Raw genomic sequence first — 72,089 nt, 5'->3', positions numbered from 1 at the left:
AATGCCAGGGCCAGATGGCTTCACTGCAGAATTCTACCAGAAATTCAAAGAAGAGCTCCAGTACTCCTCAAATTGTTCCACACAATAGAAGCAGAAGGGACATTGCCAAACTGTTTTTATGAGGCTACAATTTCCTTGATACCCAAGCCACGCAAAGACACAACTAAAAAAGAGAACTACAGCCAATATCCCTCATGAACATCGATGCAAAAATACTCAACAAAATATTGGTGAATCAAATCCAAGAAAAGAACACATCAGAAAAATCACCAACTATGATCAAGTAGGCTTCATCCCAGGCATGCAAGGATGTTTCAACATACGAAAATTCATCAATGTAATCCACCATATAAATAAACTGAAAAAGAAAAACCACATGATCATCTCACTAGACGCTGAAAAAGCCTTTGACAAAATCCAGCATCCCTTCATGATAAAGATCTTGGAGAGAACAGGAATAACAGGAACATATCTAAATATGATAAAAGCAATATACAGCAAACCAAACAGCCAACATCAAACTAAATGGAGAGAAACTCAAAGGGATTCCTCTAAAATCAGGAACAAGACAAGGCTGTCCACTCTCTCCATATCTCTTCAATATTGTACTTGAAGTCCTAGCTAGAGCAATAAGACAACAAAAGCAGATCAAGGGGATACATATTGGAAAGGATGAAGTCAAACGTTCAGTATTTGCAAATGATATGATAGTCTACATATGTGACCTGAAAAACTCTACCAGGGAACTCCTACAGCTGATAAACCCTTCAGCAAAGCGGCAGGATACAAGATTAACTCAAAAAATCTGATAAACAGAACGAGAAAGAAATCAGGGAAACATCACCCTTCACAATATCTACAAACAACATAAATTATCTTTGGGTAACGCTAACCAAAAAAGTGAAAGACCTGTTCAGCAAGAACTTTGAGGCTTTAAAGAAAGAAATTAAAGAAGATACCAGAAAATGGAAAGCTCTCCCATGCTCTTGGATAGGTAGAATCAACATAGTAAAAATGGCAATCTTGTCTAAAGCAATCTATAGATTCAACTCAGTCCCCATCAAAATCCCAACACAGTTCTTCACAGACCTTGAAAGAACAATACTCAACTTTGTATGGTAAAACAAAAAAACGTGGGACAGCAAAAAATCCCTGTACAATAAAGGAACCTATGGAGGTGTCACCATCCCCGACTTCAAGCTCTGTTATAGAGCCATAGTCCTGAAAACAGCTTGGTATTGGCACAAAAATAGACAGATAGACTAATGGAATCGAATTGAAAACCCTGATATTAACCCACACACCTACGAACACCTGATTTTTGACAAAGATACTAAATCTCTACAATGGAAAAAAAGATAGCTTCTTCAACAAATAGTGCTGGAACAACTGGATTTGGACATGCACAGGACTGCAGACAAATCCATATCTGTCACCATGCACAAAACTCAAGTCCAAATGGATCATAGATCTCAACATAAATCCAGCCACACTGAATCTTCTAGAAGAGAAAGCGGGAGAGACACCCTTGGTACAGGACATCACTTCCTGAACATAACACCAATAGCACAGACATTGAGATCTACAATTAATAAATGGGACCTCCTGAAACTGAAAAATCTTCTGTAAGGCAAAGGACTTAGTAAGACAAAACGACAGCCCACAGAATGGGAAAAGATCTTCACCAACCCCACATCTGACAGAGGCTGATTTCCAAAATGTACCTTGAACTCAAGAATCTAGCCACCAAAACACCAATCAATGAAATAAAAAAATGGGGTGCAGAACTAAATAGAGAAGTCTCAACAGAAGAATCTAAAATGGCTGAAAGACATTTAAGAAAGTGCTCAAAATCCTTAGCCATCAGAGAACTGCAACTCAAAACAATTCTGAGATACCATCTTACACCTGCCAGAATGGCTAAAATCAAAAACACCAATAACAATTTATGCTGCAGAGGATGTGGAGAAAAAGGAACACTCCTCCAGTGCTGGTGGGAGTGCAAACTTGTAAGACCACTCTGGAAATCAGTATGGCAGTTGCTCAGGAAAATGGGAATCAGTCTATCACAAGATCCAGCAATTCCTCTCTTGGGTATATACCCAAATAATGCATTCCTACAATAAGGACAAATGTTCAAACATGTTCATAGCAGCGTTGTTTGTAATAGCCAGAACCTGGAAGCAACCTAGATTCCCCTCAACTGAAGAATGAATAGAGAAAATGTGGTACATTTACACAATGGAGTACTACTCAGCAGAAAAAAAGCAATGGAATCTTGAAATTCACAGTTAAATGGATGGAACTGGAAGAAACCATCCTGAGTGAGGTAACCCAGTCAGAAAAAGGCAAACATGGTATGCAATCACTGATATATGAATTTTAGACATAGATCAAAGGATTACCAGCCCACAATCCTCTTTACCAAAGGAACTAGGAAACAAGAGGGACCCTAAGAGAAAAATGCATGGTCCCTGGAGAATGGAAAGGGCCAGCATCTCCTAAGCTAATTGGGAGCATGAGGGTAGGGGAGAGGGAGCTGACAGAATGTGAGGAGGAGAAGAGGAGGGGAGAGGAGGAGATGGAAGAGCAGAGAGGTTGGGCTGTAGGAGGAATGAAGGAAAGCAGGATGAGAGATATCATAACGGATGGAGCCATTATGGGTCTGAGGAGAGATATCTGCAAGGATGATACCAACTGACAATGTAGGCAATGGCAGAGAGGCTACCCTAGATGCCCTTCCCCTATAATGAGACTGATGACTATTTTATGTGCCATCATGGAGCCCTCATCCAGTGGCTGATGGAAGCAGAGGCAGACACCCACAGCTAAGCACTGAACTGAACTCTGGAACCCAGTTGCAGAGAGGGAGAAATGAGTATCAAGGGGGTCGGGATCAGCTGGTTAATCCCACAGAGACAGCTGGCCTGGGCAAGGGGGAGCACATGGACCCCAGTCTGCTGTCTGAGAGGCCATCACGGGACTGATCTAGACCCCTGAAAGTGGATGATAACGGGGAGGCCTAGGCAGCCTATGGGGCCTCTGGTGGTGGATCAGTGTTTTCTCTGGTGTAAGGGGGGGCTTTGGGGGTCAATCCCAGGTGAGGGGATGCTCGCTGGGCCTGTACATGTGGGGGAGAGCCTGGGCCTGGCCAAGAATGATGTTGTGGAATTTGCGGACCCCCGTGGAGGGCCCAGCCCTCCATGGGAAGTGGAGGGGGAAGGCCTGGTGGGGGGTTGGGGAGGAAAGGGAGAAGGGATTCACATGTGAAATTTTAATTTTGTAAAAATTAAATAAAAATTAGAAAATAAAGTCAAGTTACAATCCTAACTTTTGAAGGATTAAAATAATGTTTTTTAGTTCCTTATTCTGCTATGCACTGGCAGAATTTACTAATTAGTAAAATATCAGTAAGACTGTCAAAGAGGAGCCCATTGTAGGGTAGTTTAGTCCTGAGTTTAACTAATCCCAAATGAATTGAGAATGAATTATCTCCTGAGCATAGACTGAGTCCATGGTCTTATTAGGAAAATTGCTTGACCAAAGGGAAGCCAGCTTGAGTGTTATCAGTTGTTTGGTACATTTTCCCCTTTGCCTCTCTGTATTATTTGGTTTTCAAGAAAGATGAGCCACAGCCTCACTACATACATGTCTTGAACTTCTGTTTGCATCCTTTTGTTCTTTAGTTGAGTGTATCAGGGTTTATACACTGGCCAGAGAAGGTAAGGTTGTATTTATGTTTGTGCAGATTTCAATCTTTATCTTATCCAGAGACCCTTAAAACACTTCACTTTCTAGTGTCTTAAAACAGTATCAGTTACTTCATTTTCTTAAAGAATTGAAGATGACAATATTGTGTTTTATAGTAATGAAGTTTCTGTGAAACAATAAAAGAGACTAAAGGTGCATTTGTTTTCATTTCTAAGTGAGGCTGTTAGAAATCTCACAAGCAACTCAGCATGGAGTGTCTAATGTGACAGGCTTCAGTGTAACAAACAGGGTCAAGAGTGACCTGAATGGGAAAACTTCTAGAGAATAGCATTAATATGTTCAATTTTATGTTTTAGGTGGCAGAATTTAAGTCATGGCTGTAGACCGTAGTGTTTTATATCTGACTGGTATTATCATATACACCAAACTGTGCTTCACATTTGTGAAGAAATGAATTTATATCTATCGTTGAAAGATTTACTTCACTGGGAAAATGCAAGGACCCCTAAGTTATCAGTTAAATACTTTTATTACTATTAGTTTTATGTTTTAGTACATTTTAACTACATGTAAACCACAAAACAGTTACATCTCAGTTTTGATGATGTATTGATTAAAAATATATGTAGATGCCTAAAAGAGAAAAGACACCGAGTCTCAGAAGACTAAAACAGATAAAGCTGGATAATGCCCATTCTCAGCTGCAGCACTTATCCCTTGCTGAACTGTCCTGCACAGAAAGTGTACATTACATTTGGTGATAACTTATACACAGACTATGTTGTCTTTAACTATCAGGAGAGAATAGGACTGATAGAAGTCATATAGGTTACAGTGTAGAGCTCTGTGGATTGATAAAGTAAATCCTAGAGAAAATGTTATTTGTTCTGCTGAATCTTCGAGAAGGGAGTTACTATTATACTTTTTTTTGATAAAAAATCTTTTGTATGAGTTCCTTCTTGTCCTCAAGGAAATTTAATGATAAAATCACAAAATGAACTTAGCAAAAATGCTAAAATGTTAAAATGCTATAAGTACCTCAAAACTCATAGAAAGTAGTTATTGACCCTTGGCTCCATTTAAATTATCTTTCCTTGCTACTGTGGTAATCCTCACAAATTAAAAATCACATATGTTTATAATAAAAGAAAATCTAGTTTTATTTCTGTGTTTGCAAATATATATGTTTCTCTGTCCATTTTAAACAATGCATATTAAGTTTGAAAAGCACTATGACAAGCATTATGTTTAATAAATATGATTAGGTAGTCAGTTTCTACCAATAAATTATAGAAGTTTGGAAATAGTATTATAATTGAAATTGAACATTGTATATTCAGGCCTAAAAGCATATGGTATGTGAATCCAGAAAACAGTGTTTCATATTGAAAATGAAGATACTATTAAAATATTGCTGCATAAATCTATAGTTCAAAAGTACCCTACACATATAGAAATTATGACTGTATGTCGAGTTTTTGTGTATAATTGTTGAAGGGGACTTTATAACCCATTTAAAAACATACATTTTTAAAACAAGATGCTTTCTGTTTAATAGGAATGAGCAGCTATTGTTTCTTTTCACTGGATATAGTAATATCAATACTTAAACTTTAATTCTCTCACATTAAATTTGTGCTTTGATTTTTATCAATAGATTCCACGGACTATATTTCAGTATGAGAAATCACTCTATGATTACTGAGTTTGTGCTCTTGGGCATATCAGACACACCAGATCTTCAGGTTGCAATTTTCATTTTTTTATTCATTGCTTACATACTAAGTGTGTGTGGAAACCTGAGCATCATCACCCTCACCTTGCTTGACTCTCAGTTAAAGACTCCTATGTATTTCTTCCTCCGGAATTTCTCGTTCTTAGAAATTATATTCACCAGTGTTTCCATCCCTAGGTTTTTGGAGTCAATAATTACTCAAGTCAAGACCATTTCCTATAACAACTGTTTGGCTCAGTTATTTTTCTTCATCTCCATGGGGGTGTCTGAGTTCTTTCTCCTAACCGCGATGTCTTACGATCGCTATGTCGCCATCTGCAAGCCGCTGCATTACACCACCATCATGAATCAGAGAGTTTGCACCCTTCTTGTCCTCACATCATGGCTGGGAGGATTTCTGATCATGTTCCCATTAATCATGCTATTCCTCAAGTTGGATTTCTGTGCTTCTAATGTCATTGATCACTTCTGCTGTGACTACTTCCCCATTTTACAACTCTCCTGCTCGGATACAAAGAGCCTAGAGACGATTGGCTTTTATTTTGCCTTTGTCACTCTGCTGTTCACATTGGCACTGGTGATCTTGTCATACATCTGCATCATCAGCACCATCCTGAGGTTCCCATCTGCCAGTCAGAGGAAAAAGGCTTTCTCCACCTGTTCCTCTCACATGATTGTCATCTCCATCTCTTACGGAAGCTGCATCTTCATGTATGTCAAACCTTCTGCCAATGAAAGGGCATCACTGACCAAAGGGGTGGCTGTTCTCAACACCTCAATAGCTCCCATGTTGAACCCTTTTATTTACACATTGAGAAATCAACAAGTGAAACAAGCCTTCAAAGATTTGATTAATAAAGTAAGATCTGATAGAAACAAATGAAAGTACTTGTTAACATGAACATCATTGTACCTCTTCAAAATTGGAGGAATGAAACTTTGATGAGCTCATTGGTTCCAGCCTTTTGACAAAGTATTTTGTGTGCATGGACGTTTTGCCTGCATGTTTACCTGGGTGCCTATTTCAAGCTGGGTTCCCATAGAGAGCAGAGGAGGGCATTGGGTCCCTTGGAAGTAGAGTTACAGATGGGTTGTGAGCCATCATGTGGGCACTGGGAATTGCACCAGTGTCCTCTGAAAGAAACGTAATAGCTTTTAAACCCTGAGCCATCTCTCGTGTCTCTGGAATTTTTTTTTTAATTTCAGTTACTATGTTGTATTTTCCTTTAAGCATATGTAGGTATTGTTTGGCATTTTATCGGCATTGAAACATTCCACTGTGGAGAAATTGGCATCAGTGTAAAATGCTATGGGACACTTGATAGACATCATTATTGTGGAATAAAAACTGTTTTTTTTGTTGCTATCTTTGTCAACGAAAATATGATGATAATGGTAAAATGCATTTACACTTGTAATTATTTACTTGTTACTATCTTCTCCATTTCATTGGGCATAGTTTCTCAATCTTCATTTTCTAACCTTGATACAAATGTGTATTATGCTTCATATTCCTTTAGATTGTGTTTGCATTCTATTATGGCTAATACTTTTTGTGTATCTATTTGGGGTGGTGTGAATATTTGGGAGTTTGTCTACGTGTGTGTGAATGTGTATACCTGTGTATGTGGAGGACAGAGGACAGTACCGGTTGTCCTCTTCTCCCTCTTGCCTTGTTCCTTTGATGCAGAATCCTTCACTGAACCTGGAGTTCAGCTCAGCTTGCCATCAGCAAGCCCCATTGATCCATACTTTGATGTACCCTTCAGTTCTTGGGTTATAGGCATTCATGGGATTATGTTCAGATTTTATATGGCTACTAATAGTTAAAATCTGTTATTCCTGATTGTGCATCAAACACTCTTAACCACTGAGCCATTTCTGCATGCCCACTCCATTGTAAATTTGCAGTAACTAGGACATTTGCCCAATTTTTAAACTGAAAGAGAACTACATTACTTCTCTCCTTCCCTGTCTTCCCTTCAGTTGCTCCTAGTTATTCTCTCTCCAACCACTCCAATGACCTCTAAGTTTCATATTCATTTTCTTTCATTGTATTTGTTACATATATTGACACATAATGTGCATTTATTTATAAATACATTTAAGATCCTGGTGAGTCCATTTTCATTGCTTATGTGTTTATGTGTCAAGGCTGATCTGTCTGTATTGGACAACCAATACAGGAGCATCCTCGGGAGATTCTAATTATCCTTCTCCAATCAGTCAATAGCAAGCTGTGCAGGTCATGACACTTATACTTTCCTATTAATTTCCCTTCCCATTTTTCTTAATGGACCCCCACCAGGTAACTGTATGCTGGGAAAAAGGGAAAAAATCAGATTATCCATGGTCCACTGCTGTCTCTGTGGTGACATTGATTCTAGGAGATCTTAGACAGCCATGTGACCTTCCAGTTAAAGTAAGTGTTTATCGAGCTCAGGTGATTTCTTTGGATCTTTATTCAAGGACCAAAATGCAGATAGTGTAGTGGTTGCCCAAACTCCCCTTGTGATTATTTTCCAAGTCTCAGAATGCATAACTGGGGTAGATATACTCAAAGGTTGAAATCACCACACTGTTCCATGGCCTGTAGAGAGAGTGTTGTTAAAATCAGAATATTTAAAGGGAAGCCATTATAGCTACCTTTACCTGAGAAAACAATGAAGTGACAAAATGACCTTCCTTTCTGCTCCCGAGGCTGCCTAATACTAAACCTGGCATCCCCATAGCCCTGTGCAGACAACATTGCTGAATAGGATCCTCTCTCTTAATCTCTCTAGTATACTCAAGATGACATTTTCCTTTCCTAGGACTGTGCACCTACTGTGCTTTCTTTCTAGGCAGAGTCCTTTTCTTTCTCTTCCCTAGACTTCCAGCATCTGCTCTTAACAGAATTCCATATTGACCACAGTGCTGTTTAGGGATTCTTCTTTCTTCTTTCCAGGCCTTCTTGGATCCTGTGTGTCTTTCCTCAGACTGCATGAATATTAATTTATTTTCCTGTTGCTGTTGTAAACCACCACAGCCAAAAGTAACTCATTCTAGAAAGTAAAGAATATATCATGGATGGGAGATATGACAACAGGCAGGCATCATGGCCTAAGCAATTAGCTGAGAACTCACATATTCTACCATATGCATGAAGCAGAGTTCACACTGGAAGCAGGGCAAGGCCATTAACTGTCAAAAGCTGCCCATGGCAACTTCCTCCAGCAAGGTTACACTTCCAAAGCCTTCCAGACAGTGCTACCAACTAGAGACCCAGTATTTAAATAGCCAATACCTTAGGCATTTCTTGTTCAAATCACTGCACCATGCTAACCATGCTTTCAGGTAGGGTCCTCACCTTTTTCTCTCTCTTCTACCCAAGACCTCACCTGGGTCCCCAGACTACCCACTGTATCAAGTTGGTATCTCTTTATTTTCCTACCTAGGCCACTGAGACCTAGCCTGTCTTTCAATGATCCTGCAAAGTTTGGTAGGACCCTCTCTTTTCTCCTCCCTAGGCTGCACATGATCTTTCTTGCCTTTCCCAGATCTTGTGCTGACCATGCTATACTTCTGATTAGGGTCCTATCTTTTCCTTCCCCTAGGCTGTGCATAACCCCATTTTCCTTTTTTTATTTCAAAATCATTATTTATTTATTTTTTAGTTTTTAATTTATTTTTAAATTTATTTATTAGTTCTAGTTAGGGAACAAGCTTGTTTCACATGTAAGTCCCTTCTCCCTCTCCCTCCCCTCACCCCCATCCCTCCTCCCACCCCCAGCCTACCCCCCACCCCATCCACCCACCACTCCCCAGGCAGGGTAGGGCCCTCAACGGGGGCTCTGCAAAGTCCACCAAATCTTCCTGTGCTGGTCCTGGGCCCTTCCCCATATGTCCAGGGCCAGAGTGTAACCCTTCATGTGGGATAACCCCATTTTCCTTTACCAGGACTCTACGCTTATCATACTGTTGGTTCTCTAGGCAGTGTCCTTTTGGGGGAGGTCCTTCTGTATGCTGTGGATATATGTTTCTCTTATTTGTTGATGAATAAATGCTGATTGGCCAGTAGCCAGGCAGTAAGTATACGCAGGAGAATTCTGGGAAGAGGAAGGCAGAGAGGAGCCACCAGGCAGACACCATGTAGCTACTGGGAAGACAGGATGCTGGGCATAATCGTGTAAGCCCAAACCACATGGTGATACACAGATTACTAGATACCGGTTAATAATTAAGAGAGAACTAGACAATAAGAAGCCTGAGTCATTGGCCAAACTATATTTATATAGTTTATAATCAATGTAAGCCTCTGTGTATTTATTTGGGACTAAGGGTGGCAGGATGAGGCAGAAAAGAAACTGTGTCTACAGCAGTGCCCAGCTCGCACGTTGGCTCCTGGAAAGAGGCCAGACATGGCTTTATTCTTAGCTCTAGCCCTCTTTGATTCAGGATATTTTCTATGCACCCAGTCCACATAGCTTACCTAAGTGAGAGAGCTGCTTCCCATAGATATTTTCCCTGGGGACCCCCTGAAGCTACTCAGCCCACTACTCTACCTTGCAACTATCTGCAGCTGTACATATGTGGGCCATAAGAGGCTTACTCCACTATGTCTCACCCCTTGGAACTCATCTAAGCTGCCCAGAACACTAAATAGACCATGTGGCTCTCGTGATAGACCTGCTCTCTTCAGCCTCATTCTCTTTGGACTTTCCAAAAGTTCCCAGTCTGCTGCTTCATCTTGGGAGTACAACTGAGTAGACTTAAAATCTTATCAAAAGGCACAATCAATACCTTAGCTCCAGATGCCCAGGCCCCATGGCAAAAAAGTAAGTAATATGAAAATCCAAGAAAATAGGTTCCCATCAAGTACCATTAGTTCCATAGTCTTTCCTGGGACCTTACACAGTACCAGGTATGCCTAAAGGTCCTTGAACTCACAGATAAGTAATATGAGAACCAGGAATGTTAAAAGTTTCTTTGTGTGTGAACATGTGTGTTTCTCCATCTATATGTGTTTCTTTAGCTCTCTTTGTTCCATTTGCTTGTTTGTTTTGTCATCTTGTTTTGTTTGTTTTTGTTTTATCTTTTACTATTATTGTTTTTAATTTTTTACATCTATGTTTGTATGCTAATGAAAGAGAAAAAGAAAGGGTGTGGATTAGGGTTGGTGAGGAAGTGGGGGAGGATCTGAGGAGAGTTGGGGGAGGGGAACCATGATCAGAATATATTGTATGAAAAGTATCTATCGTCAATAAAAATTAATAAAATAATAAGTTTAACTAGCTTTCATGGTACTGGAAGTTACTATGTAGTTTGTTTTGGAAAAGTCATAAAAAGTTTTAAAAAGCTGTAAATCATCTGATCTACAATAATGGTCAATGTGGACCATTGCTATGCTGTCACAGATCATGGACAACCCCTTGGTCCAGGATATGATGTCAAACCCTGACCTGATGCGACACATGATCATGGCTAACCCTCAGATGCAACAGTTGATGGAGAGGAACCCTGAAATCAGCCACATGCTTAACAACCCTGAGCTCATGAGGCAGGTGCAATAGTGCAATAGATGCAATAGTGGCATGAATGGTATGGGGACAAACAAGCACTTTCTTATTGGATTTACGGGCCACTGCACAGAAGTAAATGCATGTCTGATATATCTAACCAAGAACACAGGGATGAAGAGTTCATAGGCTCTGTTATTCTGCTAAATCGACATTAGTATTAAACTGCCTTATAAATTTCTATCTCTCTACCACCAGGTGAGAGCTGTCCAAAACTTCATCAGATTAGTTTCTTTGTGGTTAATTCACAAACTCAGAACTCATCAGTAAAGACCAGACTAAAAAGATGACTTTTTTGGGAAGATAGAACCATTGCATTCCTAAACCCACAGCATCTGAGTTGGCCTGTACTTTATCTGGGAAAGACTTGTACAAAGTCATTCAGTCAACATGATAGCATGAAGGGTAGTGAAGTTGTCTTTAGTTACTTTTCTGTTGCTGTGATAAAACACCATGGTCAAGGTAACTAACTTAAAGAAAGAAGTGTTGATTTGTCCTTATGGTTCTAGAGTGATATGAGTCCATCACCATCATAGTGCAGAAGCATGACAATTGAAGCACCAAGCTGAGAACACACATTTTAAACCAGAAATGAGATGCAGAAAGTGGTCTGGGAATAGCTCATGGAATTTGAAATCTCAAAACCTGCCTCCAGTAACACACTTCCTCCAGAAAGCCCACACTTCTTATATTACCTAATTACCAAACAGTGAATCAACAGGGAAACAACTATTCAAATGCTCAACAGTATGGGCATATCATGCAAGCTACCACAGTCTACTCTCTGATACCTACAAGCCTGTGTCCATATTGTGATGCAAAATGCATTTAGTCCAACTTCAAAAGTCACTGTAGTCTCTCAAAGTCTCAACACTACATGAATGACCCAAGTCCAAAGTCTGTTCTGAAACTCAAGGTAATTCCCTAACTGTAACTCATATAAAATAAAAAGTAAGCTATGTTCTTTTAACCTAGGGCAGCACAGAATATATGCTACCATTCCAAAGTGGAGGAATATGGGTCCTAAACAATACCAAAGCACAGCAGGGCAAGTATCAAATCCTGTAGCTGGGCATCCAATGCCAAAGGCTTCAGTAGTTCTACCCTTTCAGCTTTGGGACCTGCAACATACATTTTTCCATTAGGCTGGTTCCCCTCCCTGTGTGCAGCATTTCTTGGCAGATACCTCATGGTTATGGTCTCTCCAGAATCTTAGGGTATCCAATGCAATGCAGGTTCCACCTTTGGGAATCCCCTGCTATACATAACCTGGGCTCATTGGTATTGTTTGGCAGTTAGCCTGGTATGGATCTTGTACCCTTTGACTCACCTTTACTACAGTTTTTCCCCCTTTTTAGGATCAGGAAATTCTCAGGCATTTTCCTTACACAAATTGGAAGCTTGGATGGGTGGGGTATTATTTCAGTGCAGATCAGGCCTCACCTTAATCTTTTTTTTTTATCTCTCTCATCACAAGCTGTGGTGCAATATTGTTTCCTGGTGCTCTTTTTCTCTTTAAACTGTACATTTGTATTTATTTCTGCCCCATTTTTCCTTTTCATTGTAGCTTGTTTAAGATCCATCATTAATAGCCAGGTAATTGGTGGTAGTGTCGGAATCCCTAAACATAGAGAAGATAGTAACATACCTGCCAAGAAATTTGCAGGCAATGAGTGGTGTTAGCCCAAGAGAAAGTCTATATGGGATCCAGATGGTGATGCTGTAGTGATGGGGTTGCTAAAATCTTTAGGTCTTACACCATGCCATCACATGCTTCTGATACTGAGATATTAATTACAAGATTAAATGCTTTTTATTTTGGGTTTTAGTGTTGTTTTCTATGCTTATCATTCCATTTTATTTATTTGTATAGAATGTGTATATTGATGTGAATCATTCCATATTTGAATGAGAATATTAACTTTGTGCTTTTATATGTTAGTTAATAGTAGTAAGTAACAGCTAAGATTTTCTTTTAAAATTTGAAACATTGGTGAAAGGATCAGATTTCTTTGGTACATCCACCAAAAATCACTGATGAAAGCAGTTATCTGTATATTGCTACATCTACTGAAGAATTTGACTGTGTAGACAAGACTGTAAAAGTACAACTTTTCAGTTGTTCACAAGTTTAGTGTCACAGTTGAATGTTACCAAATTATGAAGGGAAATTTTATAAGATGTGAACATCTCTTCCATAAAATGGAGTAGTAAGAATATTTAAAACCAGAAAAAGGTGTGCACTTACTTAATTTATTCTTCAACAGTTTAATATATTTACATATTTTGATAATATTTTTCCTATAACCCTTTATTGTCCCCCTCACTCTTTCAACAAACTTCTCATTATAAATCCCCCTACTTTCATATTTCTTTCACAACCTATTGAGTTTAATTAGGGCTACTTGTATTAACATGGATGGAGGGGCTACACCATTGAAGAAAATGACTCCTCATCCTCTAGTAACTATTAACATCATGTGGCTCCTCAGGAATAGCTAGGCCTCCCAAGCCATGATCTTGTTTGTGTCTTGAGTAGTCAACAATAGCTACTGTGATTTCATGAACATACTTTTTCTTGGCTTTCCTGGCTTTCTTCAAGAAATTTGTTGATTTCTTGTATTTTTTGGTTTGTTTTTTTCTTCTATTTCTTTAAGGGATTTTCTCATATCTTCTATCATTTTCATGAAGTTGTTTTTAGGGTCATTCTCTTTTGCTTCATCTGCGTTGGGATGTTCAGGTCTTGCTGGTGTAGAGTCCCTAGACTCCAGTGATATCATATTGGTTTTTCTGTTGTTGAATGTGTTTTTATACTGTCTTCTTCCCATCCCTTCTTCCAGTGGGTGCAGAAGGAATCTCTTCCTTTCCTGGTGGGTACGGGACCAAGGTTCCCTTCTGGTGGGTGCAAGCAGGTCCAATACTCTAGATGACTCTCCTCTTGCTCATCCCATGGGCAGGGAAAGGGACTAGGGTTCTGGCTTGCAGTCTCTGGCTGGGCTGGACCACTCCGGGATGAGATCCGAAGTCCCTAAGTCTCAGGTGGCTACGAGCAGGGATGAATGTACTTTTTCAAAGCTCAAGTACAAAACATACTTTTAAAAGATATTTAAGTAATTTTAAGTTATCCATGCTATTCTAAGCTGTCAGAGTTACAAGTGAATGAAATTTGTCTCTAACTCTAATCTCAACCAACAACCAAACTAATAAATTGTACATAAGCCTCCTGGGTGTCCAATGTAATTATTATAGACAGATGGATGAATTTTTTTCCAGATGACAAGGAATGATATCCATTTCTTAGTACTAACCGAAAAAATCAAGTTAGAAAAGCTGTAGAACAATTTGTGCAGTAAAATCTCATAAGGTCTGTATTTTTAGAATGTGGAAAATACAATAAAATATAAACAAAATACAATATCTGAGAGCATGACTGTTTATGTAATACATAAAAACAATTTGGTATAAGAGAGTATATCTTCTTTTGACTAATCAAAGGGTTTGAGGAAAATATAAGTGTAGGGTAAGGCTAGATCTCTGTACACTGTTGAGGCTCCAGATCTCATGTTGTGGAGTACAGATCAATTTTGACATTAAAAAATAGAAAATAAAGTCAAGATACAATCCTAACTTTTGAAGGATTAAAATAATGTTTTTTTTTAGTTCCCTATTCTGCTATGCACTGGCAGAATTTACTAATTAGTAAAATATCAGTAAGACTGTCAAAGAGGAGCCCATTGTAGGGTAGTTTAGTCCTGAGTTTAACTAATCCCAAATGAATTGAGAATGAATTATCTCCTGAGCATAGACTGAGTCCATGGTCTTATTAGGAAAATTGCTTGACCAAAGGGAAGCCAGCTTGAGTGTTATCAGTTGATTGGTACATTTTTCCCTCTGCCTCTCTGTATTGTTTGGTTTTCAAGAAAGATGAGCCACAGCCTCACTACATACATGTCTTGAACTTCTGTTTGCATCCTTTTGTTCTTTAGTTGAGTGTATCAGGGTTTATATACTGGCCAGAGAAGGTAAGGTTGTATTTATGTTTGTGCAGATTTCAATCTTTATCTTATCCAGAGACCCTTAAAACACTTCACTTTCTAGTGTCTTAAAACAGTATCAGTTACTTCATTTTCTTAAAGAATTGCAAGATGACAACATTATGTTTTATAGTACATGCAGTTTCTGTGAAACAATAAAAGAGACTAAAGGTGCATTTGTTTTCATTTCTAAGTGAGGCTGTTAGAAATCTCACAAGCAACTCAGCATGGAGTGTCTAATGTGACAGGCTTCAGTGTGACAAACAGGGTCAAGAGTGACCTGAATGGGAAAACTTCTAGAGAATAGCATTAATATGTTCAATTTTATGTTTTAGGTGGCAGAATTTAAGTCATGGCTGTAGACCGTAGTGTTTTATATCTGACTGGTATTATCATATACACCAAACTGTGCTTCACATTTGTGAAGAAATGAATTTACATCTATCGTTGAAAAATTTACTTCACTGGGAAAATGCAAGGACCCCTAAGTTATCAGTTAAATACTTTTATTACTTACTAGTTTTATGTTTTAGTACATTTTAACTACCATGTAAACCACAAAACAGTTACATCTCAGTTTTGATGATGTATTGATAAAAAAGATATGTAGATGCCTAAAAGAGAAAAGACACCGAGACTCAGAAGACTAAAACAGAAAAAGCTGGATAATGCCCATTCTCAGCTGCAGCACTTATCCCTTGCTGAACTGTCCTGCACAGAAAGTGTACATCACATTTGGTGATAACTTATACACAGACTATGTTGTCTTTAACTATCAGGAGAGAATAGGACTGATAGAAGTCATATAGGTTACAGTGTAGAGCTCTGTGGATTGATAAAGTAAATCCTAGAGAAAATGTTATTTGTTCTGCTGAATCTTCGAGAAGGGAGTTACTATTATACTTTTTTTTTTGATAAAAAGTCTTCTGTATGAGTTACTTTTTGTCCTCAAGAAAAGTTAAAGATAAAAATCACAAAGTGAACTTAGTAAAAATGCTAAAATGTTAAAATGCTGTATCTCAGAATTCATAGAAAGTAGTTATTGACCTCTTGCTCTGTTGAAATGATTTTCTCTGGCCTCTGATTTATTTACCATGAATTAAGAATTTGCTTGTTTTTATAACTAAAGAAAATCTCACCTTATTTCTCTCTTGGCAAATACATTTATTTCCTGGCTGTTTTAAACAACACATGTATTAAGTTTGAAAGTAACCATGACAGTTTTTAGGTTTAGTAAATATGACTGGGTGCTCAGTTTGTACCTATCAACTATAGAAATTTGGGATTAGTATTAGAATTGAAATTAAATGTTATATATTCATTCCTGAAAGCATATGATATGTGAAACCAGAAAATATTTTTATATACTAGAAATGAAGATACCATTGAAATATTGTTACACAAAGGTATCTTACACATACAGGAATTATGACTGTATGTAGAGTTTTTGTGTATAATTGCTGAAGAAGGCTTTAAATTCTCATCTAAAAAATATTTACTCAACACAATTTTTTTTGTTTGTTTAAGAGGAGTGAGCAGAGATTTAGAAGATCTTACTTGAAATTTTCATGGTCTTATTTCATTGGATATAGTAATACGAGTATTTAAACTTCTGTTTCTTTTACATTGAATTTACATTTTAATTTCTTTCTTATTAATAGATTCATGGACTATAGATCGGTATGAGAAACCACTCTATGATTACTGAGTTTGTGCTCTTGGGCATATCGGACACACCAGAGCTTCAGGCTGTAATTTTCATTTTTTTATTCATTGCTTACATACTAAGTGTGTGTGGAAACCTGAGCATCATCACCCTCACTTTGCTTGACTCTCAGTTAAAGACTCCTATGTATTTCTTCCTCCAGAATTTCTCATTGTTAGAAATTATGTTCACCAGTGTTTCTGTCCCTAGATTTTTGGAGTCAATAATTACTCAAGTCAAGACCATTTCCTATAACAACTGTTTGGCTCAGTTATTTTTCTTCATCTCCATGGGGGTGTCTGAGTTCTTTCTCCTAACTGCGATGTCCTACGATCGCTATGTCGCCATCTGCAAGCCGCTGCATTACACCACCATCATGAATCAGAGAGTTTGCACCCTTCTTGTCCTCACGTCATGGCTGGGAGGATTTCTGTTTATCTTCCCACTAATCATGTTATTCCTCAAGTTGGATTTCTGTGCTTCTAATGTCATTGATCACTTCTGCTGTGACTACTTCCCCATTTTACAACTCTCCTGCTCAGACACAAGGCTTTTAGAGGCATTTGGCCTTTATGTTGCCTCCATCACTCTGCTGTTCACGTTGGCACTGGTGATCTTGTCATACATCTGTATCATCAGCACCATCCTGAGGTCCCCATCTGCCAGTCAGAGGAAAAAGGCTTTCTCCACCTGTTCCTCTCACATGATTGTCATCTCCATCTCTTACGGAAGCTGCATCTTCATGTATGTCAAACCTTCTGCCAATGAAAGGGCATCACTGACCAAAGGGGTGGCTGTTCTCAACACCTCAATAGCTCCCATGTTAAACCCTTTTATTTACACATTGAGAAATCAACAAGTGAAACAAGCCTTTCAGGATTTAATTAATAAAATAATGTTTCATAGAAACAAATGAAAGTACTGTTTACTTGAATGTCATTATACCCCTTCAAAGAAGGAGGGATCGAAGTTTATTTTATTGGCTCATTGGTTTGAACATTCTTAAAAATTATTTTGTTAAATGGGTATTTTGCCTGCTTGTTTACCCTGGTTCTCACAGTGGCCAAAAGAGAGTATTGGGTCCCTTGGAAGTAGAGTTATAGATGGTTGTGAGCCATCATGTGGGCACCAGGAATTGCACCATTGTACTTGGAAAGAACAGCAAGCCCACGTAACTCCTGACCCATCTCTCCAGTCCCTCAACATTCCTTTTAACTTTAAAGTAACTATGTTATATTTTCCTTTAAACCTGTGTAGGTATTGTTTAACCTACATTCAAATCTTCCACTCTGGAGAAATTGGAGTCACTGTAAATTGTTATGGAACATTTGGTAGACATCCCTATTGTGGAATATCAACCTGTGTTTTGTTACTATGTCTGTCTCCAAAAATATGATGCTAAGTGTAAAATGCATTTACACTTGTTATTTGGTTGTTATTACTTTCTTCTCCATTTCATTGGGCACAGTGTCTCAATCTTCCTTCCCTAACCTTGATATAAATGTGCATCATGTTTTATATTCCTTTATATTGTGTGTGCATTCTATAATGGCTATTCCTTTTTGTGCATATATTTGGGGTGGTGTGCATGTGTAGAAGTTTATTACATGTGTGTGAATATGCATGCCTGAGTGTACGGAGGTCAGAGGACAGTACTGGTTGCCCTCATATATCACTCTTCTTTTTGTTCCTTAGAGGCAGAAACTTTTGCTGAACCTGGAGTTCAGCTATGCTCACCATAAACAAGCCACTTGTTTCTGTTCCCTGCAGTTCTTTGATTACAGGCATGCATGGGACTGTGCTCAGATTTTATGTGGCTACTGATACCCAAACCTTGTTCCTCCCGATTGTGTAGCAAGCACTCTTAACCACTGAGCGATCTCTCCTTGCCCAGTCTACTGCCATTTCATTACAATAAATTAGTCCCTTTAGCTGGTGGCAGAGAAAAGATCTCATATTATATTTTGTCATATTATATAATCTTATATATTATTATAATTTAATATAATCTTACATTATGTTATTTTACATATAATGTATGTAAAAGTATGCAAAATAATTCAAGAATGTCTTCTGCCTGATACTCTTTTAAAACGTTTGCTCTTCCATCAGTCAAATTAATACATATGCTATCTGTAAAATGGTAAAACTAATACCCCAAATCATTTTAGTGAGAGGGGGAATTTAGGAACAAGCTTGCTTCACAAGTCAACCCCAACTCCCTCCTCCCCTGCCCTCCCAGCTCCCTCAATCCCCCCATCCTCCCTCTCCAAAATCTGTCATATCATCCCAGGCAGGGCCTAGGCCCTCCCCCATGTGTGCAGACTGATAGAACATTCCTCCACGTCAAAGTCCATTTGTGTACCAGGGATAAATACTGCTCTACTACTCGACACCCCAGTTAGGGGGAATGATTTTTTTTTTGTTATTTTTTTTATTTGAATTAGAAACAAGATTGTTTTACATGACAATCCCAGTTCCCCTGTCCCTCCCATCCTCCCCTATCATCCTCCCCCACCAACTAAAACCCTACCTATCACATATCGTTTCTGCTTCCCCGGGGTGGTGAGGCCTTCCATAGGGTGTCATCAGAGTCTATCATATCCTTTGGGATAGGGCCTAGGCCCACCCCTGTGTGTCTTGGCTCAGGGAGTATCCCTCTATGTGGAATGGGCGCCCAAAGTCCACACCTATGCTAGGGATAAGTACTGAACAACTACAGGAAGTCCGGTAGATTCCTGAGGTTTCCTCACTGAAACCCATGTTCCTGGGTTCTGGATCAGCCAGGGGGAATGTTTTTTTAAATGCTATTTTCTGTGAATCAGATCATAGTCATACACTCATATCATCAATATTCCAGTCATTCTGGATGTTATAAAATTGTATGAAAGTTGGTGGTAGCGTATATTTTTGTATCAACATAGAAGGTGGGGGAGAATTCTGATTTCGCATTGACTCATTAGCTAACAACCTAACTTAAATTTTTCACACTCTAGGGTTTCATATATGTTTACAATGAATATATCTACCCCTAGTTTCTCCTGTCCAACTCACCCCCTCCCAAACTTATGCTTCTTTCTCTTTTGTTCATAAACCTCTTAGTGCTGCCTGCATGTTCATGGATGTGAGGCCACTTTCTGGAACGTGGGGAACCCACCAGTGGTCACATTCTTAAAAAAGAATAAATCTCTCTCTCCCACCAATTGTACATTGCCAATAGCTCCGCAGTAAGGTCTGGGGTCTGGAGATCATCTGCCTTCTCTGTGCTGGGATTTTGATTGGCTTGATCTTTATAGGTCTTGTGCAGGTAACCACAGCAGCTGTGACAACATGACTCTAGTAGACATAGAGTCTACTAGATTGCTATGGTATCCATAGCAATCCTCCAAATCTTCTGCTTCTTACATTCTTCCCACCTCCTCTTTCTTGATGCTCCCAGAGCCTTTTTGTGGAGGGCGACTAAAACAGACATCCCATTTGGGCTGAGCATTCCGTCATTCTGCGAACCCTGACCAGTTATGCACACTTCCACTGACTGCTGCTTGCTTGTAAGAGAAGCTCTTTTGGCAAAGATTCAGAGCAGCCTGGGTTTGTGGATATATATGCAAACACTTAGAAGGTATTTGACATTATCATTTCAAATAACTTAGACCTATGATCTCCCCATCCATGGACTTTTGAGCAGGATTCCAGCACAAAATATAGAATTTTGTGTAGGGAGAAACCCTGATTAAGAGGTACTGCTGACCATGCCCGATTGGGCATGGTCAGAGTTATATAACAAGGGTTTAGAAAGGAGGGAGGCATGCATGAGGCTCTCTTTCGCCTGGCTGAGCTGACTAGGAAGCATTTTCTGCGTCCCTGCTGCTCAAGTACAAACCTAGTCACTGGTTGCCTTGCATGAGTACTTTTCCCCAATAAATTACCATTTATCAACCTATTTCTGACTCCACTTTGTAAATGTTGATATATGGTATCAGAAGTGGGATGAAAAATGGTAGTTTATTGGGGAAAAGTTGATTCTTAAAATGCAGAGAGATTCGTTTTACACATCGAGACTGCTGAATTCGTTCCTGATGATACAGAATTAACTTCACTGTTTATACAATTACAAGAAACAATCAGGAGCAGGACTCATCTGCTCCTGATTGTTTGTGAGATATCTATCTATCTATCTATCTATCTATCTATCTATCTATCTATCTATCTATCCATCTATCTATCTATCTATCATCTATCTATATGATATATATATATATATATATATATAAATATATATATATATATATATATATATATAATCTCACACCTCAGATCCCATATGGGTCTGCCAGGCCCACTAGCACAAGACAATGACAAGATTGATCGTTTATTAGTAGGAAGCATGCTAGAAGCCTCAGAATTTCATAAGAAACACCATGTAAATTACAAAGGTTTGAAAAAGGACTTCTCCATCACTTGGCAACAAGCCAAGGAGATAGAGAGAAACTATGCCACCTCTTCCTTCTAAATTCAACCTCCATTGCCAGCAGGCTGTAATCCCAAGGGCATTCAGAGAAATGAGGTTTGGCAGATGGATGTCTTTCACTTTCCCGAGTTTGGAAATTTAAAATATGCGCATCATACTATAGATACATTTTCAGGGTTTCAATGGGCTACTGCTTTTAGCTTTGAAAAGGCTGATTATGTTATAACACACCTGTTAGAGATAATGGCCATTATGGGTATACCTGCACAAATAAAAACTGACAATGCTCCAGCATATGTCTCCACCAAATTGGAAGTTTTTCAAATATTACAGCATAAAGCACATAACTGGAATACCATACAATCCCACAGGACAAGCAGTGGTAGAGAGATCTAATTGGACACTGAAAGAAATGCTCCATAAACAGGCAGGGGGAACAAAACCCCTAAACATAGGTTACATAATGCTTTATTAACACTAAACTTTCTTAATGCTAATGAGAAAGGATAAATAGCTGCAGAAAGACACTGGATTACAGAAAAACTGCTGAACTAAATTAGCCAGTATATTTCAAAGATGTATTGACCTCTGTATGGAAACCAGGACATGTGTTACATTGGGGAAGGGGTTTTGCCTTTGTTTCCACAGGAGAAGAAAAGCTTTGGATACCATCATAGTTGATCAAGATTTGAGTCAAACAAGAAAAACCTCTCGATGAGGAGAAATGACAGGTCATCCTCCAAGGTATACTTCATAAACGGTATAGAAACCTCATAAAGGAAAGGGAAGTGTTAAAAAAAAAAAGAAAAAAAGAAAGGGAAGTGTTTTGTTTTTATCTTCACAGGGAGACTCATCTCCAGAAAGCAAAACGACACTGCATGGGTGGATACTTAAAAAAAGAGAAGGTAGCTATCCAAAAAGAACCATCAAACAAAAGGAATTTGCCATATGGTAAACCCTACAGGTGTCTCTCAGTGAAATTTATTCCTCTTTATTTCCTAGTCCCTATTAAATTAAACCAATACTGGCTTTAGAGTTGAATTTGGCTTTCCTCCTCTAAATCAAAGCATGTTGTTAAAATAAAATTCAGAGTTTCTGTATTATAACAAGAAGTCAATTGATGTAATACAGAATAAGAAAAAAAATTAGGACTGTCATTTGTCTATTCTCAGTTCTTTCTCTTAAAGTATAAATTCCCTCATAATTATTATTTTCCGTATTGTTGCTTTTCCTGGTATAGATACATATAAAAGTTAAAATTTCTCTGTTGACATTAATGTTTAAGTTCCCCACAGCCAATGAAGAACTTCCTATCAGCAATCTTTGAGTTCTCCAGAAAGAAAATGGGCCACACCTCATCGAGTCCACTGGATCCAACTAAATGATCCAACTCATTTGAACTGACACTCTGGCCAGAGCTTCAGGTACTGACTTGAATCAACACGAGGACTTAATCAAGATAAGGACTTCAAACTAGACCTTCAATCAAACATCTCCCACAAAACACAGGCTGGATACATGTGTTGTAGGTAATCCACTCAAGACTTCCATTACTCTAATTTTCTTCCTACAGGACCCCATGAGGCTATCATTGTCCCATTTCAGCAGGAAGTAACTCTGAGAATAATATGCCCCCTTTCCCCACTGTTGACAGTAAGCATAATGTACACCTAGTTAGGGCTAGTTTCCTATTGTTTAGGGTTGGGATAGGAAGGAGGTGTTCAGGCTTGGACATTTCTTTCAGATGACTTTAGAGTTTAGATGGAATAGATATAGTTAGGATGTGATATAAGTAGATTATTATATCTTCTTGTGATTCACCTTTATGATTGTTAATTGTAGATAACTTACACTGTTAAGTTTAAATCCTCGTTAGACTAAAAGAGGAATTCTAGGGAGAAACCCTGATTAAGAGGTACCGCTGACTAAGCCTACTTGGGCGTGATCAGAGTTATGTAACAAGGGTTTAAAAAGGAGGGAGGCATGCATGAGGCTCTCTTTCGCCTGGCTGAGCTGACTAGGAAGCATTTTCTGGGTCCCTCCTACTCAGGTGCAAACCTAGTCACTGGCTGCCTTGCGTGAATACTTTCCCCCAATGAACTACCATATTTCTGACTCCACTTTGTAAACATCATTAATTTTGTCCCATGGATCAGGCTTCAAATCTGGTCAGAAAGGGGTTAGTTATCCAGAACAGTCTTGCCCCTATTGCACCAATGGGCATGTCTTGTCTAGCAGGGCAGTGTTGCAGCATGTAGTATCTAGTGTGGGATAAGATTATTGATGTCTTTGTTCCCCAGCAGTCTGCATGGAACTTTCCAGCATTATGAAAGCTCATAGCAAGGAGAAAGTTCCCTGGGTGATTTGAGACTCATTTCTCTATATCTTGCAGTCAAGATGTGCAGTGTATTCAGGACCCATGTTCTTACCATGTGCTATGTTGGATAACCAAGGGCAATACTGTGGTCCCACTGCAGCCCAGATTTAGTTCCTGAGATGGGGAAGGGATGTGGGTGGAAGAATTGTCTGACCACTAGATGGGTTTCACAAAAGTCGCTGGCCTTGAATAGCTCAAGGTGTCTCCATGCTTCAAAAACAAACATGTTTTGGAAATCAGCCCTCTGTCAGATGTGGGATCGGTGAAGATCTTTTCCCATTCTGTGGGTAGTCGTTTTGTCCTACTGTTTCCTTTGCCTTGCAGAAGCTTCTCAGTTTCAGGAGGTCCAATTTATTAATTGCAGACCTCAATGTCTGTGTTACTGGCATAATGTTCAGGAAGCAGTCTCCCGTGCCAATTTGTTAAAGGGTAATTCCCACTTTCTCTTCTAGAAGATTCAGTGTGGCTGGATTTACGGTGAGATCTTAGATCCATTTGCACTTAAGTTTTGTGCATGGTGACAGGTATGGATCTATCTGCAATCTGCATGTCCAAATTCAATTGTGCCAGCACCATTTGTTGAAGATGCTATCTTTTTTCCATTGTATAGATTTAGCACCTTTGTCAAAAATAAGGTGTTCATAGGTGCTTGGGTTAATATCAGGGTTTTCAATTCGATTCCATTGGTCTATCTGTCTATTTTTGTGCCAATACCAAGCTGTTTTCAGAACTATGGCTCTATAGTAGAGCTTGAAGTCAGGGATGGTGATGCCTCCAGAAGATCCTTTATTGTAAAGAGTTGTTTTGGCTATCCTGGGTTTTTTATTTTTCCATATAAAGTTGAGTATTGTTCTTTCAATGTCTGTGAAAAACTGTGTTGGGATTTTGATGGGGATTCCGTTGAATCTGTAGATTGCTTTTGGCAGGATTGCCATTTTTACTATGTTGATTCTATGTATCCAAGAGCATGGGAGATCTCAAGAAGCTAGCCACCAAAACACCAAACAATGAAATTAAAAAGTGGGGTGCAGAACTAAATAGGGAATTCTCAACAGAGGAATTTTAAATGGCTGAAAGACACTTAAGAATGTGCTCAAAATCCTTGGCCATCAGAGAAATGCAACTCAAAACAATTCTGAGATACCACTGCACACCTGTCAGAATGGCTAAAATCAAAAATACCAATGACAATCTATGCTGGAGAGGATGTGGAGAAAAAGGAACACTCGTCCATTGCTGGTGGGAATTCGAACTTGTAAGACCACTCTGGTAATCAGTATGGCGGTTGCTCAGAAAAGTGGGAATCAGTCTACCTCAAAGATCCAGCCATTCCTCTCTTGGGTATATACCCAAAAAGTGCATGTTCATACAACAAGGACATATGTTCAACCGTGTTCATAGCAGCATTGTTTGTAATAGCCAGAACCTGGAAGCAACCTAGATGCCCCTCAACTGAAGAATGGTTTGAGAAAATGTGGTACATTTATACAATGGAATACTACTCAGCAGAAAAAAGCAATGGAATCTTGAAATTCGCAGGCAAATAGATGGAACTGGAAGAAACCATTCTGAGAGAGGTAACCCAATCACAAAAAGACAAACATGGTATGTACTCACTCATATATGAATTTTAGACATAGAGCAAGGGATTACCACCCTATAATCCTCTTCACCAAAGAAACTAGGAAACATGAAGGACTCTAAGGGATAAATGGACCCCAGGAATGGGAAGTGTCATGAACTCCTGAGCTAACTGGGAGCATGAGAGTAGGTAAGAGGGAGCTTCCACAATAAGAGCAGGAGAAGAGGAGTATTGGAGAGGAAATGGAGAAGTAGAAATATTGAGTTGGGGGAAGAATAGAGGAGAGAGAGCAGGATGAGTGATACCACATTAAAGGGAGCCACTATAGGTCCAAGAAGAGATCTGGAACCAGGGAGATCTCCAGAGACCTACAAGGATGACATGATCTGACAAGCCAGGCAATGGTGGAGAGGATAACCTAAATGCCCTTCCCCTAAAATGAGATTGATGACTACTCTTTATGCCATCCTAGAGACCTCTCCAGTGGCTGATGGAAGCAGAGACTGACATCCACAGATATACACTGAGCTGAAATCAGGAATTTAGTTGAAGAGAGGAAGGAATGAAGATCGAAGGAGTCTGTACCAGGTTGGAGAAATGCACAGGAACAGTTGGTCTGAACAAGGGAAAGCATATCGACCCTAGAGGCTATCTGGGAGGCTAGTGTGGGACTGATCCAGACCCCTGAACATGGATGTCAATGAGGAGTCCTCTGCACTCCAGGGAGTCTCTGGCAGTGGATTAGTATTTTTCCCTGGTATAAGAAGGGACTTTGAGAGCCCATCCCACGTGAAGGGATACACTCTGGCCCTGGACACATGGGGAAGGTCCCAGGACCAGCACAGGAAGATTTGGTGGACTTTGCAGAGCCCCCGTTGAGGGCCCTACCCTGCCTGGGGAGTGGTGGGTGGATGGGGTGGGGGGTAGGTTGGGGGTGGGTGGGAGGCATGGGGGTGAGGGGAGGGAGAGGGAGAAGGGACTTACATGTGAAACAAGCTTGTTCCCTAACTTGAATTAAAAAAAAAAACAAAACATGTTTACCCCCTCCTCCAGTGTTAACCTCTGACAAAAACAAATACGTCACATATGTCCCCTCCCCAACTTTTACATCAAAATAACCTTTAAACTAAAACAATGCTCAGCATTTCGCTAGTTTGGCTAAATATCAAACCAGGTAATTCTCTTCTTACAAAGCTAAAAAGTGATAAACACAGGAACACATTTTCAAGAACTACAATATTGTTTAAAACTTAAAGCATATTAACAGAAATAGGGGTGATTTGCCATAAGCTGCTTGAATACAGTTAACTGTACTTCTTTAACTGCATTAACTTTTATTGCCTCTGATCCTATCTGTACCACTCAGAACACAGTGACAGCTGATATTTACAGATAAGAAACCTGTGAAGCATCAGTTCCCAAAGAATTTTAGGGGAAAATATTGGAGGAAAAAAATGGGGTGTCTGGGAATGATCACATCTGTCCTTTGAATGACTGACCAAGTCAAAATATAAACTACTAAGGGAATCATCAATGTTATGAAGGAGAAGAGACACGCAGTCCCTGCGCCCTAGCACTATTATGTACTGTCCCAAAGTCTCCCTGGGTTTTGTCTCGCAGAGACCCGTTGGACAAGCACTCATATACCGATCTGAACCTAGGCCCCACTTCTCCCAACAGTAATAGTGTTTTGCAGATCTTGAGGCTCACCGTGCCAATAAATCATGGGGAGATATCTGATGCCTTTTACTTCAATTTTCATTTAACAACTAGTGTCATCTGGGAGTGACACAGTCCATCCATGGAGTGTGACTCCACTTGCGCTCTCATTTTTAAAGCTTTATTTCAAAAATAACAGCTCAACTTTAGTCAAACTAAGAAGATCACATGAGCATGTAATTTGAAATGATATGTTAAAATTATATGAAAGGTTATATTTGTAGTATATAAATCCAATATCATACTGATTAAAATGCAGAAATTACTCTTTTTATTTATGCATTTATTTCAAATATGGCTATATAGAACTGTGTTTAAGGAAATACAGATCTTCATAGGTGACCTAAAGTGATATTTGGCATTTGCTAGCTATATGAATTAGTGTGTATCAAACAATCTCTCTGAACAATAATGCTTCATTTATGAATAATAATAAAAGATCAACTGAGGTTAAAGGTAAAAGTTCACAGTGACTGGAACATACCTTTTAAAATTATAGCAACTGTGAATATCCTTTTCCAAGAGGAGAATTAATTCCATTTGAAAGTAAAATGGCACAGTTGCTATAGCTATTTTTGGAGTATGAATGCATCATACCTATAAAAAAACAATTTTTAATATAATTCTATTAGGTTTTCTTTTTTTTTTTTTTGATTTTTTGAGACAGGGTTTCTCTGTGTAGCTTTGGAGGCTGTCCTGGCACTCTCTCTGGAGACCAGGCTGGCCTCGAACTCACAGAGACCTGCCTGCCTCTGCCTCCCGAGTGCTGGGATTAAAGGCGTGCACCACCAACACCCGGCTCCATTAGGTTTTCAAAAACTCTCTAGGAATTATAATTCCATTTTAAACAAAGGAACTGAAGATTAAGTAAATCAAGTGAATCACCTAACACCAGATATCTCATTAATGCCTACTTGTGGTTTTATTCTTTATCTTCTTAATGCAAGGCCTGTATATTTATTTATGTATTTATAATGGCAATAGATTTTTCCATTTTACATATTCTGTTTATAATTTCCCATACTTTATCTCCTCCCAGGTCCTCCCCACTTTCCTCTCATTACAACTCCAGGCTTTCTTCTTCTTTTTCTTTTTTGCAAACAAACAAACAAACAAGAAGAGACAAAGAAATAGCAGAAGCACATGCACAGATACATACGTACATAATACACATACACATAGACACACACAACCCCACAAAAATGCAAAATTTGAAACTGTAATGTTTAAGAGCTGTGAGGCAAAAACAGTGCTGAGACAAAGAACGATGAGAAAAATGTCTTCCAAAATACCACTGAGTTCATTTTGTGTTGACCGTCTACTGCAGGGCATGGGCGCAGCTGTTAAATGTGGTTTGTATACCCAGTGAGATTGCATTTTTCTTTGTGAACACTTGTCAGTTGGAGATAGCTTCTTTGTTAGGGATGGGAAATTATGTCCACTTCCCTGTACTGGAGCTAATCCCCCACATCTGGCTTAGCTGTGTTCGTGCCCTGCGCATGGTTCCTCACTGAGTGTGAGTTAATATATATATCAGCCTGCAAGGCATCATTTCCTTTGTGTCTTTCATCCTCATGGGCTCTTGCAATCTTTCTGCCTCCTTTTCTGCAGGGTTCCCTAAGCCCTCAAGGAAGTGGTTTTATGGAGACATCTTGTTTAGGACTGAGTGTTCCCAAGTCTCCCACTCTGTGCACATTGTTCAGCTGTGTATCTATGAATTTGTTCCCATCTACTGCAGAACGAAGCTTCTTTGATGGTTGGCTGAATGGAGACAGTTATCGCTAGGTATAGCTGTGGGGAACCAAAATATTTCCGCTATTGAATATTTTTGAGATCCAGCCTTTGGTCTCACTAAACATGGAGCACCGGAAAGCTCCAGCCCACTATTGTATTGTTAATGCCAGTAAGGCTACTATTGTTTACCATGGCCTCAGGGTAATATGCCTCTTATTTGCATCTCTGTGGACCTAAGCATCTGAATAGGCCCTCACCTGGGCAGGGAGGGCAGAGGTGTGTGAGTAACTTGTGAGGATGGAAGGTTAGGAGTTAGGGGCAAGCAACCAGAGAGCAGAGAGAACAAAGAGAGATGGTTCCCTCGTGGTGTTGGCAGGATGGTTAAGAAACACCAGAAAAGATGGCTAATAAAGAAATGACTCTAGTTCTACAACGTGGAACTGAGAGCTCTCTGAAGATGACAAGATGCCCAAGTTTGGTCTTTATCGAAGTTGGGTTGCTAGAAGCTTCCAGGTCCACACACCCCCACTCAGGTAGAACCTCATGGTTGTCGTGGGTTAAAGCTGAGACATGCCGGGCCATGACATATAGCAAAATGTCATTATGAGTTGATGGGGAATGTACTGTGTATGTTTATCTTATTGATTGTTAAATAAAATACTGTTTGGCCAATGAGACAGCAAGTAGACAGGACTAGGAGTCAAAGAGGATTCTGGGAAATGTAGTAGAGAAGTGCTGATCCAGACAGGAAGTGACATAGCAAGGAGACTCATATTTAAGTGAAGGAGAAACTGGAAGGGCCTTCTTTTCCCCTCTGCTCCTGCTCCAGCGGCACAATGTGATCCACCGACCAGAAGGGATGCCAACAAGGTGTCCGATAAGATAAGTCTTATAACATATTTAGATGTATGATAATTAAGACTGAGCTAACAGATGAGGAATCCTAGTCATTGGCCAAGCAGCTTTGAACCTAATACAAGTTTCTGTGTATTCATTTGGGCCTAACTTGGGCGGGCAGCTTCTGTAAATCATACACGTGGCGGTGGGGCTCAGTGGTGTTTGGTGGAAAGATTTATCGTAACAATGAGTCATTATAGCCGGGCGTTGGTGGCACACGCCTTTAATCCCAGCACTCGGGAGGCAGAGGCAGACGGATCTCTGTGAGTTCCAGACCAGCCTGGTCTACAAGAGCTAGTTCCAGGACAGCCTCCAAAGCCACAGGGAAACCCTGTCTCGAAAACCCAAACCAAACCAAACCAAAACAAAACAAAAAAACAATGAGTCATTACATTGGTACAGCCATTGAGCTGAATAACAGTATTTGACTTTTCCTATGTCCATGGCCCATCTTTTCCCAGGTTCTTGGCTACCTGGCCAGTGTTAGGTATGGGTTCCATTTTTTGGAGTGGGTTTTCAACCCAATTAGATAGCTGGCCTCTGATATAAGGGCCCAAAAAACCTGTAGCTAGACACGTGTAGCTCGTCATGGAGAATCTACTACTGGCTTCTGTTTTAACTTGCCATAGAATGATGCTGACTCTCAGTGACTGTACTCACAGATGAATGCAACAATCAACCATCATCAGGACAGTCTCATCAGTTGGTGGCAGTAAACAGACACGCAATTGGTCAGGTAGCAGGGGACAAGAGACTTCAGAATTCTAAGCTATAAACTGGCATCTGTATTACAGCCTCTGTGAACCTGTGTGGAAAAGCTGTGGACTCACTGTCAAGGCTGGATGGTGCAGAGTGCAGAATGTTTTTCTCACAAGATGGCCTTCTAGAAAGAATGATAAGTGAGTTCATTTGAAAGCAAGGGCATGGACAGAATACCCTGGCATGCCCACCTCGTCTTTGTGGGAAAGGCAAAGAACTGGGAGGAATATTCTTGGCTCTTTTCACATGACCAAAGGAAGATGATAAGACATAACACCTGGTGTAGTCCCTCTCTAAACTTGTATTTGTTTAAACTAACTGCAGATGTCACTTCATGTTTTGCTTGTCTTAACAGTAAAAGTGAGAAATGCTTTGTACTACTCTTGAATGCTAGGGCTTTGAAGCCCTGCTTACTTCATGCTGATGTCTTGGTACATCCTTCAATCTGTGAAGATTTAGCCTTGATGGCCAGGGTGGGTTAACAACAGCCCCCTCTTTCAAGGCTGAGGTATCATTGTGGAAAGGGAAAGGAAAGCTTGTAAGAGCAAGAGGTGGTGGTCTGACAAAAGGAAACATGGTATTTCTTTCTTTCATTTTTAAAAATTAGTTCAAATTAGGAACAAGATTGTTTCATATGTCAGTCCCTTCTTCCTCTCCCTCCCCTCTCCCCAACTCCTGACCTACCCTCTACTCCATCCACCCTCCACTCCCCAGGCAGGGTAGGGGCCTCTAGGGGGGTTCCCCAAAGTCTACCACATCATCCTGGGCCTGGCCTAGGCCCTCCCCCATGTGTCCAGGCCAAGAGTGCATCCCTTCATGTGGGATGGGCTCTCAAAGTCCCTTCTTACACCAGGGAAAAAAACTAATCTACTACCAGGGGCCCCATAGAGTGCCAAGGCCTCCTCAATGACATCCACATTCAGGGGTCTGGATCAGTCCTGTGCTGGCCTCCCAGACAGAAGTCTGGGGAAACAGTATTTCAAACACAGCAAAACAGTTATACATATAAATTCATAGTGCTTGTGATTGTGACAGCATGTACAAGAGCTGTGCAAGGTCAAGCTAGAGTGAATCTCAGCCTGGAGATGGGAGGCAGCTACTCTAGTTGGGTAGCGATTTACAGTTTGTGACTGTTAGGAGAGAGAGAGCTCATTTCCTTTAGGAGTGTGGCCCCTGAGAGGTTGGCCATATTCCACTGGAAGGACACATATCCAGGAGTAGATGGGCAGCACAAACTGTAGTTGATGTTTATTTATTTTTTTAAAGAGAACATAAAATTGGATGGGTGGGGAAGGGGATATGAATTATGGAGGAGTTGGGGGATGGGATATTATAAAAATTATGAATGATCAATAAATTTATCAGCACTGAATAGGTCTCCACAGATGTAGCACCTAGAAACCATAACAATGACCAAGATGTTCCTAAAGGATCAAGCAGTAGTGGGACTTGTATCTTGGCTGCAACCAAGAGCTCTTTTTTTTCTTTTTTTCAAGAATTTAATGTGTATTGACAGCCTGTCCCTCATTCACACCATCTTGAGGCTTCACTATCAATAATTATTAATCTTTTCATCATATGAAAGTAACTTTTGAAATTTATCCATTAGTGAAATTCTGTAGCATTCACTACCTTGTATTGTAACTTTTCTCTTCCATGATTAGCTCAGCTTACTTTTTTTCCATGTGTCCCATCTGTAGTGAGCTACATAGACAGAGTTAACTATTCACTATAGAATCATTGAAGACTTTTTCATAGTGTCATGCAGGCTTCTAATGCACACAATAAGACAGTAAATGGTGGTGGTGGTGGTGGTGGTGTGTGTGTGTGTACACATGCATGAGTACCAAGGCATATGTGTGAAAGTCAAAGAACAATTTGTGGGAGTTGGTTCTTTAATAACAACATGCAGGTCCCAGGAATTGAACTCAGGTAGGTCATCAGACATAGCAATGTGTGCCATTAACTACAGAGATAGCTCATACTCACCTATGATTTTTTTCAATTAGCATATACATATATTTATGTAAAAAGAGCAATAATGGCAATATGTTATGCATCAATAGCAGCAACAGCTTTTCCAGGTTCTACAGTCCTTTGAACAAAATTGTAGAGACATCCAGCACACTCCCATTTAAAAAAAACAAACAAAAACAAAAATACAAACAAACAAACAAACAAACAACAACAAAGTAAAAAACAAAATCTCAGAAAACAGCACAGTTCTGTTACTCTTGTGGCACTTGTCACCATTTTTTTTTAAATTAGCTTCTCAGTCATCATCTGGGAGGAAACCATTCTGAGCTACATCATTAAAAACAGCTCTGATAAAGCATGCTCAGTACTATGTATCATAAAGCAGGTCCCCATATGAGTGAGTACATATCATATTTGTCTTTTTGTGTTTGGGTTACCTCGCTCAGAATGGTTTCTTCGAGTACCATCCATTTTCCTGCAAATTTCAAGATTCCATTGTTTTTTTCTGCTGAGTAGGACTCCATTGTGTAAGTGTACCACAATTTCTCTATCCATTCTTCGGTTGAGGAGCATCTAGGCTGCTTCCAGTTTCTGGCTATTACAAATAATGCTGCTATGAACATGGTTGAACATATGCCCTTGTTATATGAATGTGCTTCTTTAGGGTATATGCCTAGGAGTGGAATTGCTGGATCTTGTGGTAGACTCATTCCCATTTTCTTGAGGAGTCGCCATACTGATTTCCACAATGGCTGTACATGTTGGCACTCCCATCAGCAGTGGAGGAGTATTCCTCTTTCTCTGCATCCTCTCCAGCATAAACTGTCATTGGTATTTTTGATTTTAGACATTCTGACAGGAGTAAGATGGTATCTCAGAGTTGTTTTGATTTTCATTTCCCTGATGACTAAGGATGTTGAACACTTTCTCATTTGTCTTTGAGCCATTTTAGATTCCTCTATTGAGAATTGTCTATTTAGTTCTGTTCCCCACTTTTTAATTGGGTTGTTTGGTGTTTGGGGGACTAGCTTCTTGAGTTCTTTGTATATTTTGGAGATCAGCCCTCTGTCAGATGTGGGGTTGGTGAATATCTTTTCCCAGTCTTTGGGCTTCCGTTTTTGTCTTGTTAACTGTCTCCTTTGCCTTACAGAAGCCAAGAGCTCTTTCTAATTGGACTTAAGGCCTGATCAGCTTCAGTAAAATCATGCCCGTGTGCTGGACACTTGGCCAAAAAGTGAGTGTTAATAATATCATGGGTCTTAGAGGAGAACCCACTATCGCCAGTTTACTAGGACAGCATAATCCCTAACTTCATTCTGTATACTTTCCCAATACTCACAGGTAAGTGTGGCTTTTACCACTAATCAAGGTAACTTCTTTTTGCAACATATGGAGACCATTACAGAAAATCACAACTGTTAAAAAATGCAGAGGTCACTCTGTTGTGCTGCAGGTGCCCCAGCCTCAGGTGAATCTGGGCACTGCTCTGCCCTGTCCCCAACCTTCTCCATCAACCCCTGCTTGATTCTGCCTGAACCCCCTCCCCCCACAAGAGTGGACCTGCCCTGACCAGAAGGCCCACCCTAAATCTGGACATACCTCACCCCTGTCTACACTCTGCCCTCTGTCCTGTGGCTGGGGCCTTCTGTCCTGTGGCTGGGGCCCTCTGTCCTGCAGCTGGGGCCTGAGCCTCAGGTAAGTCTGGGTGCTGCTCTGCTCCCCAACCTTCCCTATCAACCCCTGCTTGCTTCTGCCTGAGCCTACCCTGACAAGAGTGCACCTGCCCAGACCAGGAAGGCCCACCCTGAGTCCTGACACACCCACCCTTATTTCCCCACCACTTTCTTCCATCCTGCTACTGCTAGAGGCTGAGCTCTCCGCCAGCCACCAGAGAGAGGGAGAGACCCCACTTGCACTCCCTGGAAGAAGGGATGGGAAGAAGACAGAGTAAGAACACACTCAACAACAGAAAGACCAATATGACACCACCAGAATCTAGGGACTCCACAACAGCAAGAACTGAGAAGCCCAACACAGAGGATGAAGAAGAGATGGACCTCAAAAATTATCTTAGGAAGATGATAGAGACCTTTAAAGAGGAAACAAGAAAATTCCTTAGAGAAATAGAAGAAAAAACAAGCAAAAAATTACATGAGATGGAGGAAAAGACAAACCAAAAAATTCAAGAAGTAAACAAATCTCTTAAAGAGTCTGAAGAAAGCCAACAAATAATAACCAAACAAATGAAGGAAGTACTTGAAACAGTTCAAGGCATGAAACCTGAAATAGAAACAAAGAAAACACAGAATGAGGTGATGCTGGAATTTGAAAGGCTAGATAAACAATCTGGAACTAAAGATGTGAGTATAAACAATGTAATTCAAGAGATGGAAGAGAGAATCTCAGTCGTTGAAGACTCTCTAGAGAATATAAAGTCATCAACCAAAGAAAATCTCATTTCCAACAAATCCCTAACACAAAATATTCAGGAAATATGGGACACCGTGAAAAGGCCAAACCTAAGAATAATAGGTATAAAGAAGGTGAAGAAATACAGCTCAAAGGAACAGAAAAAATATTCAACAAAATTATAGAAGAAAACTTCCCCAACCTACAGAAAAGCAGCAAAGGAAAAAGGCCAAGTAACATATAAAGACAGACCTATCAGAATCACACCCGATTTCTCAATGGAAACGTTGAAAGCCAGAAGGTCCTGGATAGATATCCTACAAACACTAAGGGAGCATGGATGCCAACCCAGACTACTCTACCAGGCAAAACTTTCAATCACTAAAGATGGAGAGAACAAGATATTCCATGACAAAACCAGACTTAAACAATACATATCCTACAGAAAGTTTTAGATGAAAACTCCAACACAATGAAAATAACTACACTCACAAAAATAGGCAATAGATAATCCAACTTTAACAAACGAAAACAATCAGGAGGGCAAAATACACATACAATGATACCACCAACAATAAATCCAAAACAAACAAGAACTAACAATCAATGGACATTAATATCCCTCAATGTCAATGGTCTTGACCTGCCCATAAAAAGATACAGGTTAACAGAATGGATAGGAAGACAGAATCCATAATTCTGCTGTATACAAGAAACACACCTTAACTTCAAAGACAGGCATTACTTCAGAGTAAAGTGATGGGAAAATATTTTCCAATCAAATGGACCAAAGAAACAAGCTGGTGTAGCAATCCTAATATCTAACAAATTAGACTTTAAACTGAAAGCAATCAAAAGAGATGAAGAAGGGCATTTCATACTCATCACATACTCATCATACTTCATCAAGATGAAGTCTCCATCATGAACATCTATGCCCCAAATACGAAGGCACCCTCATTTGTAAAAGAGACATTATTAAAGCTCAAACTACACATAAAACTACACACACTTATTGCAGGAGACTTCAACACCCTGCTTTCACCACGACACAAGATCACCAGACAGAAACTTAACAAAGAAACAAAGGATCTAACAGAAGTTATGACCCAACTGGGTTTAACGATATCAATAGAGCATTCCATCCAAACACAAAAGAATATACCTTCTTCTCAGCGTCACATGGCACCTTCTACAAAATTGACCACATAGTTGGCAGCAGAGCAAACCTCCACCTATACAAAAGAATTGAAATAAACCCCTGTATCTCATCAGATCACCATGCTTTAAAGCTAGAATTAAACAGAAATACAAATTGCAGAAAACCTACAAGCTCGTGGAAATTGAATACCACCCAATTGCACCATTCCTGGGTTGAGGAAGAAATAAAAAAAGAAATTAAAGTCTTCCTGGAATTTAATGAGAATGCAGACACAACATACCCAAACTTATGGGACATTTTGAAATCAATGCTAAGAGGAAAGTTCATAGCACTAAGTGCCCACATGAAGAAACTGGAGAATAGTTACACTAGAGAGTTGACAGAACAACAGAAAGCTTTAGAGCAAAAAGAAACAAACTCACCATGGAGGAGTAGATCAGGAAATAATCAAACTGAGGGCTGAAATCAATAAACTAGAAACTAGGAAAACATTACAAAGAATCAATGAAACAAAGAGTTGTTTCTTTGAGAAGATCAACAAGATAGACAAACCTCTATCCAAACTAACCAAAAGGTAGAGCGAACACATGCTAATTAACAAAATCAGAAACAAAAAGGGGGTTATAACAACGGACACTGAGGAAATCAAAAGAATCTTCGGGTCATACTTTGAAAACCTGTACTCCACAAAGTTCGAAAATCTAAAGGAAATGGACAGTTTCCTGGATAGATATCACTCACCAAAATTAAACCAAGATCAGATAAGCAGTTTAAATCGACCTATAACCCCTAATGAAATAGAAGCAGTCATCAAAAGCCTCTCTGTAGGAAGCCGGTTCCTGCATTATAATGCTGCCTGAAGACACCAAGGTGTGAATTACTTCACAGGCGCTGGGTAATCTCCATTCCTTTGATCTCTGCCTATCCCGTGGCTCATTCTTCCCTGAGGAGCTGAAGCCATTCATAGGGTAATACGTCCCAGGCGGCTGGTCAGCCTTTTATATAGGGATGGTTTTTCTTCGTTCAATGTCTCTGCTCAGTCTAATGCATTAAAGCTTGTCTGCAGAAGGATCCGAGTGTCCTGCGTGTGTTTCTTGCTGGCGAGGAATACAGAGTGGGCGCGGGACATATGGTGCCGAAACCCGGGAACGCTTAACATCTCCAGCACCTCAGAGACCCCTCTAACAGGGCGGATTCAGAACTGCAGGGTGGTAAGTTCAGAGAGGTATGCTTCATTCCGACACCTTCCCTTTTGACTTTGCTTTTAATTTGCCACCACTATGGGATGGAAAAGCCTTAATTCTAGTCTTTATTCTAATTTTGTTCACATTGGTCTTATATTATGCCCACCGTGGCTGATGTTCCAGTTCGAGACCAAGCTTACCCCAGGTAGCCTCCAGCATTATGGGCTCTTCAAAACAGAGAGACCTAATTAAAAATTATATAGAGATTGAGGCTTGCCGTCCCATGGTAGCAGAGAGTCAAAAAATGCTTAAAGAGGTACAGGATAGTATATCAGAAACCGAACGAGATGAGAGAATAGGAGCTCGAAAAAGGAAGGACATGTCCAAGGAAAAAGGCCCTCCCCAGGATATAAAAAAAGGGGGAGAGAAAATAGGGAATAACCGGTCACACCCCGGTGAATTTAAGAGAAATAAAGATTTAAAACCTAGCCTCTGCCCTACAACGAAACTAGAGGTCTTGGAGCAGAGCAGTTCAGACTCTGAGATTTTAGACTCTAACAAGGAAACAGAGCTAGAGGAGGAGCTGCCAAAAATAAAAGCAAATATGAGGCCACCGCCTGTTAATCCAGCGGGTGTGCTTCCATCAGCACCGCCACTATTTGGTACTGACTCTTTTTTACCATTAGAGGAGCGAAGGAAATTGCAGATGGCTTTCCCAGTCTTTGAAAATGAGGGGGCAAGAATACATGCTCCCGTAGACTATAATCAGATTAAAGAATTGGCTGAATCAGTCCGGAAGTATGGGGTCAATGCCAATTTTACAACAATACAAGTAGAAAGACTAGCAAACTATGCTATGACACCCACTGATTGGGAGACAACAGTAAAAGCAGTGCTCCCCAATATGGGACAATATATGGAGTGGAAGGCTCTTTTTTATGATGCAGCCCAGGCACAGGCAAAGGCCAATGTCACAGCAGAAAATGAAAATCAGAGACAATGGACCTTTGAAATGCTGACAGGACAGGGGCCACATGCCCTCAATCAAACTAATTACATTTGGGGCGTATATGCCCAGATATCAGCTGCCGCCATTAAAGCATGGAAGGCATTGACAAAAAGAGATGAATCAGGTGGACATCTTACAAAGATAGTCCAGGGGCCCCAGGAGCCATTCTCAGACTTTGTGGCCAGAATGACAGAGGCTGCTAGCCGGATATTCGGTGATGCAGAACAAGCCATGCCTCTGATTGAACAATTAGTCTTTGAACAAGCAACTCAAGAATGCCGAGCAGCCATAGCTCCACGGAAAAGTAAAGGTTTACAGGACTGGTTAAAGATCTGCAGAGAACTCGGAGGGCCACTTACTAATGCAGGCTTGGCCGCAGCCATCTTACAAACCCAAAGGCGCCGAAATACGTCTGCCTGCTTTAACTGTGGAAAAACAGGTCACCTTAAAAAGGATTGTAGAGCCCCTGAAAGGATTAGAGAAGTGGAGTTGTGCAGGCGCTGTGGAAAAGGTTATCATAGGGCCAGCGAATGCAAATCCGTGCGGGACATAAAAGGTAGGCTTTTACCCCCTAGGGAGGAACCTAAAGTGTCCCAACCAAAAAACGGGCTGCGGGGCCCATGGTCCCAGGGCCCTCAAAAATATGGGAACCAGTTCCAGAAAAGCAACTCAGAGAAGGAAGGGACTCCCGAGGACACTCCGGAGTGGACCTGTGTGCCGCCTCCGACTTCTTATTAATGCCCCAAATGAATGTTCAGCCGGTCCCAATCCAGTCTCCGGGGCCTTTACCCCCCGCTACCATTGGGCTTATTTTGGGCCGAGGTTCCTTGACCTTACAAGGACTCATTGTGTATCCTGGAATCGTAGATCCATATCATAAGGAAGAATTCCAGGTCCTCTGCTCCAGCCCTCGGGGCGTGTTCTCCATAAAGCAGGGAGATAAGATCGCACAATTAGTGCCATTGCCCTCCCCTGGGGATAGAGAGAATTACACCTCCCGAAAAAGAGCCTTGGGCTCTACCGGTAATGATTCAGCTTATCTGGCCATACCCCTAGATGAGAGACCAACTATGAAATTATTGGTTAATAAAAAAGAATTTGAGGGGATTACAGATACAGGGGCTGACAAAAGCATCATTTCATTGCATTGGTGGCCGAAATCCTGGCCTACTGTGACTTCATCACATTCTCTTCAAGGCCTTGGATATCAATCCTCTCCAGCTGTCAGTGCTGCTGCCTTGGTCTGGCGGAGCACCGAGGGCAGGCAGGGACGCTTTACCCCCTATGTCTTGCCCCTCCCAGTAAATCTGTGGGGGCGAGATGTGTTACAAGCCATGGGCATGACCCTGACCAATGAGTATTCCCCTCAGGCATCAGCTATTATGACAAAAATGGGCTATGTACCAGGAAGGGGCCTGGGCAGAAGGGAGCAAGGTAGAATAGAGCCCATTGAACAAAAAAGGAATCAAAGCAGAATGGGACTGGGTTTTATTTAGGGGCCATTGAGGCTTCACGACCCATACCGTGGAATACAGAGGACCCGGTATGGGTCTCTCAATGGCCATTATCCTCTGAAAAGCTGGAAGCAGTCACAAGACTTATACAGGAGCAAGAACAGTTGGGGCATTTAGAAAGTTCTACTTCTCCCTGGAACAGCCCAATTTTCATTATAAAAAAGAAATCTGAAAAATGGAGGTTGCTCCATGACCTGCGGGCTATTAATAACCAAATGCGCCCTCTGGGCCCTGTCCAGAGAGGCCTCCCTTTGCTTTCTGCGCTACCCCAAAATTGGAAGCTTCTTATTATAGATATTAAGGACTGTTTTTTCTCCATCCCCCTCTTTCCTCGGGACCGGCAGAGGTTTGCCTTTACTGTTCCCTCACTCAATCACATGGAACCAGACAAGAGGTACCAATGGAGGGTGCTCCCACAGGGCATGGCCAATAGTCCAACTATATGCCAATTGTATGTCCAAAAGGCATTGGAACCTGTAAGGAAGCAGTTTACATCCATGATTATGATTCACTATATGGATGATATTCTTATCTGCCATAGGAAGATAGAGGTCCTGCAACAAGCCTTCCCCATGCTGGTAGCTGAGTTAAAACAATGGGGACTGGAGATAGCATCAGAAAAGGTCCAGGTCTCAGATACTGGTCTCTTCCTGGGCTCAGTAATTACCCCAACAAAAATAATCCCACAAAAAATAGAAATACACAAGGATCATCTAAGAACCTTAAATGACTTCCAGAAACTCTTGGGGGATATAAATTGGCTGAGACCCTTTTTAAAGATCCCCTCTACAGATTTAAAACCCCTTTTCGACATCCTGGAAGGTGAGCCTCATATTTCTTCCCCCAGAAGCTTTACTCCGGCTGCTTGTCAAGCCCTACAAAAAGTAGAAAAGGCCTTGCAGGATGCACAATTGCATCACATAGATGAGACATTGCCATTCAGCCTATGCGTCTTTAAAACGGCTAAGTTACCGACCGCTGTCTTATGGCAGCATGGGCCGTTGCTTTGGATTCACCCAAATGCTTCCCCCGCTAAGATCATTGATTGGTATCCGGATGCTGTCGCACAGCTCGCACTTCGGGGAATAAAAGCAGCTGTCGCTCATTTTGGCAGGGACCCTCATCTCTTGATTGTACCTTACACCGCTGCGCAAATTCAAACACTAACAGCTACTTCTAATGACTGGGCGGTGTTAGTTACCTCCTTTTCAGGGAAAATTGATAATCATTTCCCAAAACATCCAATCCTACAATTTACACAAAATCAGGCTATAGTGTTTCCACAGATGACAGCAAAGCATCCAATCCCGAATGGGACGGTGGTTTATACTGATGGTTCCAAAACCGGTGTAGGGGCTTATGTTATAGGGAATAAGGTAGTTTCTAAACAATTCAATGAAACCTCACCCCAGATCGTTGAATGCCAAGTGGTGCTGGAAGTCCTTGAGGCCTTTCCGGGGCCACTTAATATTGTATCAGATTCCTCCTATGTGGTTAATGCAGTCAACCTCCTTGAAACTGCTGGTATAATACGACCCTCCAGCAGAGTTGCAGGTATCTTTCAAAAAATACAAATTACCCTATCAAACAGGAGGTTCCCTGTTTTTGTCACCCATGTTCGAGCACATTCGGGGCTCCCAGGACCTATGTCCTCTGGGAATGATTTGGCAGACCGGGCCACAAAGCTGATGGCTGCCGCCTTGTCCACCCAGATACAAGCTGCACAAGAATTTCATCAGCGCTTTCATGTGACGGCTGAAACCCTGCGCCGTCGATTTGCTTTGACAAAGCAGGAGGCTAGACAAATCGTTACTCAATGTAAAAACTGCTATGAATTTTTACCTGCACCTCATGTAGGAATAAATCCGCGCGGCATTAGGCCGCTGCAGATATGGCAAATGGATGTTACGCATGTTGCCTCCTTTGGAAAACTCCAATATGTTCATGTCTCAATGGACACCTGCTCAGGCATAATTTATGCCACGCCTTTGACAGGGGAAAAGGCCGCGCATATGATTCAACACTGTTTAGAGGCTTGGGGTGCCTGGGGCAAACCTCATATCCTAAAAACAGATAATGGGCCGGCTTATACCTCTCAAAAGTTCCAGCACTTCTACAGACAGATGGAAATTACCCATCTAACTGGCCTTCCTTATAATCCTCAAGGACAAGGCATTGTGAAACGTGCCCATCGCACACTTAAGTCTTATTTAATCAAACAAAAGGAGGGAATGGGAGCATCCTTACCCTCGGTGCCAAGAGTTGCAATATCCATGGCACTCTTTACCCTTAATTTTCTAAACACCGACGTTCAGGGCCATACAGCGGCCAAGCGCCATACCTCAGAACCTGATAGATCTAAGGAAATGGTAAAATGGAAAGATGTCTTAACTGGTCTTTGGAGAGGCCCGGATCCTATTCTCATAAGATCCAGGGGAGCGGTATGTGTTTTTCCACAGGATGAAGAAAATCCTCTGTGGATCCCAGAAAGACTCACCCGAAGAGCCTCTGCAGACCTTCAAAAGTCGAAACTCCACCCTCTACCCCCGGGAGTTGAGAGCCGCTATTGTTATCCAGATTAACTCCTGTCCTTGGCGGAGAGATGGCGAGGGGTGGGGGTATAATTGTTCGATGCAGCCGTTTACAGATTGCTGTTATTTTTGGCTGGTCTGTGAGAAAAGGGGTGGATATGCAGCCGCCTGCGAAATGCTGTTACTCCTTTGGCTGGCATGTAAGCTCCAGGGCTCAAACCAAGAGATCATCCAAGCGCTTATATTTTTGGCTACTAAGCGATAGGCCGCCGGCCAGACAGCTCTTGCACACCCGGAGCCTAGGCTCACTGCACAGGGTAGAGTGTCTGGTTTGTGCAGCCCCAAAAAGAGGGATGCTGAGCATAGGCATCGCACAGAGTTGCCTATTATACAGGCTTCTCTGGGAGGTACGTTGACCTGCATAAGGGTTACCTGCCTTGAGAATTTCCCTTTCCCAGAAAAACGGCAGAGGACAGGTCGGGAGTACTTCGGGTCAAACTGACAGCCTGATGGTGACTCTCGTACACAGTCTTAATGTTTGATTTTGGGAAGGTCAACCCCTGCCTCTATCCCTCAACATATGGGTGACCTATTTGCTTGTAATAATATAAAGCCTTTTCATTAATTAATAAAAAAAGGGTGATATGTAGGAAGCCGGTTCCTGCATTATAATGCTGCCTGAAGACACCAAGGTGTGAATTACTTCACAGGCGCTGGGTAATCTCCATTCCTTTGATCTCTGCCTATCCCGTGGCTCATTCTTCCCTGAGGAGCTGAAGCCATTCATAGGGTAATACGTCCCAGGCGGCTGGTCAGCCTTTTATATAGGGATGGTTTTTCTTCGTTCAATGTCTCTGCTCAGTCTAATGCATTAAAGCTTGTCTGCAGAAGGATCCGAGTGTCCTGCGTGTGTTTCTTGCTGGCGAGGAATACAGAGTGGGCGCGGGACACCTCTCAACCAAAAAAAGCCAAGGGCCAGATGGCTTCACTGCAGAATTCTACCAGAAATTCAAACAAGATCTAATACCAGTACTCCTCAAATTGTTCCACACAATAGAAGCAGAAGGGATATTATCAAACTCTTTTTACCAGGCTACAATCAAGCCACACAAAGGCAACTACAGACCAATCTCCTTCATGAACATCAATGCAAAAATACTCAACAAAATATTGGTGAATCGAATCCAAGAACACATCAGAAAAATCATCCACCATGATCAAGTAGGCTTCATCCCAGGGATGCAAGGATGGTTCAACACATGAAAATCCATCAATGTAATCCACCATATAAACAAACTGAAAAAGAAAAACCGCATGATCATCTCACTAGTTGCTGAAAAAGCCTTTGAGATAATCCAACATCCCTTCATGATTAAGATTTTGGAGAGAACAGGAATAACAGGAACATATCTAAACATGATAAAAGCAATATACAGCAAACCAACAGCCAACATCAAACTAAATGGAGAGAAACTCAAAGCGATTCCTCTAAAATCAGGAACAAGACAAGGCTGTCCACTCTCTCCATATCTCTTCAATATTGCACTTGAAGTCCTAGCTAGAGCAATAAGACAACAAAAGCAGATCAAGGGGATACAAATTGGAAAGGAAGAAGTCAAACTTTCACTGTTTGCAAATGATATGATAGTCTACCCGAAAAACTCTACCAGGGAACTCCTACGGCTGATAAACCCCTTCAGCAAAGTAGCAGGATACAAAATTAACTAAAAAAATCAGTAGCCCTACTATATACAGATGATAAATCCAATGAGAAAGAAATCAGAGAAACATCATCAGTCTTCACAGTATCCACAAGCAACATTAAATATCTTGGGGTAACACTAACCAAAAAAGTGAAAGACCTGTACTGTAAGAACTTTGAGTCTTTAAAGAAAGAAATTAAAAGGGAGGGAGAAGGGAACTGGGATTGTCATGTAATTCAATCTCATTTGTAATTCAAATAAAAAAGTCAAAAAAAGAAAGAAATTAAAGAAGATACCAGAAAATGGAAAGATCTCCCATGCTCTTGGATAGGTAGAATCAACATAATAAAAATGGCAATCATGACAAAAGTAATCTACAGATTCAGTGCAATCCCCATCAAAATCCCAACACGGTTCTTCACAGATTTTGAAAGAACAATACTCAACTTTATATGGAAAAACAAAAAAACCAGGATAGCCCAAACAACTCTGTACAATAAATAATCTTCTGGAGGCATCACTATCCCTGACTTCAAGCTCTATTATAGAGCCATAGTCCTGAAAACAGCTTGGTATTGGCACAAAAATAGACAGATCAATGGAGTGAATTAAAAACCCTGATATTAACCCACACACCTATGAACATCTTATTTTTGACAAAGATGCTAAATCTATACAATTGAAGAAAGATAGCATCTTCAACAAATGGTGCTGGCACAAGTGGATTCAGACATACAGAAGACTGCAGATATATCCATATCTGCCACCAGGCACAAAACTTATGTGCAAATGGATCAAAGATCTCAACATGAATCCTGCCACACTGAATCTTCCAGAAGAGAAAGTGGGAGGTACCTTTGAATGAATTGGCACAGGAGCCTGCTTCCTGACCATTATACCAGTAGCACAGACATTAATATCTGCAATTAATAAATGGGACCTCCTGAAACTGAGAAGCTTCTGTAGGGCCAAGGACACAGTCAGTAAGACAAAATGACAGCCCACAGAATGGGAAAAGTTCTTCACCAACCCCAAATCTGACAGAAGGCTGGTCTCCAAAATATACAATGAACTTAAGAAGCTAGCCACCAAAGCAGCAAACAATGAAACTAAAAAGTGGGGTGCAGAACTAAATAGAGAATTCTCAACAGAGGAATCTGAAATGGCTGAAAGATACTTAAGAAAGTGCTCAAAATCCTTGGCCATCAGAGAAATGCAACTCAAAACAACTCTGAGATACCACCTGTCAGAATGGCCAAAACCAAAACACCAATGACTATCTATGCTGGATAGGATGTGGAGTAAAAGGAACACTCCTCCATTGCTGGTGGGAGAGCGAACTTGTAGGACCACTTTTGAAATCAATATGGTGGTTGCTCAGAAAAATGGGAATCAGTCTACCTCAAGATCCAGCAATTCTTCTCTTGGGCATATACCCAAATAATGCACATTCATACAACAAAGCCAAATGTTCAACCATGTTCATAGCAGCATTGTTTGTAACATCCAGAACCTGGAAGCAACCTAGATTCCCCTCAGCTGAAGAATACATAGAGAAAATGTGGTACGTTTATACAATGGAGTACTACTCAGCAGAAAAGAGCAATGGAATCTTGAAAATCGCATGCAAATAGATGGAATTAGAAGAAACCATCCTGATTGAGGTAACCCAGTCACAAAAAGACAAACATGGTATGTGCTCACTCATATATGAATTTTAGACATAGAGCAAAGGATTACCAGCCTATAATTCTCTTCACCAAAGAAACTAGGAAAAATAATGACTCTAAGGGAAAAATGCATGGACCTCAGGAATGGGAAGGGGCATTGACTCTCCTGAGCTAATTGGGAGCATGAGGGTAGGGGAGAGGGAGCTGCCAGAATGAGAGGAGCAGAGGAGAGGAGAGGAGGAAATGTAGTATCAGAAATATTGGGTTGGGGGAACAATAGAGGAGAGCAGGATGAGAGATACCATATTAGAGGGAGTCATTATAGGTCCGAGTAGAGATCTGGCACTAGGGAGATTTCCAGAGACCTACAAGGATGACACAAACTGACAATTTATGCAATGGTGGAGTGGATAACCTATGTGCCCTTCCCCTTTAATGAGACTGATGACTACTTTTTATGCCATCCTAGAACCCTCATCCAGTGGCTGTTGGAGGCAGAGGCAGACATCCACAGATATACACTGAACTGAACTTGGGAACTTAGTTGCAGAGAGGGAGGAATGAAGATTAAATGGGTGGGTACCAGGCTGGTGAAACCCACTGAAACAGCTGACCTGAACAAGGGGGAGCACATGGACCCCAGACTGCTGTCTTGGAGGCCAGCACAGGACTGATCCAGACCCCTGAACATGGATGTCAATGAGGAGGCCTCTGCATTCTAGGGGGGCCCTGGTGCTGGATTAGTATTTTTCCGTGGTGTAGTAAGAAGGGACTTTTGGAGCCCATCCCAGGTGAAGGGGTGCACTCTTGGCCTGGACACATGGGGAAGGGCCTAGGCCCGGCCCATGATGATGTGGTGGTCTTTGGGGATTCCCCCATTGAGGGCCCTATCCTGCCTGTGAAATGGAGGGTGGATCGGGTGGGAGGTAGGTTGGGGATGGAGGGAGGGGTTGGGGGAGAGAGAAGGAGAAGGGATTGACATGTGAAACAAGCTTGTTCCTAATTTGAACTAATAAAAAAAAGGAAAATAAAAAATATATAAAAAGGCAGAGGTCAAGCTATTGTTAGTGGATACATTTATAATGCACCTCCTGCATCCAAGGCTCAGGAAACATTGAATAAGAGGGGACACAAAGACTGTAATGGCCAGAAGAGAAGCCTACTGTGAGACTGTGTCTCTTAGAAATGGCAGGAAATCTGCAGCCATAATATCTCAACAATTTGGCTGCCTAAAAAAGACCTGAAACAGAAGAATTAGAGGGTGGGTTCATGGGATGAATTAGAGGGTGGAAACGGAAAGAGGGGAAATCATGTAATTATATTATAATTAATAAACGAAAAGAACTTTTTATTATTTTATATGTATGGGTATTTTGTCTGAGTGCATGTCTGTGCACCATGTTTAGGCCTGGTTCCTGAAGCCAGAAGAGAGTGTCAAAAATCATGTACTTGGAGTTACAGATGGTTGTGAGCTGTCATGTCAGTGCTGAGACTCAAACCTGTGTCTTCTGGAAGAGCAGCCAGTGCTATTCACTGCTAAGCCATGTCTCTAGCCCCCACATTAAAAAAACTCATTTCTTTTTTAATTTTCAGTAATGAATCAATATTCCTATTAGGCATCCACAGTTTTTTTAAGCCATACTTTAGGATATCTGTATGCTAGATGTATTTTAGTAAGGCATTAAATACTATATTAGACACAAGATAAAGCATCATTTGTATTTATTACTGCAAATCCTAAAAGTAATAGGGTTATATAATAACCATTATCACTATAGTGTAAAGATGAAACCATTAACAACATTTAAATCACGATTTAAATATTATCTATAATGTTAAACTACTGTTCTAAATCTATTTTTGTCTTTTCTTAGTTTGTTTTTAGAGTAAACAATAAAGTGCCAGGGGGTCCCTCCATACCCACAGATTATTCAGGAGTCAAACATTTGAACAGAAATTTGCATCTATAGTGAACATGCTCAACCTCTGTGTTCAAAATTCCCTCAACATTATAGCTGTTTACATAGAACTTACCCTGTGTTCGACACTTCTAGTAATCGAGATGATTTAAAGTATACAAGAGGATGTACAATTTATATGGAAATACTGAGACATTTAATGTAAGACACTTGTGCACACATTTTAGCACCCTTGGGGTGGTGGTTCCTGACCCAATTCCCTGACTGTACTGAGGAATAGATAGAACTTAACCAAATGCCTGGGGCCAAGGTCTTCATGAAAGCTGGACTTAGACAATAAATACAATTATTCATTGAGATTGCTTCATCATTGTTTTTGGTGTGAAGGCAAATATTTATTTCCTGGAAACGTTTCATACACAATTATTAAGAAATTTAGATGTAATAAAGTTTCTCAGTGAGAAAGCTAAAGGTAAAAAAATTAATGATATGGATGGCTTATATTGTTAATGAAAAGTTGACTCTCTATTATAGTAGTAAACTTCTCTACTTCTTAAAGAACAGTGTGAGTCTTTTAACTGAGTCATTGAAAGCCTGCTTGACTTGCTTGTTCCTCAAGGTTTAAATGAAAGGATTCAGCATGGGAGCAAGGGAAGTGGTGAGAACTGTCACACCCTTGTTGATAGCCACTGAGTCCTTTGCTGATGGTTTGACATAGATGAAGATGCAGCTTCCATAGGTGATGGAAACCACAATCAGGTGGGAAGAACAGGTAGAAAAGGCCTTTTTCCTCTGCTGGGCAGAAGGGAATCTGATAATGGTCCCGATTATATATACATAGGAAAGAACTACACACACAAGGGTCATGATAAACGTCAACACCGCACAAACTATCACCAAACGCTCTATGAGCCACGTGTCTGTGCACGAGATCTTCAGGAGGGGGGATGCATCGCAGAAAAAGTGGTCAATAACATTTGAGTCACAGAATTTCAGATTGAGGCCCAGGCTAAGTGGCGGCAGGACCACCCCCAAGCCAGCTGCCCAGCAACAGAGGATAAGCCTTTTACAGATCTTGCTGTTCATGATGGTGATATAATGCAAGGGTTTGCAGATGGCTACATATCTGTCATAGGACATGATGGCCAGGAGAAAAAATTCTGTCACACCAAAAAGATCAGTAAAAAATATCTGAATGGCACAGTTGTTATATGTAATCGTCTTGTCACCTGTTGAAATGTTGTATAAGTACCTGGGAATGCAAGCAGTTGTAAATGAGATTTCCAAGAGGGAGAAATTTTGTAGGAAAAAGTACATGGCAGTTTTTAGGTGTGAATCTATAAAGATGAGGGAGATGATTGTGAGGTTCCCAGTTATACTCAGCAGATAGGTGAGAAGCAGAAAGATGAAGATCAGTGTTTTTAGTTGTGGATCATCAGTCAGTCCCAGGAGGACAAACGTCGTAACTGTGAGGTTTCTCATAATTGAACTGCTACCTCTATCCAGTCTGCATTTAAAATTTAGAGATACCTGTTCAGGAGTAGCAATTACAAGGAGAAATATTATGAAACCCAACTCACAAGTGTTCACGCATTCTGTTTACAAACAAACACACTAGTTGCTTAGGTCCTATAAATAGGTAGTTTGATCTTTCCAGATTAGAATTAGAAAATCAAATTGCCTTATCTACAACACATTTCAAAATGTTACAGGTGCTTCATTCTCTTTGCATTTGATTCTTAGTTTGCTATTATTTTTTATTTAATTGCTCTTTGAGTTCATGTTTTTCCAAGCACTTGATTTGGCTGCTAATGCTTCATGAGACTTCGTTCCTCCTCAGAGGTTGAACCCTGAAGTCAAATCTCATACTCTCTTTGGCCTGTTCATGTGTCTCTTGAGGTTTTGTTATTTATATAAATCACACATAACACATAGTTTCAAGTTCATTGTTATAGGCTTTCTATTTGCTGTCTAATATGATAGAGTCTAGTATTATAATTATGAACACTCATATTTCCTTCAAACAACCCCTTCCTTAGTTATTACCCCATCTCTTCCTCTTAGTTTTCAGTTTAAAATTACATTATTATCTTATTATGAGATAAAAGAAAGGGAGTGTCTTGAGGGTAGGTTTATTGCATTTTATGATAAGTTACATATAAAATATATACTTGACAAGATCACCACAATTGCTATTGCTATTGATTTTGGAATGCACTGTAAATTTCACTATCAATACTATTAAGTAAAAATGACACATTTAAGACTGTCTTCCAAGGTATCTTAGCTTCACTGTCACTTAGATTTGTCCTAATACAGAAACAATGATATTATTCACACATATTCCAGGCTGAAACACTAAAAATGCAGTGTTTCTGAGCAACTGACACATTTGAGCTATTTCAGTCTGACCCATGAAACTTTTCTTGGTTAACATGTTCAGTTGTCAATAGACCAAAGTCATGTTTTGTCCATTATTTATATTGAACAATTATAGCAATATTGTCAAACACTATAGATTTCTGTTTCAATTTAGGGACTTTGTGAGTAGAATGAGTGTTTTCAAGCATACAACATGCATAGCACATTTTCATACCTTACCTTTGTGGCCCCATATGTGTTTTATCCATCACCTCTCTTCGTTGTAATTTTGAGACATTTGTTTTTCTTGCTGATGTTTTTATGTATCCCATTGTGTTTTATTATTTGCTAAAATAACTCTTTCTATTTTCTTGAATCTTTGAAAATGATTACTCCTCATATCAGCCAGATAACCAGTTATACCCGGAACACAAGTCCAAAATGAAATACTTGATGTCCACATCTATATTCTATTTCACTTTGAATCTTTTAATCAAACGAGTATGTTATGATTACTAATCTTTACAATAGGTTTCATGCTGAAATGGGTGTGTCAGTCTCCAGCAGCATGGGGCTCAAAGGGAATCCACACTACGAGGCATACTATGACATTTCCATCTAAGGGGTAAGGGGAAAGGCACACACTCTCTTGATAGTTTCCTTCTCTATTCTTCTGTATTCTCTATTTTTTATTTTCTTGGTGATTTTCTTCTCTCATTCTTGTTTTCCTTCTAACTCTATCCTTATTATTTTATTCTTGATGTTTTCATTCTAATTCTATTTTTATTATTTCTTATTCTCTCATTCCTGATGTTTTCCTTCTAACTCGTTTTGTTTTTTACCTTACAGCTTATATATCCCAGCAAAATCTTTTAAGCAATATGAAAATTACGTGGTTACATTCTGTTTTTCAAGTGAATGATTAAAATGAGTACAAGTAACAAAAAGCATGTCGTCCATATCCCTTACATTTTACTTATTACAGGTAAAAAAAAATCCCCAAGAACCTACATGCATTAATACCCAAGCAACATGTTATAGATTAACAGAGTATAAGCAAGCAAAATAGTCTCTGCTAGGTCTCTTACCGGTAGGCTGCATTTTTGCCGTTACAAAGAAAGGACCAATCACTTTCTTACTTATCTCGAAAAGTAATCTTATAAGGAATCTTAAAGGAATCACAAACCTAAACTTTTATACATGAAAAACAGTGAGCTCTACTTTAAATCTTTAGGGTGCATACCTGCTCATCAATAGTTTTTTTTTATATCAGGAGATTGAGGGCAGAAATGAATATAAGGAATTAACCATCACTTTTGGTCATCAGTCAATCCTAGCAAGAAAGGCAGTTATTTAATGATAACTTAATGAGCTGCAGCCTCAGTTCTCATTGTTGCTTAAGATAACACCCAACATCAAACACTCTGAAATGGTGTTTAAATTAGCATTATATTAGAGTTCCCATTTCTAATTTTAATACAGTCTGTGACTACAGGAACGTGAGATCTGAGTCTCAAAAAAAGAACCTGTTCAAAGGACAGAGGTCATCATATTCGCACTTCTAGCAGTTGTTCACAGCCTCTCTGTTAGTTATTTAACCACAACGATTCTTGTAAATATGATTTGAAAATGATGATTTCTGGTGACCACTGATTAAATCTATGCATGTCTACAAAAGCAGTGGTTTGGGAATGCATAGGGGTTTAAATTTTCTGTTTTTTTTCATCAATTGTATCAATTTTCTCATTGATGATGCAGTACCATCATAAGAAAATAACTTTCTTACTTTTTCTATCCCTGAAAAATAGTTTAAAAGAAATATCTGGTAGTTTGAGAAGTGCTGGTGCTCTGAACTTTTTTGTTCAGAGAGTGTTTTCTAACATCAAGCTTGATGCTCATTATTAATTTGCCACATCTACAGTAAATAAACAAAAGAGTCCTCAGTGGCCCAGGCTCAGAAATAACTAATGAATCATCTGTGGGAACAGGGCTTTTGGAGACTCAATGGATGAAGCATCAAAATCCCTTAAAAGAAACTACGAGGAAAAGGTAGAATCTAATTTTTTTTTTTAAAAAAAACCTAGCCTAGTTTCTTATAATTAATTCTTTTTATGCCAGGTGTAAAACATTTAGGTTTCAAAAAAAAAAAAAAAACCCAAAACCCAAAACCAGGAAAATAGTTAGGTCTCATTTTCTGGGTTATCAATTTGTTATGCAGTGAATAAATTACACAGGCTTAAAATACCACTTGGTTTTATTCTATGAGAATAATGTTTTAACTATTTTCAAAAGTTAATTAATTATCAATCTGCATATGTGTACATGATATGTGTCTTTACCTGTGGGTGTGTGCGCCGCAGCAATGTGTGGATGCCAGAGGACAAGTCTGTGGAGCTTTTACCCCCCTTCCACCATTACGTGGATTCAGGAGATCAAATTCAGGTTTCCAGGCTCACATAAGTGTCTCTACTCCATGTAGCATCTTGATGGCTCCAAAGTATTATTTTTGCAAGTCAAACTATGGGCTTGAGGAGATGGCTCAGTGCCAAGAGTAAAGTGCTTGATGTGAAAATGTGAGGAACTGAATTCTAATCCCCAGGACCCACGTGAAGCTGGTTACAGTGGTGTGACAGTGCTCTCATGGGAAGGGGGGAAGTGGAGACAAGAGAATCTGCAGAAGCTTATGGGCCTGGCATCTTGGTGAAACACAAATAGGGTGGCGGCATTATTACACATAATGTACAATGCTAAGAGCAACACTAGAGGTTCTTGTCTGATCTCCACAAGGGTGCCATGGCATGAGCCGTCAGCGCTGCCCCCAAGACAAACTGTAAAACTTCCTCAGTCAAAGTAAACATTAAATATTTGTAGATTTAGCAACTGTAAATATTCTAAAGGAAAGCAGAAATATAATTTTTATGGATTAACATATCTAATATTTAAAGTCACACAATATTTTGCTATCTAAGAATCTCTATGATTCCAAACCCATTGAGTGTCCACACAATTTGAAACTTGTTCTTTGCCACAATAAGCATTGATGTCCCAAGCTGTCTTTGCGGTTTCCTTAGGTCCTTCAGGTATTCTGGTAGATTCCTATAGTAAGCAGATTGTTGTTTGAGGATCCTCCAGATTTACTTCCATTTCCAGCAGTAGTGGATAAGAGTCCCTTTGTCCTCTTCCCCTGTAACCATGTCTGGATTAGTTGTGTTTGGGATTAACCGTTCTCACTAGGATGAGATGGACTCTCAGTGAAGCTCAGATTTGTTTCCCCCAGACACCCAATTGCTGCTGATGATTTTGAATGTTTAAAACATATACTTATTGATCACTTGTATTTTTTTGTGGAAAATGTACTGTGTAATTAATTTTCATTTTTATCGATTAGATGGTATTTCTGGTGCTTTTTGAGTTCTTTACATATTTGAGACTTTAGTCAGATCTATAGCTGTCAAAGATTTCCTCACATTCTGAGGGCTGTCTCTTCACTTTCACAGTTGTTTCCTTTCTATGAAGGAGCTTTGAAAATTTTTTTTCAAGACAGGGTTTCTCTGTGTAGCTTTGGAGCCTATCCTGGCACTTGCTCTGGAGACCAGGCTGGCCTCGAACTCACAGAGATGTGCCTGCTTCTGCCTCCTGAGTGCTGGGATTAAAGGCATATGCCACCAATGCCCAGCGAGCTTTGAAATTTTTATGTAATTGCATTTCTCCACTCTTAGAATTTTTTCCACAAGTATTGGAATTATTCTCAGAAGTCTTTACTAGTGCTTTTAATAAGATTTCCTGTATTTATTTCAAAACTTCAGGTCTTATATTAAAGTCTTAACATATTTGAATTAATTTTGTACAGGGTGAGAGATACAGTGCTAGCTTTCATTTTGCTACATTCAGTTTCCATAGCAATGTTTGTTGAAGAGATAACTCCTTTTTTCTAGTGTATGCTTTTGGTACCTGTGTTGGAAATCAGGTTGCTTCTGTTGAATGTATTTATATGTGTCCTATATTTCATTCCATTGATTTATATGTCTGTATTTTTTTTTTTGTGCTAGTGACATGCTCTTTTGTTCTTTTGGCTCTCAGTACAATTAGAAATCTGGTATTCTGACACCTGATAAATGTTCTTTTGCTTTAGATTGCTTTGGCTATTTGGAGTCTTTTGTGATTCCATATGAACTTTAGTGTTTTAAAAAATTATATGAAAAATGCCATTGAATTGTTAATAGGAATGCATTAAATCTGTATATCATTTTCAGTCACATATTCGTTTCCACATTATTTCTTCCTACCCATGAACATGGAAGGTTTTTCCATTGTGTAGTGTTTACCTCAGTTTCTATTTTTTCACTGTCTTGGAGTTTTCATTGTAGAGAAAATTTACTTTCTACTCTAGACTTTCAGAAGAAGGTTTACTTCTAGGTACTCTACTATTTCAACACTATCACAAATAAGGTTATTTTCTTTAATTTATTTTCAGGATTTTGTTACTGGTATACAGACAGCTACTATTTTTTTTTTTACAATGATTTAATATCCTGCATCTTTACTTAAAGTGTTTATCAGATATTAAGGTTATCTGATGAAGTATTCAGGGTCTTTACTTATTGATTCATACCACATGCAACTAGGGATAATTTGATTTATTTATCTCTTATTTGTAACTGTTTAACTTCTTTCTTTTGCCTTATTCCTTTGGCTATGATTTGAAGCACTATATTGAGTAAGAGTGGAGGATGTGGATATATTTGTCGTTCTTCATGTGAGAATGCTTAAGTTTTTTTTTTAATGTAGTATGCTATTGGCTAAGATTTTGACATATATAGCTTTTTATTTTGATGAGGTATGTTCCTTTTATTCCTAGTTTTCTTGGGGCTTTTATTGTATACAAGATGTTAAACTGTCAATAGTCTTTTCTGTGTTGTAGATATGTTCATGACAATGCTGTTCCAGATTGTATTTTTGTTGTATGTTACATTAATTGATTTTTGTATATTGAGCTATCCTTGGAATAAAGCCAACTTGTTTATAATCATTTTAATATGTTGCTAAATTCAGTTTGTGATCATTTTATTGAGAATTTTGTCATTCATGTTTATCAGGGACACTTATTTCTAGTTTTTATATGCCTTTATTTGGTTTTAATATCAGGGTAAATTTTTACCAAAAAATTTTGGTAGTAGTTCTTACCTTGACGATTTATGGAACAGTTTGAGGGGCATTGATGTTAATTTTAACTTTAGTCCTGGCAGAATTTGATATTGAAACTATCTTGTCTAGGGTTTTTTTTTTTTTCTTGCCAGTATATTTACTTAGTTGGAATTTTATGTGATGCTTGGTATTGAACCCAGGATTTTTTTTTTTTGCATGTTATCTATAATTCTTAGATTTGGTCTTTTCAGAGAGTCCCAGATTTCCTGGATGTTTTATGCCCTGATTTTGTTTTTTAAGATTTAACTTTCTTTTCGACTAAAGTATTCAATTATTCTATCTTGTCTTCAGTGTCTGAGGTCTGTCTTTCATCTTTTGTATTCTGTGGTTAGGCTTGCCTCTGAGTTTCTTGCTTGAGTTTCTAATTTTTCACATCCATTTCACATCCAAATTACCTCAATTTGAGTTTTCTGTATTGGTTCGAGACCCTTTTGTCATGAACAAAGTGTTTTCTTCATTTTATTCAACTGTTTGTGTTTTCGTAGATTTCATTAGTGGTTACATTCATAAACTCTTTAATGATCTCTAACATTTTTTAAAAGCCTATTTTGAAGTTTTGTCTTGTTCCTTGGCTATATTGCATTTCTACTGTAGGAAGGTAGCTGTGCTTTATTGGAGCCATCTCATCCTAGCTGTTAATGATTGTATTTTAATCTGGCACTTAGGAATCTGGGTTTATGTTGATTGTAATTCTAGGTACTGATATCTGGTTGTGTTTGTTGGGTAGGTTTCTTTGCCCTTCCTTGGTTCTTAGGGGAATGTGGTCGCCATGAGTTGCCTGGTAGGGAATGTTTTTGAGATCCTACCAGGTGTGACTACTAGAGGTCCTTGGTAGAATGTGTTCCTAGGCATTTGGAGCTGACACTTAGAAACAGGAATGGGCAAAGGGGGGTTGCAGGGTTCTCACAGGAGGGAATAAAGCAGTGTATACCACCAGGATCTGCATAGACCCCTGGGAATTGGGGCAGAGAAGCAGGAGTGGCCATGGCAGGTGGTCTGCCACAGAGCTGGGGATGACCTTGGGGGATTGGATTTAGAGGAGAGGAGGGGGTGTGAAGATTGTCTACCTGATTCCTCGGCTATCATGGCTCCCTGAAAAGGGAATCAAGTGACAGTCTTATCAGATTTTCCCCCACTGCTTTGTATAAATTTTCATGTTTTCAGTCTTCCATTCATTTTCTCATTATATATGAATGTCACATGTCTTAGGTTTTTACTATAACTGCTAACTACCCCAAGAAAAATTCAAGGAAAAGTTGGTTAACAAGACCTTAAATCAGTTTCTTGTTTACCTAAATGGTTTATGGAGGTTTCAAATTGATGGTAATTGGGAGGTCTTCCTACAGTGTTTTTGAGAGGAATCAATAAGATCATTCATAACCAGCACAAAGCATAGAAAGTTATTTTAGAATTACCATTTTTTTTCTAAGTGGCTAAACGGATAATGAATACTTCTACATGCCACATTTATCAAGGGTACGTATCACTTCCACACTCATTTGATTAACTTCAATGTAAAATAAAAAGACATACCTAAAAGTGTGGAAAATGGCAGAAAACCACAAACTACTGTGTTTCCTGGGATAAGAGTCAGACTAATTTCAGGTTCACTGAAAGACTAAACATATTGAAAAAGCTTACTTTTAATGGAGGTAAAGAATGCCATGGTTCATATTATGGAAGTCTAAAGAGAAAGTGTGATTAAAAAATGTATAGAAAAATATAGTAAAGCTTTAGATTTTGAGTTCATTCCCCTGTCTTTTGTTTGGTACTCTTTAATTTATTTTACATCTTTGAGAGGGATGCAATTTTTTTATTGAGTAATTGAAAGCTTGCTTCACTTGCTTGTTCCTTAGCGCATAAATAAAGGGATTTAACATTGGTGAAATCGATATTATAAGAAGTGAAATCCCTTTATTGATAGCTACATCATCTTTGGATGAAGGTTTGATATAAATGAAGATGCAGCTGCCATAAGTGATGGAGACAACAATCATGTGGGAAGAGCAGGTGGAAAAGGCCTTTTTCCTTTGCTTGGCAGAGGGAAATCTCAGAATGGTCCTGATGATATAAATGTACGAAAGGATAACACACATAAAGGTGGTGATGAAAGCCAACACCGCATCAGCTATCACCATCTGTTCTACCAACTGAGTATCTGAACAAGAGATTTTCAGGAGAGGAGCTGCATCACAACAAAAATGGTCAATGAGATTTGAGTCACAGAACTCCAGACCCAAGCCTAGACTGACAGGTGGGAGAACGATCATCAGTGCTGCTACCCAGCAGAAGAGGATGAAGTTCCTGCAGGCTCTGCTATTCATGATGGTCATGTAATGCAGAGGTTTACAAATGGCCACATAGCGGTCATAGGACATGATAGCTAGGAGAAAAAATTCCGTTACTGCAAAGATGTCTATAAACAGCAGCTGAGTGAAACAAGCAATATAGGTAATGGACTTGTCCCCAGAGGATATGCTATATAGAAATCTGGGAATACAAGAAGTTGTGAGTAAAATTTCTAAGAAGGAGAAATTTTTGAGTAAAATATACATAGGTGTTTTAAGGCGAGGGTCAGCCAGAGTGAGGGTGATGATGGTTATGTTTCCAGATAAACTCAATGTGTAAGAAAGGAACAGAAATATAAAAAGCAGAATTTTCAACCGGGTGTCATCTGTCAGACCCAGCAAGATGAAGGTTGTTACTGTTCGGTTTCTCATTCTTGATTATTTATTGTCTGTTGCTCAGCCTTGATGAAAAAGAAGAAAGACTTTATTTATAAGACCTCAGAGTTCAGTATGGTGCTAACTTCAAGACAACCGAGCCTGAGTGTCATTCCTATAGTACCATTGGTTAGTGAAGAAGAAAGCACATAGCTCATGCTGATTTTTGATCTTCTTTTTGTGTCATGTAACAGCTCATATTTGAATTCCATATTTCATAATGCTATTCTTATGTGTCTACAATCTACATGTGATCAATGTCAGTTTAACACATAATCTTATAAACATCATTCCACAAAAATTCCCTTTAAAGTAATTGCTTTTGGTCCAACATTTCTGCCTTCTTCTAACTGCTTTTCCTAGATAAGATTTTAAAAGAGAACTACTAAAATAAATGAAGTGTTGTCTGTTAAATGATCTTAACATTATGTTCATATTTAATATTAATTATTAACTGGTAAATACTTACCATACAGTTGCACTCCAGCTTCTATGTTTAAAATATTATTTACTTTGCTTTTTTTTTACAGATTCATTTAGATCATGGGTGTGGTGGCACACAGCATCCTGGCACTTGGGAGGCAGAGGCAGGTAGATCTCTGTGAGTTAGAGGCCAGCCTGGTAGACATAGTGAGTTCTAGAACAACCAGGGCTGTGCAGACAGACCCGGTCTCAATAAAAAAGATTCATTTAGAGGTATCACAGTTCAAATGTTTTTAGATTTTGCCAGATTGACTTGAATTTTCACACATATTAATATATATTTTCTATATGTGACAATTAGTGTTGATTGTATTTTCCTCTGAATGCCAAAATGGGACGTCTATGAAGAACAGTTTTGTGATCCCTATGACAGGCTCATACAAAGTATTGCTTTCCCAGCTTGCATGTGGAAGTGTGGAACTGAATCACCTGGGTAATTGGTTTTCTTGATGATGTTGGCCCATTATGGGTCTCTGTGTTATTCATCATCTACCACGAAAGAAGATTCTCACATGAGGATTGAGAGACGAACTTACCTATGGGTATAACTATAAGTCTTTAAGAGTCAGTTTAATACTATATCTTTAGTAGTTGGTTTAATCACAGGTCTATTTAGCAGAAGAGTAAGAGGCTCTGTCTTAAGGCCTATGACCTACCCAGACTTATTAACAGTACTGGGCATGAGTTCCACTTTGTGGAGAGGTCTTAAATCCAGCTAGAAAATGGTTGGTTACTCACAGAGCATTTATGCCACTATTACACTAGTGGTCCTCTCTTTGCAAGCTGTTGAAGCTTCCAAGGTTCACAGCTGGACAAGACTGATGATTACTTTGCTCCCCAAATATCATACACATTACCTTCCAGAACTATGACAGTTATCCAAAAGACATGACACCTCCAGGTGAGTACCAGTTTGATTCCTCCATGTTCTGTGACTCAGGTGTGCAATGTGTTCAGCAATAGGGTGTTACTCTCAAAAGCATTGAGAGTAGTCTGTAATGTTTGTGGGGGGCACTCTGTGAGACCTCACCTACCAATAAAACCAAAGGAGGTATTCCATACCTGCTGTTGGATTTTTTTTATTTGTTAGCCTGTGGTGTGTGGTAGGAGCATTGTTGTCCCACTATAGGATAATTCCATTTAAACTCTTTTTATATATGTGTACATATATATTTTAAGAAGCTTCTAAATAATAGGCTGCCAATTTTTCTTTTCTGAAGACTTTTAGTGTTAATTATGGTTTCCCACATTCCTTCTTCTGTTATTTTTCTCTATCTTCCACCACACTAAACCTACATTGTTTTGTTATCCCCAGTTCTCCCTTCATACCATGTGAATTGTATCTTTCCTTTCTTTTTTTAAAGATTTATTTATTATCTATACAGTGTTCTGTCTGTATGTGTCCCTGCAGGCCAGATCTCATTACAGATGATTTTGATCCATCATGTGGGTTCTGGGAATTGAACTCAGGACCTCTGGAAGAACAGTCAGTGCTCTTAGACTCTGAGCCATGACTCTGAGCCATCTCTCTAGCCCCCGTATCTTTCCTTTCTTAAAAGCTCATGCCCCCCCAGGGCCTCTTATCAGTTTCATGATTTCTATGGGCATTCCACCACCACCACCACCAAAAACACCACAACTGCAAAACCATAAGGAGTCACATGATTGCCTGTAGTCTAAGAAAGTACAAAGTTTGTTATCTATAATGAAAAGTAAGGAGAAGAGGACACTTTAATTTGTCATCTTGGGCACACTTCAGTTCTTTAATAGAAATGCAATTTTCTTGAGTAAGTCATGAGAAGCTTGCTTAACTTGCTTATTTCTTAGAGTATATATGAAAGGATTCAGCATGGGCGATATGGAAGAAATAAGCACTGACACACCTTTATTAATGGTTACCTCTTCTTTTGCAGATGGTTTGATATAGATGAAGATGCAGCTCCCATAGGTGATGGAGACCACAATCATGTGTGAAGAACAGGTTGAAAAGGCTTTTCTTTTTTGTTGAACAGAAGGGAATTTTAGAATTGTCCTTATAATGTATATGTAGGAAAAGACTACACATATTAGAGTAATGATGAAGGTGAATACTGCGGAGGCTATTACCATCTGCTCAATCAACCAGGTGTCTGAGCATGATATTTTCAGAATAGGATTTGCATCACATCCAAAATGATCAATGATATTAGAGTCACAGAATTCCAGATGAAGACCTAAGCTAAGTGGTGGGAGGATAATCATGAATGCCGCCATCCAACAGGAAATAACCATCATTTTGCACACCTTGTTGTTCATGATGGTCATATAATGCAAAGGTTTACAGATGGCCACATAGCGATCATATGACATGGTAGCCAGGAGAAAAAACTCAGTTACTCCAAAGAGATCTGTGAAAAATAATTGAGTTGCACATGCATTGTATGTAATTGTCCTGTCTCCAGTTGAAATACTGTATAAAAATCTTGGGACACATGCACTTGTAAATGAGATTTCTAGGAAGGAAAAGTTTTGGAGGAAGAAATACATGGGAGTTTTAAGGTAGGGATCCACTGTGGTGAGGGTAATGATGGTTAAATTACCAGTTACACTCAATAGGTAGGTGATAAATAGAAAAATAAAGAGCAAGACCTGTAATTGAGGATCGTCTGTGAGTCCCAGGAGGATGAATGTTGTAATTGATGTGTGGTTTCTCATTATCAATATCAGGAATTTTCTGAACCTAAATGTTAATGTCAGGGAAATTTGGCCTGCAGAATTCAATGACAAAAATCATCAATGATGAGCATTTTCATAAAAAAAATCACTCAGTTCACCTAATTTGTATGTGCTTTTTTTATTAATGTGAAGAATTTTAGAGCAAGAAGATATATGTGTACATGCTCATATATATTCATGGTTTTAGTTAGGTGTGCAGGTGAGTGTACATTTATAAAACATGGAGAAAATTAAACAAAGCTGCAAAATATCCTCACCACAGAACTGCACTCCTCTCTTCTCCATTACTTCAGATCTACATTCTGAATCAGTTATTTAGTTCTCAAACTGGTACTATCCAGCTTCTACTCTTATTTACTTAAAAATGCACCATTTATAAACAATTAAACAAATATAAATGTTTTGATATACACCAAGCAGTATTCTAACTGTACCACGTATGTATTACCTTACAATAACCTGCAAAGTATGAATGTCTATTATCTCCGTGTTATTTATTTATTTATCTATCTTTAAATTTTAAATGTATTCATGTGTGTGTGTGTGTGTGTGTGTGTGTGTGTGTGTGTGTGTGTGTGTGTGTGTGTAGGTCAGAGGATAACTTGTGGTACTTGATTCTCTATTCCTACCATGTGAGCCCCAAGTATTAAACTCAGGATTTCAGGTTTGGAGACAAGAACCTTTTTTTTTCCCCATTTTTAAATTTGAATTAGAAACAAGATTGTTTTACATGTCAATCCTAGTTCCTTCTCCCTTCTCTCCTTCCCTGCCACCCCCCAACTAAAACCCCACCTATCACATACCCTTTCTGCTCCCCAGGTAGGGTTAGAACTTCCATAGGGGGTCTTCAGAGTTGAGACAAGAGTATTTAACCCACTGAGATGTATCATTTAATTTTTATGATGAACATACATTTTTTATACAATGTATTCTGATTACAGTTTCTCATCCTCAATTCCTCCAAGATCCTTCCCACTTCCTCACCCACCCAAATCCACACCCTTTATCTCTCTCTCATTAGACTACAAACATCTGAAACAATTAATAATAATAAAACAACAACAATAGTAATAAAATAAGATAAAATAAAAATGAGTGAAAATAGGACAAAACAAATAAGAAAATAAACAAATGTAAAATAGAGACAAAGAAAGAACAAGAAACACATATAGATATCTTATTGGCCCTATATTCACTTGAAAATGGGAAATCTGAGGCACCAATAAGTAAAGGATGTGCCTACTCTTTTCTTGAGTCTTAGGATGTCTCATTACTGTTCTCTCAGTATTAGAATATGCTTGACTGAATGTTTCATTTTCACAAATATAGTTCTTTGCTTTAGTCATCAAAACATAGGAAGAGTTAGTCTGAATTTTTTGTCTAAACCAAAATGGTTGAGGAAATAAAGAAAGGCACAGTTAGAAGTCATATTGGCACAACTGGTGTAATGGAATAGCTATGGACAAAGCCTAAATGTATTTTCTATGCAATTTTTTGTTTACTTAATGCTTAATATCGGGCTGAGAGAGATTAAAAATACCAACTACAATTGATTTTCTCCATTTTATTCCTTAGACTGTTTAGTAATTTTATTTCTCTGTTTGTTCAGTATTTTGTTCCATGAGAATTAAGAAGCTAGGGACTTTGTTAATGTTAACTGTTAAAATCATCAGTTAGACTAAGGTAAAATTTCCCCAATTATATTAACAGATATTATTTTTCTATAAATTATGTTTTCTGACATATAAATTATGTTTTTTGAGCTCAAAGACTTTTCCTTGACTACAAATAAAGCAATTATTAAGCTGCTTTCCATGCTTTCCATCAGAGAATTATTTAAAAAATATAGTGGCTTATACAACTGATTCATATTAACTAACATATTTATGGAACATTTCAGGTCAGTAAATAATATGTGGCATGTCTATCACTTCAAGGATCATTTCTTTCTCTTAGGAACCTTCAAAAGTTTGTATGAGTTTTCATGGAATCTCAATGCATTGCAGCCTATAGAACATTAGAGTTTATTCTCCCTATCTCACTATACTGCTGAGTCTACTGACTTCAGAAAGTCTTGATTCATGTGCTTATACACCTTTGAACAATGTCTTTCTACTTTTCCTTTTTTTCTGGTTTGAGTGAGCTCTGCCTTCAGTTACTATTGGTCTCATATATTAGTATCACCATTTGACTGGGACCCCAGCCAAATAAAATAAATAAATATAAATTTAAAAAATAAAATGAGAAATAAAATGTGATAGAGAGCTTGCATCCACTTGACAAGTTCATTGTCATCAGAAGGTGACTGCAGCTCACACCCTGAGAATCTCTCACTGGGCTTTCCCATAGATGTAATGTAAAATGTAATATATTATATATAGTATTATAAAATTATGAAATGCATATACTTTAGAATATATTATATATATATTTTATTTAGAGAATACTTTATTAGTTTTTGTAATCAAACCCATGTAGATAAGACCTTACATATTTAATACAGTGTGCTACCCCTGTACAAATGGAAAAAAAATAAGTTCAACATTTCTAGACCAATATGGCTGTTAATTTCTGTACTATGCCAACTCAACATGGTAAACTGGGATACTTTTTTCCAAAGTTGACAGCACAGCTAAAGTTTCCAAAGAATATATTATATTTTTGTGTATCATATAGGTGCTCACTTTCCAACCCAGCCTGAGGCTCGCTACCCTCTTGTCACTGCATCCTCAGCGATGGGAATTACAGTCTTCACATAAGGTCACATATTTTTCTTTTCTTAGTCTCAACTTACCACCCAGCCCCTTTGGTATTGAATTCAGTTTTGCTCAGATCTGAAGACTACCTTTAACCTTTAATCATAAATATATGGCTTTTTTAAAACTCAGACATGAACAAATGTTGATGATTTAATAATCCCATAATATTCATCTTGACTAAGTGGTATTTTGATATTTATTTTCCAGAGACCAAGAATGAACATGTGTACATATATTTAATTTTTAAAGTCTTTTAAAATATGGATATATGTCTGTTCTGAGGAACATACTTTTGGATCTTTCTAAATCAGTCATAATCATAGTTTTTAGGGTCATCATTCCAGCAAAAATTTCACAAGTGATTGCAATTTTGCTTCATAGAATACTAATGCAAACAGTCAACACTGATCGTCTAAACCTAGAACTTTTATTAAAGGGAAAACACATCACTTCATTTCCCACTCATCTTTCCTCCAAGTGTGCATACAAAACATGCAAGAATACACATGAACATAAGTGGAGTCAAAACACGTTCATACTTACCCTTCGGCTGGAGGTCATTGCATGACATCTGTTGTAAGTTTATCTGTGTTGAGGGCCAAAGAGAATCTCGAGCAAGATCTTGTACAGCCACCTGCTCTGACCTGTTCTAGCCACAAGATGTTCTTTTTAGATATGTTGCTCAAAACATGTTGTTCCTTTACTTCTCGGAATAGGCTGCAGTTGACTGGTCACAAGGACTTGGGCCAAGGCCAACCTTATCTGCACTTCCTCTTAAAATTTTTTCCATTCCTCCTACCCTCCTACCCTGCCCCGAGCAAAATCCCCTGCATATAAGCAAGCTTTACCCTTCAATAAACGAGACCTTGACGCTATTCAGACTGACTCTGCCTTTCATTATGCGCTTGGTCTCCCTCCTCTCTCGCCCCCATTGACCCCCTAGGTGATACCCCCTCGAGACCCACAAATAACCTGGCCTGCTGGACGGGTCAAGTGGCGCCCGACGTGGGACTCGAGGTACGGTGGTCGCTGGACAACACCAAGAGAAAGAAGAGACTAGTCGACTCAAAGTGGAGACGCCCTGCATCGCTCGTGCACAGGTCTGTCTCGAGGTAAGTACTGTTGTCCGATTATAGTCATGGTCAAGACAGCCTCTAAGGAGGCCCTCTTTATCAGAGAAATAAAGAGTAGTTTAAGGGAGAGAGGAATAAGAGTTAAGAAAAAGGACCTTTTTAATTTCTTTTGTTTTGTGGAGGAGAAATGTCCTTGGCTGGTGATTCATGGGCCTGGCATTCACCCGCTAAGTTGGAATAAAGTGGGAAAGGATATTAACGGCCTCCTCAAGAAAGGAGAGGAAATACCAGAATCATTTTTCAGTTTTTATGGAGCCATTAGAGACATTCTTAAGGTCTCTGAAAAGGAGGGAAAGGTTTCTCATTTATTGGCCCTGGCAGAGGATTTTTTGACTGAATTGTCTGAGAGTTATGAGGAAGAAAAAACTCATAATAAAATGGAGGACAATGGCGTGCGCCCGGAGTCACGTACTCCCTCCCTTATAGATAAAGAAATTTCAGAAAACAATTTAGACCCCCTCCGCTGATAACCCCCCCCTATAAAGACAAAATTGTTGTACCCTGTTATTCATAAAGATAGGGTAGAAAGCTGGCTGGACCCCGCAGAAGAGGCCGACTTAGCGGAAGAGGCTGCTAAATATGAAAGTAAAAGGTATAATCCCCCGTTCATGGCTCCTGTCGAACAGGTTCCCCAAAGAAATAGGGTTAAGAGACTCAGCTGGCACCAGCCGCCCCCATATGTCCCTCCTGAGATCCCCGCGGCCCCTCCCCTTGCTGTTCATCCTGGGGCTCAGGCATTGTCTCCTCCCTTGATGGAGAATTTCCTTGCCACTAAACGCTCCCTGTCCACCCAGATTTCACATTTAAAGGGTGTAATCACTCTCCAAAAAGACTTAAAAGACCTTTCTGACCAAGTTTTCCAAAAAGAGTTAAAAGACCTTTCTGACCAAGATCAAACATTGAGAGCTGGCTTGATGGACCCTCCGTCAGCAGCTCGCCCCTCAGGAAGAACTTCAAAGAATCCCGCACCGGTAAAGGGGCGGCGACCTACTGCCTCCTCCTCCTTCCCTGTCATAACTAGCTCAGGGGGCCAAAGACAGGATCCTGCCGATCAGGCTGACTCATCTGCCCCAGATACCGAGACACCTGATGATGATAGCCCACCTGGGTCTGATGAGGAAACTAATGAAGCAGAGCAGAACATGCCTGAGGCTTCAGGGTCACGCATAGTCAAGGCCCTTAAGATAAAACATTTAAAAGAATTACATTCAGCAGTAAAAAATTATGGTCCTGCAGCCCCGTTTACCATCTCTATTTTGGAGAGTTTGGGCCAAGGGGGATACCTTCTCCCTACTGAGTGGATAAAGGTTGCTCAGTCAGTGTTGTCACGCAGCCAATTCCTAACCTGGAAGGCAGAGCTCCTGGAGGAACTAGAGACACAAGCAGCGGTAAACAAACAAAATGCTGCTACAGCCTCTTGGACCTTAGATAAATTGGCAGGTCGAGGAAAGTACGCTGTCGAGGGCACCCAGCAGACCTTCCCCACTGGGCTGTTGCGTCATGCCACCCAGGCTGCTCTAACAGCCTGGCGGGCTATTCCCCCGGCAGGTCCCGCCAGTGCCTCCCTTTCTAAGATCGTTCATGGTGCAAATGAACCCTATGCCCAATTTGTGGCCAGACTTTTGGAGGCTGCCGAAAGAATTCTCGGGGAGAACAGCATTGATGATATCCTAGTTAAACAGCTCGCCTTTGAAAATGCTAACTCTGCCTGCAAGGCTGCCTTGAGAGGGAAGATAAAGACCACAGACCTCCATGGCATGATTAGAATCTGTAATGATGTTGATCCCTTTGAACACAAACTCTCCAGAACCATCAACCTAGCCATAGGGGCAGTGCTCCACCCAATGGTTGCCAAGTCAAATACCCCAAAAACTTGTTTTAAATGCGGTGAGCTGGGTCATTTTGTCCGTAATTGCCCGGCTGGCATAAAAACAAACAGTCCTGATCCGGTAACCACTAAAACCAAGTCCCCTGCTCCCGGCTTTTGCCCACGTTGTAGGAGGGGACGCCATTGGGCCAAGGATTGCCACTCCAAATTTGATGTCATGGGCCAGCTGCTGCCTGTGGTCCCGGGAAACGGGCAGGGGCCCCCAGTGCGGGGCCCTCCTTCCCAGCGACCTTACCAGGCACAGATGGGATCCAACAACCCATTTACCAATGCCCAGACAATGTCAGGAAATCTGATTCACCCTGTTCAGGATTGTATAGAGCAACCCCAGGCAGCGCAGGATTGGACCTCTGTTCCTCTACCACCAGGATTGTAACTCCTGAGGAAGAAACAGTTATCCTAGAGACTGGTGTCTATGGCCCTCCCCCTACGGGTATGTTTTTTATGATCATTGGACGGGCATCTAGCTCGTTACGGGGGCTCTCCATACTTCCTACCCTAGTAGATGGAGATTATCAAGGGGAAATAAAAAATTTGGCCTCTGCTCCAGACGGCCCCGTTGCCATCCCACAAGGTCAGCGTATAGCAAGGCCCTCCCTCTCCCCCTAATGGGAAATTTTCCATCTAAGGATCAGCCTCGTGGACAGTCTCGTCCTGGCTCTTCTGATGTATATTGGATACAACAATTAACTAAAAAAAGACCCACCTTACAGCTATGGCTGGATGGGAAGCCTTTCCTTGGCTTATTGGATACGGGGGCTGACTCCACGGTCCTCTCCAAAGCACACTGGCCCCAGAATTGGCCATTAGATGTGACTGCCACTCATTTACAGGGAATAGGACAGACTCAAAATACTCTCCAGAGCTCCAAATTATTACAGTGGAAGGATCAGGAAGGCAATGTCGGAACAGTAAAGCCCTTCGTGGTAGAGGGTCTCCCAGTCAATCTCTGGGGACGAGATATAATGACTCAAATGGGAGTCATCATGATGAGTCCCAATGATACTGTCACCAGAATGATGTTAAAGACAGGGTTCCTGCCGGGAAAGGGCCTGGGGAAGGAGGAACAAGGACAAACACAGCCCATTTCAACCAAACAGAAATTAGATAAAAAAGGACTAGGTACAGGCCCTGATCACCTTTTTTCCTGAGGACCACTGCCCCTCCTGCACTCCACGCTGATAAGATTACCTGGAAATCGGATGATCCAGTGTGGATAGACCAGTGGTCCTTATCTGGGGAGAATGTCCAGGCAGCCCTCCTGTTGGTGCAGGAACAGGTAGATCAAGGGCATCTTGAGCCGTCTACCTCCCCCTGGAACACGCCCATATTTGTAATTAAAAAGAAATCAGGAAAATGGAGGCTCCTCCAAGACCTTAGAGAAGTTAATAAAACCATGATGCCTATGGGAGACCTACAACCAGGAATGCCCACACCTGTGGCTATCCCTAAGGGATATGCCAAAATTACTATAGATATTAAAGACTGTTTCTTCTCCATTCCCCTTCATAAAGATGATTGCAAGAGATTTGCCTTTTCTATCCCTATTGTTAATCAGGTGGGCCCCAATCCCAGATTTCAATGGAAAGTTTTGCCTCAAGGTATGGCTAATTCACCCACCCTTTGCCAAAAGTATGTTGCTCAGACAATTGATCCTTTCAGAATCAGGTTTCCTGGGGCCTATATAATTCATTATATGGATGATATTTTGATAGCTGCCAAGGCCATTGAAGAAACAAATATGATAGCCATGTTTATGGTTCAGGCTTTACAGGAGAGAGGGTTTTGTATTGCCCCTGATAAGATTCAAACAAGATTCCCCTTTTTGTTTTTGGGGTTTGAGCTTTGCCCAGAACTTCTTTATACACAAAAGCTCCAACTAAAAAAGGGCTCATTACACACCCTCAATGACTTCCAAAAACTTTTGGGAGATATTCAGTGGCTGCGCCCTTACTTACAGTTAACTAAAGGAGACATTCGCCCTCTTGAAGATGTGTTAAAGGGGGATGCCGACCCCCTCTCCCCTAGAATACTTACCCCAGAGGCATTACAAGCCCTTGAGAAGGTGGAAGCAGCCATTATGTCCCAACATATTGGATATTTCTCTCCCACCCAGCCTTTATATCTAATAGTGTTTTCCACAGAGTTCTCTCCCACAGCCTTGCTCTGGCAGGACCCTGTTCCCCTGCTCTGGATACATCTCCCGGTTGCTAAGAGAAAAGTGCTCCCTACTTACCCCCTTTTGGTTTGTCAATTGATAGTATTGGGACTAAAAACTTCTACCAAATATTTTGGAAAAGAACCTGAAATAGTTGTACAGCCCCATGATAAAAATAATTTAGACTGGCTGGCCTATCATCACCCTGACTGGGCCGTCCTTGCTTGCTCCTATATGGGAAAATTTGATACCCAGCTACCGAGCAATAAGTTGCTCCAATTCTTTTCCTGCACCCCCTTTGTTTTCCTCCAGAATGCAAAATTAGAACCTATCCCAGATGCCCATACGGTTTTCATAGACGGTTCAAAAAATGGACGAGCTGCCTATGTATTTGAGGGTAGTGAAGTTGTCTTTAGTACACCCTTTACCTCAGCACAATTGGTTGAGCTTCATGCCACTTTAATGGTATTAAAGAAATTTGCCCATTACCCACTCAATTTATATTCTGACAGCCGGTATGTAGTAGGGGCCTTACAAGTATTAGAAATGGTACCTACAATTCAGCCTCAAACTTCTACCTTTAAAATGTTTTCAGAAATACAAAAGTTAATATGCCAGAGGACTTTTCCCTTTTTTATTGGCCATATTCGTGCCCATACAGGATTACCTGGACCATTAGCACTGGGAAATGAACTAGCAGATGCTGCTACCCGAGCCCCACAAGTTCTGTTCTCTGAACAGAATGGGGTGGCAGCCGCACAGGAGGCCCATCGACTCCATCATCTCAATGCCCAGACTTTGAGACAAAAATTCTCCATTACCAGAGATCAGGCCAGAGAAATTGTTAAATCCTGCAAAAATGCCTGATATATTTACCAGAGCCTCATATAGGGGTAAATCCCAGAGGTCTAATTCCGGGTCAACTTTGGCAAATGGATGTTACACATGTCCCTGCTTTTGGACAGCTTAAATTTGTTCATGTCACTATCGATACTTATAGTGGGTTCATTTCTGCCTCTGCCCACACTGGAGAGGCTGCCAAAGATGTTAAAGCCATTTGTTACATACATTTGCCATGTTAGGACAGCCTGTTTCTATAAAAACAGATAATGGCCCGGGATATACCAGCACAAAGTTTAAACAGTTATGTTTACAATTGGGAATTAAACATGTTACCGGGATTCCTTACAATCCCCAAGGGCAAGGCATCGTGGAACGGGCCCATCAAACCTTAAAAAATACCATTAATAAGCTAAAGTCACAAGAAATTTTGTTTCCCCATAAAGGCAATCAAAAACTTATTCTTGCTCATGCCCTTTTTGTTTTGAATTTCTTAACCCTTGATGAGCAGGGAAGATTAGGCATTGGCACCCAGAGACTCGTCAGGGATATGCAAAAGCTCTATGGAAAGATCCCATTACGGGAATATGGAATGGACCCGACCCCGTTTTAATTTGGGGTAAAGGCTCAGCTTGCATTTATAATTCTAAAGAAAATGGAGCCCGATGGCTACCGACAAGATTAGTTAAACCCCTTTCTACAGTGACATTATAGGGGCCTTACAAGTATTAGAAATGTACTACAATTCAGCCTTTACTTCTACCTTTAAAATGTTTTCAAAATACAAAAGTTAATTGCCAGAGGATTCTCCCTTTTTTATTGGCCATATTCGTGCCCATACAGGATTACCTGGACCATTAGCACTGGGAAATGAACTAGCAGATGCTGCTACCCGAGCCCCACAATACCTCCGCAGACTTTCCTTTTGGAAAATGGTTCCCAGTTCTGTATGTAGACCTTTGTGATATAGTAGATAGATGGACCAACCCATCCAAATGGGGATGTAATTCTGCCTGGAATAAGGCAGAGACTAGAAAGACCCGTTTTTACGTCTGCCCTGGACACTCTCCCAACCGTTACCTAACCGCTCAATGTGGTGGACCCCAGGACGGCTATTGTGCCGCCTGGAGTTGTGTTAGCACTGGACATATCTGGTGGACAGCCCCTGTGACTACTGATTTTATCAAGGTTGAGCCCTACAGTCGTAGTCTCCCAGGCACCTCTCGCTGCGCAAAAACCAACCATGCGGCACGTGTTATGATTCCAAGCTTTATCCCCATCGGCTATATGCCACGGAAGGAGGGCGATGTAATTTGCTAAAAATTTCCTTTACAGAATTGGGAAAACCACAAACAGATTGGACGGGAGGAAAAATCTGGGGCCTCCGCCTTTATGTGTCCGGAACGGATCCCGCTACCACCTTTATGATTCAACTACAAAGGGCTGATCCCCCTTTAACACCTGTAGGCCCAAATCAGGTTCTCCCTGATCAAGGGACAAAAGCTCTACCTAAGCCTGCTCAAACTCATCAGCTGACTATCTTATCTCCTGCTCAGTTGTCCACCCCCATTACCCCATCGGCTGGTCCGGCCCTGGGAACCATAGATAGGTTGTTTAGTTTGGTACAAGGAGCCTACCTGGCCCTTAATGCGTCCAATCCGAACTCCACACGGGATTGCTGGCTATGCCTGTCCGCTGAACCGCCCTATTATGAAGGGATTGCCTTTATGGCCAATACATCCAATATCACCTCCCCATCGGCAAGGTGCAGGGCTGTGCCCCACCAATTTACCCTGCCCGGAGTTTCAGGACAAGGGCTTTGTTTAGGAAAGGTGCCCTCCAGTTACTCTCAGTTTTGCAATAAAACTATAGTTCCCCATAAAGGAGCTTACTATCTTGAGGCACCCAATGGTACCTATTGGGCTTGCATCACAGGCTTAACACCCTGCATATTTGCTTTAAGCTTTAATGTTTCAGATGAATATTGCATTTTGGTGCAGCTTTGGCCTCAAATTAAATAGTATTCAGGGGAGATACTGTCTCACAGGCACAGCACAGAGTCGTGAGAGAGCCTGTCTCTATGACCATTGCCCTTATGCTGGGGATCGGTGGCATTGTTGCCGGTATAGGAACCGGAACAGCTGCTCTTATACAAAACAATCAGCTATTGCAATTACAAATAGCCATGACCATGGATCTTGAGGCTATAGAAAGATCCATCACTGCTCTGGAAAAATCTTTAACCTCTCTATCTGAGGTGGTTTTGCAAAATAGAAGAGGGCTGGACCTCCTATTCCTTAAGGAAGGTGGCCTTTGCGCTGCTTTAAGGGAAGAATGTTGTTTCTATGCTGACCATACTGGTGTTGTTTAGGAATCCATGGAGATCCTGAGAGACAGATTGGCGAAACGAAAGAGAGATTTTGAAAGCCAAAAAGGATGGTTCTCAAACTGGCTACAAGGATCCCCC

General features: G+C 40.1%; 6 protein-coding genes across 6 annotated transcripts; 3 read left to right on the top strand and 3 right to left on the bottom strand.

The window, feature by feature from the left end:
- Positions 1–5,390: 5,390 nt before the first annotated feature.
- LOC100767709 (olfactory receptor 6C3-like) lies at positions 5,391–6,329 on the top strand. Its single transcript, XM_027391860.1, has one exon. The coding sequence runs from the start codon at positions 5,391–5,393 to the stop codon at positions 6,327–6,329; it is 939 nt and encodes a 312-aa protein (XP_027247661.1).
- Positions 6,330–16,720: 10,391 nt separating this feature from the next.
- On the top strand, positions 16,721–17,659 carry LOC100767416 (olfactory receptor 6C3). The gene has a single exon (XM_027391859.1). It carries the CDS (start codon positions 16,721–16,723, stop codon positions 17,657–17,659), a length of 939 nt encoding a protein of 312 aa, XP_027247660.1.
- A 10,497-nt stretch (positions 17,660–28,156) lies between these two features.
- LOC118239520 (igE-binding protein-like) lies at positions 28,157–38,897 on the top strand. The gene is made up of 3 exons (XM_035451353.1): positions 28,157–28,241; positions 30,315–30,419; positions 37,659–38,897. Exons 1-3 carry the CDS (start codon positions 28,157–28,159, stop codon positions 38,756–38,758), a joined length of 1,290 nt encoding a protein of 429 aa, XP_035307244.1. The 3' UTR covers positions 38,759–38,897.
- Positions 38,898–47,978: 9,081 nt separating this feature from the next.
- On the bottom strand, positions 47,979–48,839 carry LOC100773591 (olfactory receptor 6C2-like). Its single transcript, XM_027391858.1, has one exon. It carries the CDS (start codon positions 48,837–48,839, stop codon positions 47,979–47,981), a length of 861 nt encoding a protein of 286 aa, XP_027247659.1.
- A 7,859-nt stretch (positions 48,840–56,698) lies between these two features.
- LOC113832937 (olfactory receptor 6C2-like) lies at positions 56,699–57,643 on the bottom strand. Its single transcript, XM_027391895.1, has one exon. It carries the CDS (start codon positions 57,641–57,643, stop codon positions 56,699–56,701), a length of 945 nt encoding a protein of 314 aa, XP_027247696.1.
- Positions 57,644–59,884: 2,241 nt separating this feature from the next.
- On the bottom strand, positions 59,885–60,823 carry LOC113832923 (olfactory receptor 6C68-like). The gene has a single exon (XM_027391857.1). It carries the CDS (start codon positions 60,821–60,823, stop codon positions 59,885–59,887), a length of 939 nt encoding a protein of 312 aa, XP_027247658.1.
- Between the last annotated feature and the right edge of the window lie 11,266 nt (positions 60,824–72,089).

Source organism: Cricetulus griseus, assembly GCF_003668045.3.
Source record: "Cricetulus griseus strain 17A/GY chromosome 1 unlocalized genomic scaffold, alternate assembly CriGri-PICRH-1.0 chr1_0, whole genome shotgun sequence".
NCBI lineage: Eukaryota > Metazoa > Chordata > Mammalia > Rodentia > Cricetidae > Cricetulus > Cricetulus griseus.
This window is presented reverse-complemented; position numbering and strand designations above follow the sequence as displayed.

What these genes read in the sequence shown, in the direction of transcription:
- LOC100767709 (XM_027391860.1), top strand. Translation starts at nt 5,391, where the DNA reads ATGAGAAATCACTCTATGATTACTGAGTTTGTGCTCTTGGGCATATCA.
- LOC100767416 (XM_027391859.1), top strand. Translation starts at nt 16,721, where the DNA reads ATGAGAAACCACTCTATGATTACTGAGTTTGTGCTCTTGGGCATATCG.
- LOC118239520 (XM_035451353.1), top strand. Translation starts at nt 28,157, where the DNA reads ATGAGAAAAATGTCTTCCAAAATACCACTGAGTTCATTTTGTGTTGAC. An exon ending in GGGCGCAGCTGTTAAATGTG is followed by an intron (nt 28,242 to 30,314) that starts GTTTGTATACCC and finishes TCTGTATTACAG; the next exon opens with CCTCTGTGAACCTGTGTGGA. An exon ending in CCTTCTAGAAAGAATGATAA is followed by an intron (nt 30,420 to 37,658) that starts GTGAGTTCATTT and finishes TGCTTCCATCAG; the next exon opens with CACCGCCACTATTTGGTACT.
- LOC100773591 (XM_027391858.1), bottom strand. Translation starts at nt 48,839, where the DNA reads ATGAGAAACCTCACAGTTACGACGTTTGTCCTCCTGGGACTGACTGAT.
- LOC113832937 (XM_027391895.1), bottom strand. Translation starts at nt 57,643, where the DNA reads ATGAGAAACCGAACAGTAACAACCTTCATCTTGCTGGGTCTGACAGAT.
- LOC113832923 (XM_027391857.1), bottom strand. Translation starts at nt 60,823, where the DNA reads ATGAGAAACCACACATCAATTACAACATTCATCCTCCTGGGACTCACA.